Consider the following 72,089-nt stretch of genomic DNA (forward strand, 5'->3'; position numbering starts at 1 on the left):
CACCATCCTGTCAGTTTAGATAAGCAAGTAAGATGGTGACTCTCTCACCATCCTGTCAGTTTAGATAAGCAAGTAAGGTCAATCCGATTCCCCAGGCTTCGTATTCATTTGTGCTCCATGTGCTAGGAATTATACAAAGGCTGCTGGATGGAGTTTGAAGGTTCCACGAGTTGCCCATTTTTTTCTCTTTCTGCTTTCTGGTTTGTGCCACTGCAAGTGATGGCTAAAGAACTCCAGTGCGATTATGCAAAACAGACCCAAGCATAAGAGAACATCCTGTTCTGAAATCCCAGGAAAGATAAATAGCATCTTGCTGTGCAGAATGACAAAAACAATCATTAAAGTCCAGGGGCCTGGCCTAAGGGGGTCCGGGCAGCCCTGAGAAGCTCTTTGTGGTTCTGTCCCCTGGTCCCCTCTCCCCAGAACGGTGCCCTTCTGGGTGCTTTATATATCCTTATTGATCCCCTCTGTGGAGGCCCAGGGTAATAGAGAAAGCAAGCTGACCTGGAGAAAACTTGCTTTTATCAGGATAACAATGAGTGGCTATTCTGGGCTAATTATATCACTCAGGCCAATTTGGGGCAAATGTGAAGGCTTTTTTTTTTTAACATCTTTATTGGGGTATAATTGCTTTACAATGGTGTGTTAGTTTCTGCTTTATAATGAAGTGAATCAGCTATAGGTATACATATATACATATATCCCCATATCTCCTCCCTCTTGCGTTTCCCTCCTATCCTCCCTATCCCACCCCTCTAGGTGGTCACAAAGCACCGAGCTGATCTCCCTGTGCTATGCAGCTGCTTCCCACTAGCTCTCTACTTCACATTTGGTAGTGTATATACGTCCATGCCACTCTCTCACTTCTTCCCAACTTACCCTTCCCCCTCCCCGTGTCCTCAAGTCCATTCTCTATGTCTGCGTCTTTATTCCTGTCCTGCCACTAGGTTCTTCAGACCACTTTTTTTTTTTTTTTAGATTCCATGTATATGTGTTAGCATACGGTATTTGTTTTTCTCTTTCTGACTTACTTCACTCTGTATGGCAGACTCTAGGTCCATCCACCTCACTACAAATAACTCAATTTCATTTCTTTTTATGGCTGAGTAATATTCCATTGTATATATGTGCCATATCTTCTTTATCCATGAAGGCTTTTAAGATCAGGGAAGCAGGACTGGTTACTAAGTCTTCCTTGTATATGGCAGAGGGCAAATAAATACTAACAATGACAATAATAATAATAATAATACCCATCACTCAAATGTGGTGTGTTTTACAATCTGCAGTATCTCTCCACTAAACACATTTTGATTTCTGAGCCAGTAGTCCTGTTTTTCTGCGGGTCTCAAGAGGAACTCAGAGAAGGCAGAGAGTCAGAACTGGTTTTAGTAACCTGGGAAATTCTATTAGATTCATGTCAAAAGGCTCTTCTGGTGAGATTAATGTAATAGTGCAATCTTGTCTATTAATGTAATAGTGCATTATTAATATAATAGTGCAATCTAATCTATGGTGTTCCACCATAGTCTAGTTCCACCAGACACACTATGGTATGGATCTGTGTCTGTCGCAGAAATCTTTGTCCCCATGTCTGTGGCAGGGAGGCATTTAACACATCTTTTTCAGAGACTTTTTAAAAATGATGTCCAAGGCAAATAGCTCTTCAGACCCTGGCCCACTCATCAAATGTTGAACAGTCCAAGTTATCTGTACATAGATCTAGGTCCCTCTCAGAGACAAAAAGCTTTGGCAAGAAAGATATGGTAGATTAGCAGAGACTTCCAAAGACTTAGCTGAAACTCAGATAAAACAAGTGGCAGGGCTTCCCTGGTGGTGCAGTGGTTGAGGGTCTGCCTGCCGATGCAGGAAACGCGGGTTCGTGCCCCGGTCCGGGAAGATCCCACATGCCGCGGAGCGGCTGGGCCCATGAGCCATGGCCGCTGAGCCTGCGCGTCTGGAGCCTCTCCTCCGCAACGGGAGATGCCGCGACAGTGAGAGGCCCGCGTACAGCAAAAAAAAACAAGTGGCAAATGAGTAAATACTAGAACATTAAAGCCATTCTGCTTTAGATAAGTATCAATCGTGCTGGTAAAGAAGAGAATGGAGATTCATCAAGTTATTTTTTTATTCATTCATTCATTCACCCATGCATTCACTCAACAACTATCTACTGAGCACCTTCTATCTTCCAGGCACTGTTCAAGGTGCTTGGGGACATCAATTAACAACAATAAAAAGACACAGATCCCTGGTTTTGGGATGGTTTACATTTCAACAGATATGTGGTTGGGAGAGGGTGTGAAAAAACAAGAATAAGAAAAACCAATTATACAGCATGTTCCAAGGTGACAAGTGCAGGGCAAAACAAAAAGGAAAGAAAGTGAGGGGAGGTTGGGACTGTTGTGAGGAGGAATGGATTGAAATTTTAAATAGGATGGTCTCATAGAAAAGGTATCTTTGGCAAAAGACTCCACGGAATTAGACATGTGGATGGCCAGTCTGGTTAGCAGATGGGAGAGCCTTACAATGGGAGGCTTGATTAAACAGAAACAGAGAATACAGTAGGATCAGAGAAGTTATGGGGGTAGACAGTGGATCAGATAGGACCTTGTAGGCCATTTTAAAGATCTAGCTTGAGGAATGTATTCCACACTTAATTTTCAGGCAAGGATTACTCTGGCTGCTGTTCTAGAACGTGGGCCCAGTCATCATCATCATCACCACCACCACCACCACCATCACCATCATCATCATCATCTTCATCAAATCCTCTCCATCACCACCACCACCATCATCATCATTACCATCATCCTCACATCATTTCCATTTCACAGATGAAAGATGAGACTCTCAGAGAGGAGAAGTAACTTTCCCAAGGTCAAGGTCACCCTCATGGAAAGGAACAGAGCCAGGATCCTAGTAGGAAGTTGCTGAATAGACATTAAAGGGATTTTCTGCCCCCAGATATCTTCCCTGTAGAAGCTCTCACTGGGTTCATTTCCCTCTTCATTCCCTTCCTGTTAGCAGTAGGTTCCTCTGGGGCAATGGCTCTCTCTAACAATAGTGCACATTAGAATTACCCGGAGCTCTTGTTGCAGATGCAGAATGCCCAGCCTCATCCTGATTCAGGAAGTCTAAGAGACCCAGGAATCTGTTTTCAGTAAGTAGCCCAGGTGATTCCTAGGTCAGGGGTTTCAGGACCAGAACCAGGTGTTTTGAGAAACAGCACTCTTAGTGCCAAACACCCCAGTGTGGGTGAATTTACCAGATGTTTCCTTCTGGGACAGAGACTCATACATAATGAGAGGATCAGCTGTAGGGAGACTGCTAGCCCTCTACCAGGCTGGGCCAATTCCTGTGTCTGAATGACCCCAAACCAGGGGCCAGAGGAGCGAGCAAGACTGTGGTCAGGTCTGAGTGTTTGAAGTCTAGAACTCAAGTTCGTTTCCTGCTTCATTTAGCCTGCTCCAAGAAAAAGTTCTTTTCCAAAGCTGTTTCTTAGGTGCCCAGAATATTTTAATGATATTTATTATTTTCTGATTGCAAATATAATGCACACTTACAGTGGAAATTACCACCATGCATATTGAAAAAACAATTGCTTTTTGTTCCCATCCCTCCAGGATAGCCAGCAATAAATTTTGTATCTTTTCATGTCACATTTTTCCTCTCTTTCTCTCTCTCTTTCCCCTAACCTCTCTGAACCTTTGTTTCCTTTCCTGTTATATGGGGATAAAAATACCTACCCTTCAGGGTTATATAATGGATGCTTAATAAATTATATTACACCTACTGTTATTTAACCTTGATTGTGTTTATTTTTTCCACTTGACATTCTATAATGAATATTTTCCATGTGTCATTAACCACTCTTCAAAAACATGACTTTTAATGGCTGCAAAATACCCCATCACTTAATGAACTATAATTTACTTAACTATTCTCTTATGAGCATTGAAGTGTTTTCCAATATTTTTCTATTAGAAATAACACTGAGTGTTTCAATCTTTTCCAACCTCTCTACTTTTCTTAGGACAGACTTCCAGAAAAGGTATGACAAGGACAAAGAGTATAAACATTTTAAGGCTTTTCATGTACGCTGCCAAATTATTTTTCCAGTGGCGGGGGGGGGGGGGGTAGGTGTAGACTCCCAATACCATCACCAGTATTAAAAATTACCTAGAATTTAACACTTATGTCAGAAATGAATGTGCGTCAGCATAGTAATTGGTGGGAGTTGTGAAGAGGAAAGATAAAATCTATGATAAATCTTTAAAATTATCGAGTCTTCTGGGTGTATACAGTGCATTCAAGTCTGTAAGGGAAGAGCCTCAGAAATGCTGATCATTCTCTAACCACTGCTCACTTTCTAAGAGACCTTCATCAGTGGAAAGACATCATTTCTCATTGGCAAGTTTCTAATATTAGTCCCTATCTTGAATAAGCTGCCACTCTTCTGGTCCCTATTGCTAAATTCCAACCATCCTGAAGGGGATTGATAATTGTGGTAATTGCACAAAATGATTGCTACCTGCAGAGGCAATCACTTCCAATGCTGGCAGAACTGATGAGCAATTCATTATCAAGGATTTAATTGCAGTAAACCTGGGAAGAAAAGGGATTTCTCACATGATTTCCAGGATTTCATGCATTCAACCCTGCTTGGCTCCAAACTGGCTTTCATGAACAGGAATTTGAAATCAGGCCATGGCAAGAGGGTAATTACACAATGGAAAGTGAAGTAGAAATATTTGCATAACCTGTTTTGAACTTGCCATGTTAACTTTAAATGGCATGTTGAATCCATGAGTGGGATAGAATCTTCTTGGATGATTGTGATGATCCTGGAGCAAGCCCATAGCTGGTACCAATCAGAAACGCAAAAACGCTGGTTGAAAACAACGTGTAAGAGCTATGAAGAGGCAGTATGGTTTAGTGGTTAGAACTGGAACTCTGGATTTGGTCTGTGTGGACTCAGACTGCCTCTGTTCCCCAGTCCTTACTGGATGAGCTTGAATAAAGTAGACATAACCTCCACAAGTCTCGATAGAAATGATGATGGTTGTGCCTGCCTCATTTACTGCTGTGAACATGATCTGAGCATATCCTCAGGCATGGGGCCCACGTAAAGTAAATTAATATTATTCCTAAGATATCCTAAAAGTTTCCTTCATTGTCTGCATTTGAATTTGCCCATTGATCTCAAGTATTCTCACCACCAAGAGCTACTTTTTAAAATTATTAGATCTTCCCCTATGGAATCCTTTTTTAAGAAATTACAGTGAAGAAAAGGAAAGTACCACTTATTGAAGAATCACCATGTTTTAGGAACACACGTCATGACATTTAATCCTCACCAATGACTTTGTAACATAGGTGTTGTTTTGCCTTATTTTTGCATCATACTGTTGTGAGTCAGGGTTCAAATCCTAGCTCTTCATTTATTATCCATGTGATTTAGGGAAAGCGACCTCTCTAAGCTTCATTTTCCTCCCCTGTAAAATGAGGATAATAATCATCCTGACTTCACCTTACTGTGATGGCTGGCACATATTAAGTGCTCAAATCATGCTGAATCTTGTTATTATTTACTAATTATTTACTTTACTAATACTAAAGAATCTGAGACTCATTCATATAAGTTACATAAATTTCCCAGGATCACAAAACTAATTAGTGAGCTGAGCTATGAATCCATATCCGTCTGATTCCAAAGACCATAACCATTTTACTATATCATGTTGGCAAACTGTACTGGTGTGGTAATAATTTATTCATTCCCATAATCTTATCAGTCAAACAAAATTGTAAGTACTAAATAGACTTCCTTCCCAGTTCATGACAAGCAGACAAGCACAATGTGACAGGCACATTGTATTCAGAACAGTGAAGTTTTCTCACTTCTGCCTTTTTTGCATGGTTGTTTTGAGGCCTAGAAGTGATGACTTGAATATAATATTTGTTTATCAAATAGCAGTCATTATTTTTACATTTTATCATTTCAGCCCAAAGAAACAGCAATGATAAATGAGCCTATAGTTACTCTGTATAGATTGACTGTTGACAAATGCAGATTCTCAGTTGAGGTTTTATAATAAAACAATAGTGTAGTGGTTACCATCTCTGCAGTCAAGGACCCTTGTCATTTAAGTCCTTGAGCCTGGGAACTAGGTATTGTGGTAGGTTCCATTAATACATATTAGATCTATGCCTGCAATTTGTGAAGCAGCCACTAGGTGACATGTGTCTCTGCCTGAATAGGTCAATTAGATTTTCACCAGGCATGGATACCTGCAAACTCTAGCACATGATTCCTTTTGGGGGTACATAACTACATCAGTAACATGTCTTGGCGAAAGACAAAACTTTGGCTAATGTTCATAAATTGAGACTAACTACTAATAAATCAATTAATGATAGCCCAGATTGTAGTAACAGCAAAATAACAAGTCATTTATTAGCTGAAATCTGACGCTTGTAGTTCGCTGTAGATCTTTTGGGGAAATTAGCCACTGATATGAGACCCTATTGCTAACATGTGGAATTCACACAAAGTTGTGATAGTCAAAACATTATTTTGAACAAAGCAGCAGAAATGTCTAGAATAAACGAAAGAAACCTCAGTTTACCATCACAAATTATAACATAATGAGAAGTAAATGGATATTATTTATCTATTGTCTGCCTGCATTCAGATTTTTTATATATAGAATCTTTGGCTTGCAAGCAAGGTGAAGTGACAGGGAACAGATTTATCTTCCTACTTAAAACGCCGAAAAAACTGGGTGCAATAAATCGAACATCTGTTTTCAGGTACTGGACCTAAAAAACTGGGTGCAATAAGTCAAACATCTGTTTTCAGATACTGGACATCAGGCAGTGCAATGCAGTGATCCCTGAAATAAAGGAACCAAATCATATAAGTCCCACGGATTGTCCAAACTTACTACTGGAGAGAATTTTCAGGCCACAGTGTAAGGAGGGGAAACTCAGGCAAAGTCCAGTGATAGCTCTGAGCTGAGAAGGAGATGGAAATCCACAGAGACCGAAGTGATTAGGGAGTTCACAAAGAGTGTTGGAGGGGAGAGACAGAGAGAGAGAAAGAGAGAGAGAGGTCTGAAGAAGATCCCTCTCAAGTCCTAGGCTCACTACTGGTCAGCACATTAGGTGAGAAAACTACCAAAGTCTAGGGAAAGAATCACCTGAAAGCAGCAGAAGGAATAATCCCCAGAGCTCACCAAAAGCCAGGGCAAGTTCCTATTTCTGCCAACCAAAGTGGAGAAACTCACAGTTTTTACAGGGTATTGGGTAAAGTACTCAGAAAGATATTGCCTTGGTAGTGGGGCAAAATTAGCCATAGACTAAAGGCTGCTTTGGTCTCCCCTAACAAAGCTGGAAAGGCAAGCCTCGAAAGGATCAAAATGTTCCCAAGTAACTTAACTGCATCCCAGGACAAAGCTCAAGAATATTTATGGAAATACAAAATTATCTAACACCCAACAAGCTAAAATCACAATGTCTAGTATCTAAACAAAAATTACCAGGCATTCAAGGATGCCAGAAAATATGATCCACAACTAGTAGAATAAAAAAATAATCAAAACATACCCAGATATGACATATATGACAGAATCAATTAGACAAGGGTATTAAAACAGTTCTTATAACTGTATCCCATATGTTCAAGAATGTAGAAGAAAACCTGAGCACCTTAAGACATGGAAGACACATAAAAGACCTAAATTAAACTTCCAGAGATGAAAATTACACTGGAGGAGATCAACAGAAAATTAGACATTGCAAAAGAAGATTTATGAATTTGAAGACATAGCAATAGAAATCTTCCAAAGTGACCAGCAAAAAAAAAAAAAATAAAACAGAGCATCAGGACTTCCCTGGTGGTGCAGTGGTTAAGAATCTGCCTGCCAATGCAGGGGACATGGGTTTAAGCCCTGGTCTGGGAAGCTCCCACATGCTGTGGAGCAACTAATCCTGTGCGCCAGAACTACTGAGCCTGCGCTCTAGAGCCCACGAGCCACAACTACTGAGCCCACATGCCACAACTACTGAAGCCTGTGTACCTAGAGCCCATGCTCTGCAACAAAAGAAGCCACTGCAATGAAAAGCCCATGCACCGCAATGAAGAGTAGCCCCCGCTCACTGCAACTAGAGAAAGCTGTGTGCAACAACGAAGACTGAATGCAGCCTAAATAAATAAATAAAATTAAAACAAACAAAAACCAAAATTAAAAAAAAAGTTTAAAAAAATTAAAAAAAAATAAACAGAGCATCAGTGAGTGGTAATCAACTTCCACTGGCCTAATGTATGTGTAGTTAGAGACCCCAAAGAGTGGGGAGCAGAAAAATATACTTGAAGAAATAATTACCAAAATTTTATAAATAAAAGGAAAGCTATAAACCCAGTGAGCTAAGAAGCTCAACAAATCTAATCACAAGAAACATGAAGAAAAGGTACCAAGACACATCATAATGTAATTGCTTAAAACCAGTGATAAAGAGAAAAATCATAAAAGTAGCTAGAGAAATAAGACACGTTACATACACAGGAACAAAGATGTGAATGATAGTAACCTTCTCATTAGCAACAATGCAAGCAAGACAACAGTGCAGCAATATCTTTAAAGTACTGGGAAAAAAGCTGTCAACCTAGGATTCTATACCCGATGAGAATATCTTTCAAAAATGAAGGTGAAATAAAGAATTTCTCAGACATACAAAATGTAAATAATTCAGTAGTGGCAAATTGGCACTATAAGAAATGTTAAATGAATTCCTTCAGGCAGAAGAAAAATGATTCCAGATGGAAATCTGGAGCTACATGAAAAAATGAAGAGAAATAGAAATGGTAACTACATGAGTACATGTATGATTTTTTTCTTATATTTTAAATTTATTTGAGACTAAATTGACTGTTTAAAGCAAATATAATAATACAAAGATCTGTTATGTGGAAATGAGTGTCCCCATTTTAGAGATGAGAAAACTAAGACTCATACAAGTGAAGAACTCACCCAGGGTCACAGATATGTCTGATACCAAAGCCCTTGCCCCTTCCCAGAAGTTTTATATGGTTTTAACTGTGAAATTGGCTAATATTTTTTCCATTTACTGAGAATGTATTCTGAAATATGGAGAGGCTTAAAACAGTATTCAGTCCATTAGAACTGATCTAGACTAACTGAGTACCTTCTTACAGGGCAGAAGTCTGAGGCCAATGGATTTCAAGTTTATCTTTGCACAGTTTCCTCTCCACCTTTTTCCTCTGTGAATAGTGCATTTCTAATGGTTAATTTTATGCCTCCTGACATTGTTCGTCCCTTTCTTTCTTAGAGCAGAATTTCGCTAACTGTGCTCTATGAGAGATTAATGCATTCATTAAGTGTGTTCTGTGGTGAAACACAGAGGGAACAGTAAATTAAGCAGACATTTCCTATAGGATGCTGTAGAATCTTAAATGTGTTAGCATACGATATAAATATCAAAGAGAGGAAAGAAAATATGATATTTTCCATAGTAATTTTACCCCAGGAAACTTATTTAGGCAAATCTTAGTAATAGAGAATAACTTAAATACTCTCTGTTGGCAATCAAGATATCAGGCAATCAGAGGACACAATTCTTAAGATTTATGTACTCTTAGTATTTTTGCTAGACTTTGGAAAATGCATGTGTGCATCTGAATGGGATCACTGGTGGCAAGAATACCCAGATCTACTGGTGACTTTTTCGGCATTAATAAGTAAATATTTTATGTTAAAATGCGAGGAGTACCCAAAAGAAGAAATTGGTATTACTACAAGAAACTCCTAGAAACAAAACATTTCTAAATTGGGGGTAAAGGTTATATTTGCCAACTTGCTCCTTTCTGCTAACATTCTTATTGACTATTATGGGATACAAGTTGTTATGGTGATGAGAGAAGTGTTCAACTGGATGGAGATTGGGAAAGATGTTGCAAAGAGAAGAGGCTAGTCCATTGCTTCTCAAATGTTAATGTGCACATCAATCACTGGGGATCTTGTTGAAATTCAGATTTAGCCTTCATAGGTCTGGGATAGGGTCCAAGACTGTGTTCTTCTAACAAGCCCCCAGGTGATGCTGATGTTGCTGGGCAATGGACCACATTTTGACCAGTGTCTGTCCTACACACATTTTGGGAAATATATACTCTTTTGTAGCAGGCTTGATGCTAATGGGCCTGATGTGATTAGGCCTCATGTGATGCAATAAATGGGATTGTTCTTTATTTTCACAACTCAACCCCAACTAGCAAGAAGGTCATAACAACAACCTGTGCTCCCAACTGTTAAAACAGACAAAAAAGTCCAAACTCTTTCACTTGGATTTCCAAACCCTCCATCAATTGCTTCTACCTGCCTTTATGTTCTCTTCTCCCATTGTGTTTCCTTCCCAAATGCACTCTTGAGACATGAACCACTTGCTTTTCTGGGAAAAAATTCAATGTCCTTCATCCTTTTTGTCTTTGTAAAAGCTATTCTCTATGCAGGCTCTTTGCCCAGCACTGAGATATCCATTTCAGACTTACTCATTCTACAAAGTCCAGTTAGTTCAGGCTCTACTTTCTCTAAGGAGTCTTCCAAGTACCCCAACCAGAATAAACTACACTCTCCTGCACTGCACATCCTGGGTATTTATATTAACATGCTTATCATGGAGTGTACTTTGAATTAGAGCCAGGTACATGACGTCACCTTTCTCCATTACATGTTGAGCTCTTGGAGATAAGAAGCCTTGTCTTTACTATTTTTAAATCCTCTTCCCTACAGTACTCAATACAAAGATGTACCATAATAAATACTTGTTAATTAGTTAGTTAAAAACAAAATGTAATAGTCTAGAGAAGAACTTCCCATCTTATTTTGGAAATAAGACATAAGAAACCATTTGAGAAAAATACAAGACTAAACGTAATAAAAATAGCTATCATGTATTGAGAGGTTATTTAGTGCCAGGCACTGTAGTAAGCATGTTTCACACACTGTCATTTAATCCTCGAAAAAACTCTATGAGAATATGTTACCTCTACTTACAGAAGAGCAAACTGAGACTTAGAAAGACAAATGATTGTCTGAGGTCCCTGGTTCTGAAATGTAAATGCGTGTTGTCATTGCCTGGGGAGTTTTAAGAAATATTGATGCCTGGGTCCCACCCCCAAAGATTGTGATTTCATTGGTGTAGGGTGGGGCTTGTGTATCAGGATTTTTAAGCTCCCCAGGTAATTCTAACATGCAACCAGGGCTGAGAACACTAGTTAAAAACACAACTAAGAGTAGAGTTGGGTCCATTTGACTCCACAGCCTGGGTTTGAACCTCCAGTTTCACTGCCAGTAAGCAAAGGTAAGAGCATTTTACAGAGAGGTGCATTAGAGTAGGCTGGCAGAGTGGAGGATGGGAGAGGGATTCGATTTTGACCACACTTAGATCTCGGTTTGGAATGCAGTTGTAACAGGGAAAATGCAGGTTCCCAGGGCTTTGAGAGCAGTTTAGTCACCTGGTCATTATACTGAATTTAGTCTACAGGTCCTAAATATTTGACCAAGCCTGCCCAGGTAATCTCTTTTGTTGCAAGCATACAGCTAAATAAGCCATAGAAGTAATAATTGTTTTACCACAGATGAGGCACAATGCCTGTAATTGCCTGAATAACCTACATTTTTTTCCATTTTTCATCAGTTGCTTATTTTATCCCCTAATTACGTGGCAGGCTGATCAAAAGCCTTCCAAAATTCTGCATGGGGACCCTCCCACCTGCAGAGGAGGTATCTCGCCCAGGCTAATCCTCAACTCAGATAAACAGCAGAGCTAATGGAGCGTCAGGAGGGGTGGACGGGGCAGACAGGGCTTTGGCCTCTCCCAGACTTGCAAGGCGAGAAATAAATATCCTCTGTATTTGCACAGAGGCAGGACACCTCTCTTGCTCAACAAATGCCAGAAGAGGCAGAAAGAATAAGATTCAGGAATCACCCTCTACTTAAAAGCCAAGGGGAACAAGTTTTGGGGACTTGCTCATAGATCAAAGCCATGTTGTTGGAGAAACCTCCTGCAAGGGCTAGAAAAAGGTGGGGATGGAGGTCCTGGGTAATGGGAACAGAAGACTAGTCTGACCCCAGATGGACTAAAGATGTACCACTGGGATGGGTGGAAGGATTAGAGGAAAGGTGAAAACATCGTAACTGATGGAGTGCATCCATTCTTTCATTTAATCCATAAAAACATCATGGGAACACACTCTGTGTGAGGTACCAATATGATCCATAAAACCAGTCTGGTCACTGCCCTCCTAGAGCTTACAGGGTAGTGAGGGAGAAATAAATAAGTATTGTTGGTGTACTGGGTTGAATGGTGTCCCCAAGTATTCACACCCACCCAGAACCTCAGAATGTTTGGAAAGAGAGTCTTTGCAAATGTAGTTAGTTAAGATGAGGTCATACTGGATTAGGGTGGGTCCTAAATCCAATAACTGGTATCTTTAGTAAGAAAAGAAGAAGAGACACAGAGACACACAGAGGAGAAGCCATGTGAAGACGGAGACAGAGTTCTTGTGATGAGTCTACATGCCAAGAAATACCCAGGACTGTCGGCAACCACAAGAAGCTCCTTCAGAGGCTCCAAGAGGAACCAACACTGCTGAGACCTTGATTTCAGATTTCTTGCCTCCTGAACTATGAGAGTATACATTTCTGTTATTTCAAGCCACCCAGTTGGTGGTGATTTGTTAAGGCAGTCCTGAAAACTAGGATAGTTGGATCACAAATTTGTACATTATACTCAGATTTCAAAGAAAATGCACCATTTATATTTCCTGAATTAACCTGATAATCCTCACAAATCCTTACCTCGAGTGGTCGTGGGGAAAACCTGAAGTTAGTTTAAGCAAGTTAACACAGTCTGATGCAATACTTCAAACAATCTCTTAAGGTAAGTTAGGTTCTCCCCAGTGTTTCCAATTTCCTCCCCTCCTCCTTACACTTATTCTCCATTGAGCACTGGATGGGGATCAAGGAGGCAGGAGAACACGGCACTGCGGCGGCAGGAACAGAAGGGGCCTCACGTCCACCCACCCAGGCCCATCTACTGAATCCAGGCTCCTCTGGTCTCCATGGTGTTGTCCTTTGCTGTCCAGTTTCTGGGTACCCTGCTTGGCAGTGGACCATGTGGAAGCCCATGATAGGTAAACTTAAGATCTCTGCTCTCCCAACCCAGTCAGGGCCTGTGATGGGTCTCTCCCTGCTTCTGCACATCCCTGTGTGGTTGACCACTCCCTTTCATTCCCCAGGCCAGGTGGCCCCCCCTGCAGCATCCTACCATAAATCACTTTGCTTCTGGAGCAGCATCCCCTAAGGCAAGCTTTCTAGTCATTCTCAGCTAACATCCGGGTCCTTCAGTAATTCAGAAACAATTCTGGCTTTTTCCAGTCCCCACAAGAGCCAAGGGAGGCTTAAGATACTGTCTCAGGCTAACTCTTCCCCTAACTACAGTGTGCATCTGAGTTGGCTCTGAAGTAGCCACCCCATGTTAACATGTGGCACACCTTATAAATCCTTCTCCTCTCGGATCCCAAATAGGAAGCAGAAAAAGAAAAAAATCCTCCTCTGCTTTCATCTCCCCCTCAATCTATCTAGCTGGTTTCCCCTGCCTGTACTGCAGCCCAGTGAGGTTGATAAAGATACATGTATTTCACCGCCTGCTTCATTGAGCTGCTAACTTGTTTCTTCCCACGCCATCTGAAGCAGCAGGAATGGGTCTTCAGCTACTTCTTCATCTTTCACAACGATGTTCCCTATTCTGCACTCTTCTCTTCCCCGAGTTGGCATCTTTCTTCCTTCTTATTCTAAAGCTGTGTTAGAAGGAAACAGACTCACAGACATAGAGAACAGACTTGTGGTTGCCAAGGGGGAGGGGAGATGGGGGAGGGAAGGATTGGGGGTTTGAGATTAGCAGTTGCAAACTGTTACATATAGAATGGTTAAACAACAAGATCCTACTGTAGAGCACAGGAAATTATATTCAACACCCTGTGATAAACCATAAAGGAAAAGAAAAAGAAAAAGAATGTATATATATACATGTATAACTGAATCACTTTGCTGTAGAGCAGAAATTACAACATTGTAAATCAAATATACTTGAATAAAATAAATTTTAAAAATTAAAACTGTATTGGAAGAACATGATTTTACCAAAAAAAGAAGAAAAGTATCTCCTTAAATTTTTCAAAATATTACCCTTGTTATGAGTAAACAGATATGCAAGTAAAACATTTGATGAATATTAAGAATAAAATAAATGGAGTATAGGTGGCAAAACATAATCAAAGATTTCTTAAAATAGTTAACACATTTAGGGCATAGTAAGCCCTCAAAATGTTTTTTAAATTGTTGTGGTTGTAGCTTTAGTTGTAGCATTGTTAGGGGCAATGACACAATTAGCTGTGGTAATTGACAAGACGTCACATGATGGATAAGCCTGGTCACAACTCAGCTGGCAATGGGTATGTGGCTTGATTGGTGTTGACCTCAAGCAGTATTTCCAAACGTGAATGTCACTGCCGAAATTCATACCACGTCTTCAAAATTTGTACCAAGTACCAAGACTTCATAAATTTTATCTCTGTAACCACAGTTTTTGTTTCTATTAGCTACAGCATCCACTCATGAAAATGTTGCAACTTCAAAAATATTAACATCTCATTTGTCTGGGTCACTGACCTACCATCCAAACTAAGGAAGAACCATAAAATTCAGGACCACGGGAGCCATGGCGATGGCCACATCAGCAAGAACCAGAAGCACTGGGGAAGCGGGGGTCATGCTAGTGGCAGGCATCACCATACGATCAACTTAGGCAAACACTACCTAGGTTACTTTGACAAGGTTCGTATGAGGCATAACCACTTAAAGAGGAACAGAACTTCTGCCCCACTGTCAACCTCACTAAATTATGGACCTTGGTCAGTGAGCAGACATGGGTAAATGCTACCAAAACCAAGACTGGAGACACCCCCATCACGGATGTGATACGATCATGATACTAAAACGTTCTGGAGAAGAGAAGCTCCTAAAGCTGCCTGTCATCATGAAGGTCAAATTCTTCAGCAGATGAGCCAGGGAGAAGATTAAGGGCAGGAAGAGGGGTCTGATATCCTGGTGGCTTGAAGCCACATGGATTTCATTAAATGCTAAAAATTGCTTTAAAAAATTAACAGCACAAAAAGTTGGATGTCATTCAATGTCCTCCCTGTCACCCCTTAGTCTGTGGAAGGATATCTCTGCACGAGCACTGCCTTCCAGCTCTCGGCTCTCACACTACAGGTTCCACCGAAGAGAAAGGGGAATTTTCCCAGCCACTGATTTGTCAGCAGTCAGGAGCAGCTTCCGGGTTGGGTGTGGAGAGCACGCTGCACAAATTGTTCCATATCTGATAGTTATGTTATGGGTCAGAAATCTCCAGCATCCTCCTAACTTTTCTCTACCTGCATGCACAGCATGTGCGCTCCCTTCCCCCCTCCAATCTTCTTCCCTGCTTGCCAACTTGGCAAAATCCTCTGTCATCTTCAAAATTATTCTGACATCGTCTCCCCCATGAAGTATCCCCTGATCCTCCCAAGGAAAATTAGTCTATTCGTTCTCTCCCAAAACACGATCCCTTGTGTGCATTACCACGAGTGCCATATAATGTCTTATATCACATGTATTTATTTACATGATTGTTTACTTTCTCAAGGGAGCAAATTATGTCTATTCAACTCTGTCAATTTAGTGAGGGATGCTCCGCCCTGCTTTCACATTGAAATCACCTGAGGAGCTTTTAAAAATGCAGATGCCTGGGAGAATCCCCAGAGGTTCCGGTTTAATTCGTCTGGGGTTTGGCATTAGATTGTATTTCTTTTTATTAAATTGTTTTTGAGTGCCAAGGAGAAGTCTAATGCACAGCCAAGGTTGAGAGCCGTTGCCCTTGTACCTAGGACAGGGCTTGGTATACTATACTCTGTCATTTAACTGTTTCATGTTCCTTATGTTTAATGCTCTTAACCTTTAGCAGATTCACCCCTACAACTGTTGTTAAGATGAGTCACCAAAATATCACTCCTCCCTGAAAAACTAAACAAACCTTTGATATAGAAGTCTCCATCTATCAGTGCTCTCCTCCTAGGCAGGCTCAGAAAAAAACACTCAAGAAATAACTCCCTCTCAAGGACAGTGGCTGCCTGTTGACTTCATCTTTTTTGCATGAAGCCCACACCTACCCTGGGAGATGCTCTGTGGCCCAGAAACAGAACTCTGGAATAACAACAACAAATCTGACAGAAGCCCCCAGAATGTTTGAATCTGCCGACTTCTCTCCTCCCGCAGCCTCGGAATCCAAAGCCTGTTCAAACTGCTTTCCAGTAATTCCATATTAGATGAGGGCACTGTTATCAAGAGGGCTGCATAGCCATCTGTGCGAGATTTTTCCCATTTTTTTCTGTTTTGACTTGGAGGAGGGTTCCCGTTGTGGTGCTCAGATGCAAAGACAGAAAGAGGCTTTTGCAGTAGGTAGACGATGGTGCGAGCTGGGAGCCACATATTTCTGAGGTTACATGGAAGGGAAAGAAGCTTGAAGAGTTCTCATCATAATGACATGTTCAGAGCTTCCCTCACTGGCCCTTCCCTCAGTGGTTTGATCATCTGAAGACAATTTGGGGATGCTCTGATATTAATGATGTTGACCCCATTTGCTTCCTGGACCATAAATGAGGAGCCCCATTCCTCTCCTTTGTACCTAGCTTAACCTGGAGGCCGGCCATCCTTCTACATGGTGCTGAGTTACACATATTCTAATAGGCAGGCCAGGGTTAGACTTAATGAAAGCAGACAGATTTCGATTCTTCCCCTTTATTATTTTGAAAGCCATATTAACCCAGGCAAGGCTGACCTTATGAAAGCTTCAGTGAGAGCCTGCCCATGTGGGGCGAAGTCATCCCTCGTGTGATGCTGAGAACCCATCATTCAAAATGCATCCTTTGAAACTGAGAGCAGCTAGTGTAGTGACAGACACCTGTCTCATCCCCATTGTAAAAAATCACACCAACCTTCAAGGACCAATGTAGAGTCCAAGAAGCTGGAGGCATATGATGCAATTCATTACCTGGCATATCATAAAATCGAACTCTCTTTTATTTCTGATGGACAACTTTGCCAGATGAAGTAGAGAGAGAAAAGGTTGGTTCTAGACAAAGAGGATACACTCTCAGATATGAGGCAGAGCGAGGAGACTGGGAATGAACGCTAGCATGTGGGCATTGGGCGTCCTATTGAGCACAAAGGGGACAGACCTGCCATTTTAAAGATGCAAGACCTAAACAGACAATACAAAGAATTAATAATGATTATACTTAGCATGTGGCAAGCACTTTCTATGGGTCTGGAATTGTTCTAAGAGTTTTACATGCATTGTGCCCTACAGTCCTCATCAGTACTACATTATTATCACCCTTATTTTACAGATGGGGAAACAGAGGCTCAGGAAAGTGATGAAATTTGCCAAAGTCACACAGCCAAGAAACAGTAAAGCAGGGATGTCATTCCAAATAATTTGATTCTCCAAAAAGTGCTGTTGACTCTTCTGATATACTGCCTCATGATCAGGGAATTGGATATGCACTCTTTATTGGAGGGTGTGGAATCTTAGCATCCAGGGGATGGTTTGAAGTACTAGGTGCTGGGAAGGCCAGGTAGGGTTCACCAGACACAAGCCCCATGCATTTTCCTTGGGCTGCCCTGATTTCTTGGACTAGATTCCACCACCAACTCTGACCACAAGTTGATATCCATTTCAGATATCATGAATATGGCTATGGGCAGCTTGGAGGATTTCCTTGCCCACTGGCCATTAATCTGTGAGCACTGGCAAATGGAAATCATGCTACTCAGTCAACCAGAGGCCAAAGTAACCTGCAATTTTTAGACGACTTTTGGTCTCTTAAGTATACACTATTGGACTAACCACCATGCTCAACAAGCCAAGGTCAATCAGTCTGGTGCAGGGTTTCTCAGCCTCAACACTGTTGACATCTTAGAATGGAAAAATCTTTGCTGTCGGAGGCTGTCCTGTGTAGGATGTTTAGCAGCATCCCAGGCCTCTACTCACCAGATGTCTACAGCACCCTCTGCTCCAGGTGGGATAACCAAAAATGTCTCCAGATATGGCTAAATATCTCCTGGGGGATAAAATTACCCCCAGTTGAGAACCACAGGAGAGTTCCTAAACTTTAGTGTGCCTCAATCACCCTATGGGTTTGATAAAACAGAGATTTCTGGGCCCCATCCTCAGAGCTTCTGACCCAACAGTCTTCGAGTGGGTCTAAGGATCTGCACACATTCCAGGCAGATGCTTCTGCTACTGGCCCAGAAACCACCCTTAGGGAACCACTGAATTGGTCCATTCCACTATGTGTCCAGAGCCATGCGTGTCATTAATCCTGAGTGTGGATGGCTCTGCGAAGACCTTCCTCACCTGCTAGAACAACAAAGGTTTTGGCTTAGACATTAACTCTCAGTAGAAGAGCAAGGTCATGGAGAGAAGCCTGGAATTAGATTCAGAAGACATGAATTTGAGGGCATTAAAAAAAGCCTGGATGAGTTATTTAAACTCTCAAAGCCCCAATTTCCTAATCCATAAAAATAAAGCCAAAAAAAGTGACAACCAACTTACTCTGGATTACTGGTGACAATGAAATAACCCAGTGTACCCCAAACTTTGATCATCCTCAAAATACATCACAATGTCTTACCATATCTACCACAACCTGAAACGAACACTTCTCTTTAAATGAACTCACTACTTAATCATCTACTTTATCATAAGAAATAATATCTGTGAAATCAGTTTTCCCTTGATAATTATCTTTTCCCAAATAGGCTTTAAGATAACTATTAAAAATCTCTGTGTACCACTTAAAATCATCTTTTACACCTCCTGTAGTTCATGTTTTCACACTTTGGGAACAGTAAGGTATTTGTGAGGGAGCTTTATAGGTTGCAAGTGTTGTCAGATTCAAGGTGCTATTATCAATTTTGTCTAGGCAGGGCAGTTGTTGTAACTGTCTGGAAAAGGGAGCAAAGGTTGAGACCAGGAGCCCTTCCCTGATGTGAGCTAATGCAGCTAGTGTACATTCTCCTTCTGCTCTTAAAATTTGGCTGTGTATCAGGAAATGCCACTTGAACCTGTTCTCCCATCCCCTTCAGTCTCTTTCTAATATGCCCTAATGCCGTTTCAAATCGGAGATGATGAATTAAAAGGGCAGAGCAAACTGGAGCCAGTAGGAATGAACTTGACACTAACAAGATCCACCTGAGCTTCAGTATTTCTCTTGTGATTACCAAAAACAGGTCTCACTCCAGAAGAGACCCATCAATGGCTTCAGCACAGCACCGCCTGGAGAGGACGTCACTTCAGAGCCTGGCCCATGTCTGCCTAGAGCAAAAGACACCTTCCCTGCCTGCCTGCGATCATGTCGCTTTTGGTTTTAACATCTTCTTGGAATAGGCTCAGGTCATCAGGTAATTGCTTCTCACTATAAACCAGTAGCTCTCCCTTCTGTGTGTATGAGACTCACCTCAGAAGCTCTTTGGAAAATTAATGCATGTGCCCCATCCCAGACCATTTGAATCAGAATCCCTGGAGGTGGGACTCAGCATCAGAATTTTTAAAACACGTTTGTTTTAAAAATCCATATGTGCATCTATGGTCAAGAGCATGGTTTTAAGTGGAGAAAAAAAAAATCTTTACACATTTTGAGTCTACCTGTAACCAAAGGACTTCTGCCTTAGAGATACGCATGCACCAATGTCGATTCTAAGAAGAATGCCATGGCCTTTTAGCCACGTCCCCCTGAGCTTGTGCACTGACGTTTTCTCCTCTCCAAATGGCAATTTATTCTGTTTTCCACCTCAAGACTCAAAGGAGGGAATAAAAACCTTCTGCACTTTTGGTGCAGCTACTATGGAGGTTCCTTAAAAAACTAAAAATAGAACTACCATATGATGCAGCAATCCCACTCCTGGGCATATATCTGGAAAAGATGAAAACTCTAATTTGAAAAGATACATGTACCCCCAGTGTTCACAGCAGCACTAGTCACGATAGCCAAGACATAGAAGCAACCCAAGTGTCCACTGACAGATGAATGGATAAAGAAGATGTGACATACATACATACATATATATATATATATACAGTGGAATACTACTTCAGCCATAAAAAAGAATGAAATAATGCCATTTGCAGCAACATGGATGGACCTAGAGATTATCATACTAGGTGAAGTAAGCCAGACAGAGAAAGACAAATATCTTATGATATCACATATATGTGGAATCTAAAAAATATAACACAAATGAAGTTATTTACAAAACAGAAACAGACTCACAGACATAGAAAACAACTTATGGTTACCAAAGGGGAAAGGGAGGAGGGGTAAATTAGGAATTTGGGATTAACATATACACCCTACTATATATAAAATAAATAAACAAGGACCTACTGTCAAGCACAAGGAACTATATTCAACATCTTGTAATAACATATAAAGGAAAAGAATCTGGAAAATAATATATATTTTTAAAAACAAACAAAAAAAAAACTTTCTGCATTATTGAGCATTTATATCAACTGACACTGTTCTACATGCTTTATACATAAATCACTGGATTGTCTTAATGAGATAGTACAGTTGCAATATTTATTATAAAGGATACCTATCAGATTGTCTATCTAATAAAACCACAACTTCTGGGATCTCCCCCTTACGTTTTTCTGAGACCACTTCCTCTTCCCTCCATCCACGAAGTTCCAAGGGAAGCTGCCATTTTGGCCCAACGTTACTCCCAGCCTTTAGACACAGATGATTGGGCTAGTGTTGGACACAAGCCTTAGCCAGGCCAATTAATCCCTTCCCTGAGAACATAGAATGTGGAGGAGATTGAAATGGCAATTAACCCCTTCCCTGAGAACACAGAATGTGGAGGAGATTGAAATGGATTGAGAAATAGGAAAAAAAAAAGGAAAAACAAAGGTCTTCTGCATGAATAATCTAGTCACATGTAAACTAGAGGTGCCTGCAGTCTTATTATTTTTTTTTTTGAATTTGTGGGAAGTAAAGGAAGCTAGAGTAAGTGAACAAAAATGAAGCAAACACGCAGAAGCTCAAATAATGGAGGGAAAGTCTACATGGCATTCAAGGCCTTGATTATTTCCATTTGCTCCTGGGACTCAGACCTGCTTTGGGGCTCTGTGAGGTACCAGTATTCTTATAATAAATCCCTCTATTTGCTTAAGCTAATCCGAGTAGGTTTCTGTTAGTTGCAAGCAAAATAAATTAATATGACTATGCCTAAGATACAGAGGAGGGGTGTAAGGAAGTATAAGACTTTGGCAGATTCCCTATAGGAATTTACAATCTGGGAAACACAACAGAAAAATCGAAGATCTGGAGTCAGACACAGCCCAGCTCCAAACCCTCACTCACCAGCTGTGATACCTTGGGTATCACCTCTGTGAACCACAGTTTCTTCACCCTCATACAGGATACCAATGTTTGATGTGGATGTTGTGAAAATTAAATAGTAGTATACTGCCTTGTACTTTGCTGGGGCCTCAACTAACCAGAATTCCCTTCCCTGTGTTAGAACTAGAAGGGATTTTAGGGAACAAAGCGGAGAAACTGCTGAGATATGAGCACGACCTGGGTTTCATGGAATCATAGTGCCCTTAGCTCTCCCCTTGCTCCTGGCTGAGGGAGAAGAGGAGGTAAGCCAGCATGGAACCCAAGGAAGCTGTTTCCACACTCCTGATCCCATGCAGCCCAGAGGGCATCAGAGCAGCCAGTTATGATGTTTTATCCTAAAAGTTCTCAGTGAAAGCAGGTGGAAAGAGGAGGTCACAGAACTTGGAGCGCAAAAGAAGAGAAAAAGTTCATGGCTATGTGTGCTTTGAAGTCTTATTCTAAAATAAAAATTAGGAAAAAAACCTGGGTCTTTGAATTGAAAGTTGTCAGGATCCTCATTAAAAGTTTGACTTTTTCCCATACGAATCCCAAGTAATAGAGGAATATGAGAATGACATTTGATTATTTCGGGGTCATAGGAAAAGTTAGGCTTTTGAGCCAGAGAGACCTGGGTTCAAATTTTGATTTTTTGGCTTAGATCTATAGCCTGCAACAAGCCACATACCCTGTTTTAACCTCAGTTTACCATCCTCATCCCATTAAATGGAACTAAAATGCCTAATTTATTGGGTTGCTTAAAGGAGTTAAATAAGATTCTTGTATAGTGTCTCCACAGTGTCCAGCACATGATATGTGCTCAATCAATAAAAATTGTCACATCTCTAAAGCCCATAAAGTTTTAAAAAAATTTTATTGAAGTACAGTTGATTTAAAATGTTGTGTTAATTTCTTCTGTACAGCAAAGTGACTTAGTATGTATGTGTGTGTATATATATATATATATATATATATATATATATGTATAAAATATATATTCTTTTTCATGTTCTTTTCCGTGATGGTTTGTCACAGAATATTGAATATAGTTCCCTGTGCTATACAGTATGACCTTGTTGTTTATCCATCCTATATATAATAGTTTGCCTCTGCTAATTCCATTCCATTCCCATTCCTTCCCTCCCCTCTCCTCCCTCCCCCATGGCAACCACAAGTCTGTTCTATCTGTGAGTCTGTTTTTGTTTCATAGATACTTTGACTTGTACTATAGATTCTACATATAAATGATATCATATGGTATTTGTCTTTCTCTGTCTGACTTACTTCTCTTAGTGTGATAATCTCTAGGCTCATCCGTGTTGCTGCAAATGGCATTATCTCATTCTTTTTATGGCTGAGTAATATTCCATTGTATACATGTACCACATCTTCTTTATCCATTCATCTGTTGATGGACATTTGGGTTGCTTCCATGTCTTGGCTAGTGTAAATAGTGCTGCTGTGAACATAGCAAACCCCATAAAGCTTTACTGTGGCCCTAAAGAACATGAATTTTAGGATCAGACACAATTGGGTTTGAGTTCCACTTGTAAATTTATGACCGTGTAAAATTACTAAACCTTTCAGAGCCTCAGTTTCCTTCTCTATTAAAAAGGAATAACAGGGCTTCCCTGGTGGCGCAGTGGTTAAGAATCCACCTGCCAATGCAGGGGACATGGGTTTGAGTGCTGGTCCAGGGAGATCCCACATGCCGCGGAGTAACTAAGCCTGTGCACTACAACTACTGAGCCTGCACTCTAGAGCCTGCGAGCCACAACTACTGAGCCCACATGCCACAACTACAGAAGCCATGCACCTAGAGCCTGTGCTCCACAGCAAGAGAAGCCACCACAATGAGAAGCCCACACACGGCAACAAAGAGTAGCCCCCACTCGCTGCAACTAGAGAAAGTCCACGCGCAGCAACGAAGACCCAACGCAACCAAAAATAATTAATTTTAAAAAAAAAAGGAAAAACAACACCTACCTACAGTGAACCCTGATTTTGACCACCCAGATCTATTTCCTTTTCTTCCTCATGGAGTATTTTTTTTCGGGTACCATGATTTTTCCAGGTGTCCATATACTTCTGGAAGACTGATCTCACCCTCAGCTCCCTGGGCGACCTGATTGGTCTGGAGGAAATAGTCTCTCAATTGATTTGGAAAAAGCATATGACACAGTTCTGGTAATGAGACAAGAGCAGGAGATTACTGGGGACTTTTCAGAAAAGTTCCATCTTTCCAAGAGTCTCTTTCATTTCTAGATGTTGTCTGGTCCAGAGGTGATGCCTGGAGCTTCTTTAACCATCTTGAGATAAGCCTATGGGTGAAACTAACACTGAGGAAAACAGAGAAGGGTAAAAAGAGCCTGGATTCGTGCATCTCTGTTGATCCTCTGAATCAGCCTACTTTGAAACCTGTCTTACCTCTGAGTTTCCTGTTAACAGGCAGTAATAAGTGACTTGTCATTGAAACCAGCTTGATGTACAATTTCTGTTACTTGTATCCGTAAGTATCCTGACTGATGAGTGCTCACTGAGATACCACATGCAAATCACTAGTCACAGTCAACCCTGGAACCCCAGTAGAGGCACAACAAACAGTTAGCTCTTATCATTGATGTCATCATAATCATTATCACTATTACTAGCTGACAATAATAAAAACAACAGCGGAAACTATAAAAATAACAGCAAACACTGCTTATGTGCCAGGCACCATTTTAAGTGTTTAACATACTTAAATTATTTAATCTGCACAACAACCCTGTGAGAGAGATGCATAATTACAAGAGTTTTACAGATGGAGAAAATGAGGTTCAGAGAGATTAAGTAATTTCCCTAAGGTCACACAGCTGGTAGGTGACAGAGGCAATACTTAATACCCAGGCAGCCAAGCACTAGAATTTATGATACAGAGGAGAGAAAGACCACGAGGAAATCTGATTCGATCTCCTGATTTGGCCTCTCCCTTCTTCCTTCCAGCTTCTAAGCAAAGTCAAGGCAGATGAATAGGGTCCATTGGGAGGGACCACCTTGAAGTGGAAAGGGGACTGATTTGGGAGGCAGGGATTTATGTGTGGCCTCAAGTAAGATAACAACGTGACTCCATTGCCTACTTGTTAAAGGGGCAGGGGAGGGTTGTCCACCTTATGGGATTGCTGGGGGACTAGGTAGAATGCTTCCCATTCATTGTGGGGCTCAAAGGCTAAATGAGAGCTATTAAAGATCAGCTCTTACGGCATCAGAGTATTTGCCTACCTTTCTCCCACTTGCCAGTTGCCTGCTCTGTTTCATTTAATGATTACATGAAGAGGATAAAAGACTTAAGGAGACGGTCTGAATGCCAACCAAAACATCAGTTACCACTTTAATTTAAATCCCTTTATTTGCTCTCCTCGCTAAGAAGTCTGATGATAATTTCCTCCCAGGGCTTCATTTCATAACCAAGGCCTATCTGACTCATTATCTCCCTGTCAACATCAAGAGAATGAAAACCAGCCCTCTAGTACCAACTTGTCCCTGCTCCGAGTAGAATCTGGGAGGGAGGAGAAGTCAAGGGTGAACTCCCTGTAGGGGTCATTAACTCTGAGAACAATATCCAAGGATTCTTGGCCAAGGCCAGCCCCAGACAAGGGTACAAATGCCAGTAACCTTCTGAATAACCTCAGGGGGACACCTTAGAAGGAGGAAGCTACAGGGTCAGGGCAGAAGAGCTCACGCATGGCAGAACTGATTATAGCATGCGGTTCAGATTTGTGAATCATACCACACCCACACACACACATACCACAAAATTTCAGCTCATTTGAAGTTCACACTGGAACACAGGTTCCAGAGTCAGGAAGACATGGGCTTGAACCTCAGCTGCCCTGTGGCCTTGGGCAGGTTCCCTAATCTTGCTGAGCCTCAGTTTTCTTGCCTGGGCAAAGGAGTAATACTATATATACAAGCATGGCTCAGAGATATTGTGGGTTTTGCTCCAGGCCACCACAATAAAGGGAATATGGCAATAAAGTGAGTCATGCAAATTATTTGGTTGCCTAGTGCATATAAAAGTTATGTTTACATTGTGCTGTAGTCTATTAAGGGTGCAATACATTATGTCTTTAAAAAACAGTGTACATACCTTAATTTAAAAATACATTGTTGCTATAAAACACCAACAATCATCTTGAACCTTCAGTGAGTCATAGTAGAATATCAAAGATCACTGACTACAGATCGCCGCAATGACTATAATAATGAAAAAGTTTGAAATATTGAAAGAACTACCAAAATGTGACACAGAAACACAAAGTGGGCAAATGCTGTTGGAAAAATGGCACTGATAGACTTACTTGGTACAGCTGTCTTACAATATTATATTAGTTTCAGGTGTACAACACAGTGATTCAATATTTTATAGATTATATTCCATTTAAAGCTATTATAAAATATTGGCTATATTCCCTGTGTAGTACAATATTTCCTGTATCTTATTTTATGCATAGCAGTTGGTACCTCTTAATCCCCTATTCCTATCTTGCCCCTCCCCCACCCCTCTTCCCACTGCTAACCACAGTTTGTTCTTTTTACCTGTGATTCTGTTTCCGTTCTACTTATTTGTAAAAAGCACAATATCTGTGAAGCGCAGTAAAGTGAAGCACAAGAAAATGAGGAATGCCTATACAGAGATGCTAATCAAGTCATGACTGTCCCCTGAGAGCAATAATTTTTTTCTTACGTGCGAAAAGGTAGGAAAGCATCCTTCTTACTTCAACGTGGCTGCTTCCCAGCCATTTCTTTTCCTTCTTGCTTCCAAAATTTCAGCTCATTTGAAGTTCACACCAAGACTTCACCATCCACGGCCCCTTCTTTTCACAGTCTTGGGCCGACTTCACAGCCACACACTCTCATTCACGGAAGATCCTAGCACCTGGACCACTGTCTTCCTGTCCACCATTATTCCTGTCATCCTTCCTTGTGACTCCAATGTCCATGTGAATTGTCCAATTATCCATCCAAGGACCCAGCTTCTCAGGTCCTTGACCACCCTACCTCTGCAAATATGTTCTTTTGTCTCATCTCAGCCACACATTTGCATGATTACACCCTAGAACTTTGACAGCACCAGGTCTAAGACCTCAAACTTAAGTATTCCACCCTCTTATCTTTCCACCTCATACCTTGCAGCAGTCTCTAATCCAATTACTCTTCTCCACCATTAAGGTCTCTAACCCATGGTTCCCAATCACCACCTCACTAATGATCATCTCTTGTCCACTCTTACTTTTTTCTTCATAAAGTTTACGCTCATGGTCAAACACTAACCCATATCACTTGGGGACAGCAATAACTCTTTTACTTCCCCTTCACTCTATTTTGTTTCCCCATCCAAGTCAAGCCCAGGTTAAACCCAGTGCTTCACCGCTTCTGTGCCTGCAGCCCAACAGCTCAACATGGTTGGAGAAAAACACCCAGCTGACTGACCTCACGTTCCCCTTATGACCATAGCCCTACAAGAAAATCTTACAGTGTCTCCCTGGAAAGTTTCCCTGTCTGTTTTTCCAGGATGACTATTTAAAGTCTTCTTCCCCAACCTCCAATGCCTCTTCTCCCATCCTTGGAAAACTGATGACAGTTTCCTTATTTCACTAAAAACAAGAAGCATTCAAAAGGATTCCTTCATCATCCCACCACCACCACCAAATTTACAAGCATCTGTACAGACTGATTCTGACTTCCCTGTTGTGCTGGCTGGACTGTCAACCCCTCCCCTGTGACTCTTTCCTCTTCAAAGGCTTTACTGCTTCAACTGTCTCTTCTTTCTCCTGCATCAGTTCTCCCCTCTTTGTGGATCATTCCCATAAGCACACAGACAAGCTATGGCAACTCTCATTTTTTAAAGAACACTTCCCTTGATACCACATTTCCTTCCATCCAGCATCCCATTTTTCTTTTCAACTTATTGCAGACTACCCCACATTCCAGGTTTATTCTGACTGTATCCATATGAATCTTATTTACACCATTTCATTTATGCCAATAACCTCTATGTTGCCAAAATTAATAGTCAACCCTCAGCGCTCTTTTTACAAGAATTCTCAGCAATCTTTGATACATCTGGCGCTCTTTCTTCTTAAAAATATAAAACAAATGAATGAATATAACAAAACAGAAACAGATACAGAGGACACACTAGTGCTTACCAGTGGGACAAGAGTTGCTGGGAGGGGCAAGATAGGGGAAGGGGATTAAGAGATATAAACTACAAGGAATAAAATAAATAAGATACAAGGATTTAATGCACAGCACAGGCAATATAACCAATATTTTATAATAACTTCAAATGGAGTATAATCTATAAAAATATCAAATCAGTGTTGTACACCTGAAACTAATATAACATTATAAATCAACTATACTTCAATTAAAAAAAAAAAACACTGTCTGCACCTGAATTTGGGGATACCACCCTCTTCACTGAAAGCTCCTCTTCATTCAGTCTCTTTTTCTGGATCGTCCTCATATACCACCTTCTCGATGCTGAAATGATCCAAGGCTCAATAACTTAGGCCTCATCTTTCCTCGCCTCCCCTCTCCTCTCCTCTGCTCTTCTCTATCTAAACTCTTTCCCTAGATGGTTACATCCTTTCTTATCTAGCACCTGCATGTTGATAATCCCAGAATTAATACTGCTAGCCAATCTTTCCACAGTACTCTACTCTTCACTCAACCCTCCAACTGCCCATTCAAAACCTTCATGTAGACATTGAATGAGCACCTTCAATACCTTAGGTCAAAACTTTTGACTTCTCAGAGAAAACCTACTCTGTATCCAAAAATGTATGTTTAATCTAATCATTCATCACTACCTTCATCATAACTCTTAGTATAAGACACAGCTCAAAAAGCCCTTGGGCCAAATCCAACCCACCATCTGTTTTTGTAAATAACATTTTATTGGAAAACAGCCACCTCATTCATTTATATATTGTCTGTGGCTGCTTTCAGGCTACAATGGCAGAACTGAGTGCTTGTTACAGAAACCATTTGGTCCACAAAATCTAAAATTTTTACAATTGGTCCATTACAGAAAAAGTTTGCTGACTGCTGGCCTAAGTCATCATTGTTTCATACCCACGTGACTGCCGTGGTCGCCTACGTGGTAGTCTTTCTTCTATTATTTTCCCTCTTCTTCACCCAAAAGTCAGAATGATGTTCTTAAATACAAATCATATCTTGTCACTCTCCTAATTAAAAACTCTAATTATTCAATCACATTTTGCAATAAAAGCCATACTGTGTCATGACCTACAAGGCCTTAAATGATCAGGACCTACTTTCCTCTCTAACTTTATTTCCTGCAACTTTTTTTCTTACTCACCAAACTCCAGTCATACAGCCTTTTTACTGTTCCTCAAATAAGCCAAGTATTTCAGTTTTCAGGGTCTTTGCGCTTGTTTTGCCATCTGCCTAAAGCACTTTTCACCCATCTATTCCTATGGCTCTTTCTTTTCACTACTCAGGTCTCTGCTCCAGTACCATCTCCTCTGCTGTAAGAATGTCATTTTCCATTTGACAGAGATTTTGTCCCTCTCATTCACTATCATGTCCTCTGTGCCCTGCATATTGTAGACTCTCAATATATAATTGTTGAGGGTATAAATGAAAGAGTCCTAACACAGAGATAAGCAGAACGGACTGTGGGAGCACAAAGCAAAGGTGCCTAGCACTAAGGGATGGTTAAGAAAGCTGGAAAAGAAGGGGTGAGTGGAGGCAGAAGGAGGTTTTTTCAGAAAGGGGACAAATATGTCCAAAGACAGGAACTATAAGAGAAGGTGGCACACTTAGAAGCACAAGTAGAGGTGCATACAGAGTATACTGTACCATAGATATACATATAGATCACGATGGAGGGGGGTGGGGCAAAATAGACATAGGGCAGATGATAAAAAACTTTGAATGTCAAGCTAGGATGTTTCAACATGTCTGAGAAGCTGAAGACTAAGTTGTATTGTGGCATGATTGGAAATGCTGGTTTCTAACACTAGTGTTGTCCTACTGCACATTCCAAATTCTCTCCCCTGTACTATGAAGTTTTTTAATTTTGTTTTTAATTAATTAATTAATTAATTTTTGGCTGCACTGGGTCTTTGTTGCTGCACGCGGGCTTTCTCTAGTTGCGGCCAGGGGGGCTGCTCTTCCTTGCGGTGCACGGGTTTCTCACTGCGGTGGCTTCTCTTGTTGCAGAGCACGGGCTTTAGTCATGCGGGCTTTAGTAGTTGTGGCACACAGGCTCAGTAGTTGTGGCACATGGGCATAGTTCCTCTGTGGCATGTGGGATATTCCTGGACCAGGGCTCGAACCCATGTCCCCTGCATCAGCAGGCAGATTCTTAACCACTGCGCCACCAGGGACGCCCTTATGAAGTTTTTATAAACAGTTCCTCCAGATTTTCGGTATCAAGAGTTTTAATTTGGTGTCTGGTTCTAGAGTCAAGCTTCAAAATTTTCCTAATCTCTCATGCATCAATCTCATTCCTGGAATTCCATAATAAGGTAATTACTTAAGATTCTGGAAAAGCTCTATGCACAAAAATGTTCATTGCAGTATTATTTATGCTAGGAAAAAATAGAATAAACTAAATATTTTACAGAGACAAAATTAAGAAAATATAGTATACCTACTTATTGTATTATGAGTTATCAAAATAATATTTGTCTAAGGACAGAAAAAGAGATCAGTGGTTACCAGGGTCTAGGAGTGGGGAGAAAGGATGATTTAAAAGGTTTATGAGGAAATTTTTGGTGACAATGGGGCTGTTCTATGTCTTGATTATGGTGGTGGTACATGTGTGTCAAAATTCAGAGACCTACGCACTAAAATGGATAAACTTTACTATGTGAAAACTATACCTCAAAAACCCTGAAGAAAGGTTTAAAACTATATTTTTTATTATTTTGAATGCCATGGAGAAATTACATATGCAATGTGAAACAATATCAAGTAACACAGAAACTATGCAGAGCAAAAAACACTGGAAGAAACCATGTCAAAATACTAACAGTAGACTTTGGTGGTGGGAGAGCAAATGTTGTTTCCTACTACTTCTCTTCTTTCCTGTGCTTCATTCTGGTGTTGAAACAACTAAAGTTTGCTTTAAACATATGTTAGATTATGGAAGTTTCTCTCAATTGTCTTTGACTTTAGGGTCCTTCCAGCAGCACACACTACTTTGCTTGATATCTACTGGAGAGGAAACAGAGATAAGCACCATGGACAGCTCCTGGGCATTTGCTAGCTTAGCATGGGCTTGGAATGGGATTCTAACAGCTGCTCCCTCCCATCGCCCCATGGCAATTCCTCAGGTCAGGAGACACAGCTTTTCTCTCAGAAGGCCCTGTGATTCAATGTCCTCTGCTAGCAAAAACCACATCCCAGTCCCTGCCTCCCTCTCCAGGCTTTTGTGAACAAACGTGAGACACACTCAGAATACTTGGTGACCATAAGAGAAAAATTCTGTTATTATCTAGACTCTTGAAGTAGACAATCTCTTCAAAACCATTTCATAAATCACATCTTGGAATCTGTCAGAAAATACATATTGCAAATGACAATAACAATTGTGTCCTTTGGAAAATGGATTTTAAACTTCCATCTAGGTCCGTCAGAACATTTTTCCCAAATGCAATGTACGTTTTTTGCCTTCTCATCTAAACGGTTATGATGGACTGAAGTGGTGGTGAGGGGACAACATTCTAATGAGGACAAGTAGAGAAACCAAGAGACAAAATGGAAAAGCTATAATAAATTATAGATTTTGATAAATTACCCCACACTGTCAAGTTTCAATTACAGAAACACACAGTTTACACAAGTAATTACTGAAGAAATTACCACAGAAGCAATCCATTCATTGAATTATAAGGCATCAATTCTGTCCCCTGATTGCATCTTCAGTTCCAAGGATGGCAATCACAGCTTCACACAAAACTTTAATAACACAATCTTTTTTGGATTAAAAAAATGCCTTTGGATGTAAAATGTGTAAGGGATGATAAGAAAAGGCTGTTGATTCATACTGAGAAAGAAAATGGCTTCAATGAGTTAACTGCAAGCCAGAACTTTGACAGTTGGAAGTTGATCACTCAAGGAGCCTGCTCTGAATGTGAGTTCTAATGCTCTCTGAGGGTCTTTGACATTATCTCGGGGGTCAAGAGAGATGACCCATGGAGGATAATGCCCAGCAACCAACATATCCTGTCGATGTTGGAGTGTCATATACTATGAGAGCTGGATGGATCTTTAAGAATTCTGAGTCTAACTTTCAGCCCAATGCTTACGTCCTTTACTCAACTCAATGCCCATTTATATACAGACAAACATACATGTATACACACATGTTAAACCCCTTATAGAAGACACTCAATGTCCCCTCATTGTTCCTTCACTCTTTTTATTTTTTAAATTAATTTTCATTGGAGTGGAGTTGATTTACAATGTTGTGTTAGTTTCTGCTGTACAGCAAAGTAAATCAGTTATACATATACATACATTCACTCTTTTTTAGATTCTTTTCCCATATAGGTCATACAGAGTATTGAGTAGAGTTCCCTGTGCTATACAGTAGGTTCTTATTAGTTATCTATTTTATATATAGCAGTATGTATATGTCAATCCTAATCTCCCAATTTATCCCTCCTTCCACCCTTTCCCCCTTGGTAACTACAAGTTTGTTTTCTACATCTGTGACTCTATTTTTGTTTTATAAATCATTTGTACCAGTTTTTTTAGATTCCACATATGAGCAATATCATATGATATTTGTCTTTCTCTGTCTGACTAACTTCACTCAGTATGACAATCTTCAGGTCCATCCATGTCGCTGCAAATGGCATTATTTCATTCTTTTTTACGGCTGAGTAAAAATATTCCATTGTATATATGTACCACATCTTCTTTATCCACTCCTTTGTTGATGGACATTTAGGTTGCTTCCATGTCCTGGCTATTGTAAATAGTCCTGCAATTTACATTAGGGTACATGTATCATGTACCTTTTTTTTTTTGGCTGCATTGGGTCTTCATTGAGGTATGTGGGCTTCTTATTGCAGTGGCTTCTCTTGTTGCAGAGCATGGGCTCTAGGGCGCTTGTGCTTCAGTAGCTGTGGCTCGTGGGCTCTAGGGCTCAGGCTCAATAGTTGTGGGGCACGGGCTTAGCTCTGCTCCGCGGCATGTGGGATCTTCCTGAACCAGGGATCGAACCCATGTCCCGTACAATGGCAGGCAGACTCTTAATCACTGCACCACCAGGGAAGTCCCTGGGGTACATGTATCTTTTTTATTTATGGTTTTCTCCAGCTATATGTCCAGGAGTGGGATTGCCTTCACTCTTTTTAAAGTTATTTTTAATCAACTTTATTGAAGTTGAAACTTATAGGCAGTAATATGCAATCATTTAAATTAAGTTTGATGAGTTTGGATACATACATCAGAGTCGCCATCATTATATTAAACCTATAGAATATATCCATCACCCCAGAAGTTTCCTTCATAACTCTTTCAAGTCAATACTTCTCCCACCCAGAAGCAGTCACTTTTTGTTTTCTGTCACTATAGTTTAGCTTTGCTTTATCTACATTTTCATGTGAATGAAATCATATACTATGTCCTCTTTTGTGTCTTCTTTCTGTCAGCATAATGCTTTTGCGATTCATCTATGTTTTTGCAGATAATAATTGTCTGATCCTTTTATTGCTGAGGAGTATTCCATGGTATGGACGTGTCACAGTTTATGCATTCTCTGTTGATGGGCATTTGGGTAGTTTCCAGTTTGGGTCTTCAGGAACAAACAGCGTCTCCTTCACAAGGTTGTTAAGAACTGAACCACCACCTAATTCAACTACCATTGACTGGAAGCGGGCACTGGTCAAGAGAGTGAGGATGATTCTTGGGAACTCATATTGGTGAGCGAGTCACTCAGAAAAGATGGCGGACTCACAGAATGAAGGACAAGAAAGCGTTCAACGTGAAATGTAGGATTTTCAGGTTATGCGGAATAGTGGATTGAATAATGTCCCCCCACCAAATTCATGCCCACTTGGAACCTCAGAATAGGGCTTTACTTGGAAATAGAATCTTTGCAAATGTAATTAAGGTAAAGACTGGGATGAGATCATACTGGATTGGGGTCAACTCTAAATACGAGTGTCCCTATAAGAGATAAAAAAAAGGACTCAGAGAACACAGTGAGGGAAGTCATATAAAGTCAGAGGCAGAGGTTGGAATGATGCATCCACAGACCAAGGAATGCCTGGGGGCCCCAGAAGCTGGAAGAGTCAAGGAAGAGTCAAGTCACCTCTAGAGACTTCAGAGGGAGTACCGTCTTGCCAACATTTTGATTTCAGACTTTGGGCTTCCAGAACCACGAGAGAACAGATTCTGTTGTTTTAATCCATGAGGTTTGTGGTAACTTGTGCTAGCAGCCCTGGGAAACTCTTACATGAGGTGATTGCGCAGGAACAAGGGATGAACTTTCACAACCATCCTGCCATTTAATCATCACCAAGCACCTACAAGATAGATAACATCCCTATTGTACAGGTGAGGAAACTCTCAGAGAGGGCAAGTAACTCACCAAAGATCACACAGCTCCTAGCTGGCAGAGCAGATATTTGATCTCAGGCAGTCTTTCCACTGCCTCTGAGCCCAAACCAAGATGAAGTGTGCTTGTGCTTCTTCCTGCTCCATCCGTTCTGTTCCCCTTAGAATGATGGTTTTCAAAGACACTAACCATAAGATTTCCTGATGCTTTGAGAATGAAACACAAATGCTTTCCCACAGCCTAGGGTGCCCAACATCAGAGGTCTGCAAACTGGGGTCCTTGGGTCAAACAAAGCCAACCTAACATTGGTTTTTGTCAAGACAGTTTTTTGGGGAACACAACCCATTCATTTTTGTATCGTTTATGGCTGATCTTTCTGTAAATGGAAGAATTGAGCAATTACAACAGAAACCATATAGTCTGCAAACCCTGAACTATTTGCCATGTGGCCTTTTCCTGGGAAGAGTTTGCTGGTCCCTGCCTGACATCACCTGACTCTTGTCTCTGGCTCGCCCCTGCAACTTCCAGCCTTCCTGCTCCGCCACAGACACCCAGGCCTCCACAGAGCTCGTTCCCACCCCAGGCCAATGTCCCTCCTTTCTCTCGTCACAGGCCTGACTCTCCATCACAGGGCTCTTACCTCACTCAAATGCCTCTGACAGACCAACACACTGTTTTATTTTCTTCATAATACTTAAGACTTGGGAAATTCTACATTTATTCCTTTACTTAAACCATTTACTCATTCAGCAAACACTTATGGAGTGTCTACTACATGCAAGGCAATTGGTATAGGCCAGTGGATAAGTCAGAAATGATTCTGGTCATTTTAGAGCTCACATTCTAGTTGGGGGAAACAAAAAATAATCACATTGACACACACACACGGACTCATTTTATTTAGTGAGAAGGGCTATGAAGACAGAACTGGTTGGGGAGTATTTTAGACAGAATACATGGAGCTGAGAGCTGAATGACAAGAAGGAGTGAACCATGTGAAGTCTAGAACATTCTAAAAAAAGGGAATAGCAAGTGCAAAGGCCCTGGGGAAGGGACAAGCTTAGAGGGAACAGAAAGAAAGCAACAAGTCTGAAGCTGAGTGAGCAGGGCTGGGGTGTCCTTCTTTCCCTCAGTAGGTTTTAATCTCCACAGAGACCTAACTTATCTTGTTCACTGCTGTCTCTCCATCCCCTAGAAACAAACTCTCAGTTTCCTCATCCCTGCAACAAGAAAGTTAAACTAGGTCATGTGTAAGTGCCTCGCCAGCTAAAACCTACATAGAATTTGAACTTTCTGAGATCGTAGAGCTAAAATCCACTGGCTTCGCCTTTCAGCACCAGCAAAATATCGTCCTCATCATTTTTAAAACCGTCGAAATGGCAACTCTTAAACACGGATCAGCAAACACACAGCTAAGCCGGTGGTTTCCATCACGTTCTCTCAGATGTGCAATTCGTCAGAACGTAAACGAAGCAAGATTCCTGGATGAGAGTCTGTCCCTTCGGACTCCAGGCCTTTCTGGGAATATCAGATACACAATGAAGCTTTTAAAAATAGCTTCCTCCCTACATTTTAATACACTCTCATTTAAAAAAATATCTGTAAGTAGTCACTGTGAAAGGGGAAGGAGGAACTAATTGACTAATCACTTTCCCCCCTGAATTTACATGGTCGCTGTTGCTGTTTCTTCCCTGAGATGACTAACTGGGGAGGATATTTGGTCCAAGTAGTGATGGACAAAAAGATAAAAATCCACTGAAGGTCTTTGCTCCTCTTCCTCTCTTTCACACCCATACACACACATATACACACACCTGCAAACACACACCACTGTATCAGATGCACAGTCACTGATAATATTGGCTAAAATACACACAAGCACAAACATAGACTTATATTCGCAGCCTCCAGTGTGTGCACAAAAATTCACCTGCTTGTGTCCCTACATGTAGGAATATTCACATGCACCCGACACACATAATAAGAGTCACACAAGCAAACACATCCATCTACTTATGCACTTACAAACACAAAATTGATGAGTGTTTGCAATAGAGAACTCACACGTGCACACACAGCACAAACATGCAGGGACACGTACAGCCTTAGATATGAATTCTGAGATTCTCACACACAAATATAATGACATAGGCACACAAGCCACACATGCTGACACCTATGCAACTGTGGGTGCACGCACAGGCATGCACTCATGTACACAAGTACTTAGAAGCACGCAAATGACACGCATGTGAGCACTTCCCTGACCCTAGCATGCAGACACACAACTGCTGTGTGCACACACACGCACACACTCCACACACACACACACGCTTGGGGGCTTCATCCTGTTTTCCTAAATGATCAGGTCAAAAGAAATACAATTGGTAAAGGATTGAGGATGCATTTTTTGCTTCTGCTTTGTGTTTTTTTCCCCTGCTATGAAATGGAAAATCAATTGGAGTGAAATAAGGGAAGCAGTCAGAAAATAAGATGCAGACTCCTAGGGAACCAGGGGTCTGGTATTCATCTCCCTGCCAAGATAAAAAGGAAGAGGAGGTTTGGCTCTGCAGGGAGTCAGGTCTCTGCTCCTGAAATTCATGAAACCCTCACCAGAGGGAGTCTCCCAGGATATTCCTCACCTTCCTTCAAAGTGATATTAACCACAGCCTTATGCTTATGACTCCTTTTAACTTTGTGGGGGGGAAACGATTTCACATCTCTGTTCTCTTTTTATTTTTAGGCTTCAGCAAAAGGTGGGAAAGGCAGATGTCATGACGCCATGTAAGAGTTAACAACCGCCAAGACCCTGATAGCGATCTCACATATTCACATGGTGCCTGACTTTGTGCTAAGTGCTTCTGCTACCTTAACTCATGGAATCCTAAGGGGCCAGTGTATTATTATTGCCATTTTGCAGTTGAGTAAAGTGAGGCTAAGAGAGGTAATAACTTGCTCAAGGTCACAACTGATGGGGCTGCTCTTTGAACCCAGGTTGGATTTGGAAAGACAGACACAGGAGGCGGTTGAGCATGGGGTGTTTTACAACAATGAGGAATTTTTTGTTTGTTTTTTTTTAAAAAGCTTTATTTTTAAACAGACTTTTTAAAGGAGCATAACCAAAACCCACTTCACAAGGCCAATCTGGCTCTTTTCTGATAGTTGGCCTCTGTCCCATGGGAACAACTTTCCAAGGGAAGCCACAAAAGCCACAAAGGAACAAAAGATGACCTTGTTCAGGCTTTTGACTATAGCAGTTTCTGAACCTCTGCCGCTATTGATATTTTGAGCCAGATAATTTTTGCTGTGGGGAGTCTGTCCTGTGCGTTGTGGGACGTTTAGCTGCATCCCTGGCCTCTACACACTGGATTCCAGGAGCTCCCCATCATCAGCTGTGACAACCAAACATGCCTCCAGGCATTACCAACTGGCCCCTAGTGGGACAAAATCTTCCCTCGTTGAAAACCACTGGGCTACATCCTTCCTGAACACCTACTGTGTCCAAGGCACCGAATGATGTACTTGAATTCACTTATCTTCCCAACAACCCTATAAGGTATCAATACCCCCATTCTACAGGTGTGGAAAGTGAAGCACAAAATGCATATATTATAACTGACTCAGGTTACTGTTATCCCTCTATGGGTTTCTATTACTACTTCCAATAATAGCAATTGCTATTAAGCACTCACTGTGCCTGGCACTGGGCTTTACTTTATTAAGTTTCACCACAACTCTTTGCAGTAGACACCACAAACATCTCTATTTTACAGGTGAGAAAACAGAGGTCCAGCTAGCAAAATGTGGAGCAGGGATTCCATCTTGTGCCATGTGACTTGCAGTCTTGGTGCTCACCAGGTCTAAAATACCACTGCCCTAGCAGACAGGAGATTGAAACTCTCGCAGACCAGAACACGGGCTTTTATTTGAACATTTCCTGCCTTGTGAGCTCGCATAGTGATTCTGGAGTATCAGAGTCACTATTTACAAAAAACTAAAGTGCGCAACTGAATTATAAAGCAAAACTCTTGTGCGATCATGGATAAGCCTTAAGCATCATTCTCCTCTGAATCACCACCGAATTGCTGTACTGGGCTTCAGTTAGTACCAATTAACTACCTTATAACAGAGCACATTTTCCACTATCACAGGGGCTGTGTGAAATCTTCCAGCTGGGATGGTCCAGAGACCTTCGAGTCCAACCCAGATGATGGTCCCTGTGTCTTTGTGACACAAAATATATGGGTCAGGACTGTGAAAGGTTAAAAATAACATCCTATTAAAATCTAGCATCCCGTGAAGTCCTCTAAAATGGTATAAGACCATAATTTAGAGGTTTCTAGGGGAATTCTCTTATTCTATTCTGAAGGACAGTAAAAAGTAAAAAAGCAAATCACATCCACTCCCCTTTCCTCTTGGTAATAAAACTTCAGTTTTTAGCCGGGTATCACCCCCTTCTTACACACACAGCCCCACCCTCACCTCCAGGGACCTGCTCTGTTTGGCTTAAAACAGTCCACACTCTCCAGGAAGCCACTCTGATTGGTTCAGTGCATCTGATACACTTTAAGCCAATGAGATAAGAGATCTATTTGTTAGAAGAGAAAACAATATTTCTCCTCTATCTGAGATGGCTCTGGGGAAAGTCATACTTGGCTCCTGCTGCCTGGGAGGAGGAAGAATAGGGCTTCTGCAAGCTCCTGGCAGCCATTTTGCATCATAAGAGGAGTCATTCTTATACTGAAGCAGAAAAGAGAAATTTGGAGAAGAGAGATGAAAAATATCTGTGTAAGATGCGTCGAATCCTGTCTGAAGCCAGATCTTCCTTTGGGATGTTCATTTACCCCAGTCAATAAGTTGCCTTTTGCTGTTCAAGGCAACTTGAGTTGGATTTTCCATTAACTTCAAGCATCAGATTTCTGATATACAATTAGTATTAGCTAAAAATAGGGCTTATCCTTACGTATTGGGAGCATATAGGAGGAACACAGAAAAGAATGACACTTGACATTGGTAATCATGTCCATGCCAGAAAATTTACACCCATTATTGTGTTAGTCCTCAAACAATCCTGAATGGTTAAATATGCTCATTGCTGTTTTACAGATGAGGAAACTGAGGCTGTGAAGATCAAGAGGCTGGCCTAAGGACACACAGCTGGTAAGTGGTGGAACTAGGATTTGAACTCCAGTTTGATCAATTCTTTAAAAAGCTAATTATTTTTATTAAACCACTTTGCCTCACCAAGATTCCACACAGACTGACCTCCTCACCGACAAGGAGTTTGTACAACTAAGAAGTAGTGGAGCTAGGACTTTTAGACCCCTCATTTCAAAACACTGTGTCCCTCCTGCTTCTGGAAACCTGCTTTGGGGGACTTCTTTAGCTCACAGTACAACTATTGCAAACAAACTCTTTTTTTAAACTTTTCATTTTATAGTGGAGTATAGTTGATTAACAATACTGTGTTAGTTTCAGGTGTACAGCAAAGTGATTCAGTTATACATATACATGTGTCTATTCTTTTTCAAATTCTTTTCCCATTTAGGTTGTTACATAATTTTGAGCAGAGTTCCCTGTGCTATACAGTAGGTCCTTGTTGGTTATCCATTTTAAATATAGCAGTGTGTGCATGTCAGTCCCAAACTCCCTAACTATCTCTCCCCCCAACCCTCCCCCCCAGACCCGGGTAACCATAAGTTCGTCAAACAAACTCTTTAAATGGGATTGATAACTTGTGAATACAGCCATTAAAGAGCTCGTGCTCTTGACTTTAACATGGCTCCATGATGCGATACCTGGGGACATTGCTAACTATGAGAGATACTTCCAAATTCCAGCTGCACCTTCCCCCAGACCTCCCACCTCTGAATCACCAGCTCCTAGAGACACATTAGTCTGGAGCACAAAGTGGCAGGTACTCTCCAGTTGCTTCGAGCAAAATTAACGCCATCCCCTTCATTTCATTCCACAGCTAGAGCGATGAATAAATAAATGGGCTACATGAGTATGCACATGATCCACAGCTCATTGGTTCCTTCAAGCATCCTATGCATAATACATTCATAAAATCTCTTTGACAGTGAAGCTTTCAAGTCTGTTTTCTTAATACCCCTGGGTTGACCTAAAAGAAGAGCTGAGAATTACCAAGGTTAAGCCACCCTGGGCAGGGAAGGAGAGACTGCAAGTTTCTGGGGTCCAAAAATTGCTTCCAATTCCCCAAAGCCAAGGTTACTGTTACCAGGATGCTTCCAAAATCCACTTCCAAGAAATGAGACTTTTAGTATTCAATACTAACTTTGAAAGTCAGTGAAGGAGGGACTTCCCTGGTGGCACAGTGGTTAAGAATCTGCCTGTTAATGCAGGGGACACGGGTTCAAGCCCTGGTCCAGGAAGATCCCACACGCCAGGGAGCAACTAAGCCCGTGAGCCACAACTACTGAGCCTGCGAGCCACGACTACTGAGCCCGCGTGCCACAACTACTGAAGCCCGCGCACCTAGAGCCCGTGCTCCGCAACAAGAGGAGCCACTGCAATGAGAAGCCTACGCACTGCAACGAAGAGTAGCCCCCGCTCACTGCAACTAGAGAAAGCTCGCGTGCAGCAACGAAGACCCAATGCAGCCTAAATAAATAAATAAATTTATATTTAAAAAAAAAAGAAAGTCAATGAAGGAAAATGGATTTTGTTAAAGCATGTTTAAAAGGCCATGCGGAGACTGTACCAATCCTACACGTGAAGTCATTCATTCATTAATTCACTCATTCATTCATTCAGTGTTACTGAGTACTTACTGTATTCCAAAAATGTCACTTGGCATGGAGACAAACTGTTAGCATTGCAGCCATGTAATAATTTCGAGTATAATTTCAAGTATACATGGTATTTTATATGACATCATTAGTACTTTCATGAACCAGGGAGGCCGTGATCTATGGTTAAGAAAGTGGGCTCTGGGGTCAGGTGACATGCATTCAGAAAGTGACTCCACCATTTATTACATGTTATCGGACAAGTGACTGAGTTCTCTGAGCCTCGGTTTCCACATCTACTGAACAGGCTAATAAAAATCTCATACGGTGTTGTGAGGATTTAATGAGCAAACAATCTGTATACGGTGTTAGCATAACACTTGGTCATAATAAGCACTTAATACAAGTTAGTTATTATTATCTGTAGAATATTCTACCTGTACAAAACTTGTGTCATCAACCCTAGAGCCTAATCTGGGCTTAGAAAACATTAGTCCTGTCACCCAAATAGAGGCCTTTTTTAATGGTAAATAAAGATGGTGTCACCACCCTCAGAACCCTTCTAAAAATTGCTGGGGGGAAGAAAATGAGCTTTTTTTCACCTAAACCCAAGAAGGTTTGGTAGCTCCTTCAAATGACGTGCAGGGAAAGGGTACATGTGAGCTGCGTGAGAATACAGCATTTTAGAACGTACAAGAAGTCCAACTGCTTAAAAAAGGAGCATGAGAGAGAATTTATTAACTTGTACAACAGGCATCTCAGGCAAACCAGGTCTGTGACCGAGGTACGCGGGGAGGGACTGAGCTCCCCCCAGCTCTGCCAGAGAAGTTCAAGAGAACACGTTGTGGCCATTTGTTGTGACGTAGTACAAAGGGGGCGTTGGACTAATAATCCATGTGCTTTTCCTAGAGACCCTGGTCCCTGATGCCACTTAGGTGGAGGGAAGGGGCAGGGTATTCTGTATTTAGGGGTAAAATAACTTTCTACCTCTCAGCCCCACAGTGAAGTACAGTGAAGCCTGGGGAAGTGAGACTTTGGAATCAAACGTACCCAAGCTGGATTCCTCACTCTGCCTCACAAATCTCGCTCTGTGTGCTCAGCGGCAAACAGCTGCCCAGTCCCGGTTCTCAGTTTCCTTGTTTGTGAAAAAGAAGAAGGATGGCTGACCTCTTGAGGCTGTGTGGAGATGCAGATGAGCTGAGCAAAGCTCTGAACAGAGTGCCTAAGGAGACGAGGCCGGCCCCCCTTCCACTCTAGGATTTTCCTAAATTCCACCTTTAGGACACGTGTTCTCTCACATCACTTACCAAGCGGGCTCAACCAGACGGATACTATTTAAATACATTGAACATGAACTCGCTTAATTTAATCAGCTGTGATCCAGGTATTTTTATTATCTCCTGTGCTACAGATGATGCAACTGAGGCACAGGGGAGACGAAGTACTTGCCCAAGGTCACACAACTAGGGTTGGCGTGTGAGCACAGTCTGGCTCCAGAGTTCATGCTCTGAATCAGTGCGTCGTTCTGTTCTGCTTCTCACACCACTGATTAATATACGTATTGGCTCTCTGCTCTGTCCCCGGCACCTAGAATAATGCCTAGGACATAGTAGGTGTTCAGTAAATACTGAATGAAGGAATGAATGAATGAACAGAGTACATTTCAACTAATGTCAATTCCCTCTTCCTTCCTCCCTCCCACCTGCTGTCCTTAAAGAGTTAATGAAAGTTGCATTCAAACCTCTTGCCTTCTCCTTGAATCTTGAATTTTGCCTCAAATTTGCCCCAAAGTACAGGTAATCATAGAGCAGCGTAAAGATGAATTCAGTTAATTAGATCAAAACCACACTCTATTGCAATGCAATGGATTTGTCTGGAAAAGATATTTGGCTGGAACTTCAACTGAACCTAGTGCTCCTCTGAGGCCACTAAGGAGAAGCACAGCCTGGTGCATTACAGGACGGCTGAGTCCTGGGGTTAAATGATGATTAGGAGATACCCAGGGCAAGGCTGCCTCATAACAAGATTAATTTGGGGGTGAGGAGAGGGTGATTATTAACGTGTCTGGAAAACGACTCCAGGTCCTGTTTCCCTGATGAGAGCAGAATCGCAGGTTATTTATAGCCACTTCTCAAGAGGAACATGGCACAGGGCGTCCGAGGAGAGAACTATGCCAAGGTGAGCTAATGAAACTTTGAGGATAATTTACTGCTCAAGTTCAAGGACTTCTGCAATAACAGCAAACCTCTCAGACTCCTGGCAACCTCTGCTTGGTTAGGAGGCTAATGGTGATGCTGCAGGTGTGTTGTTCAAGATTCACTGTCGTCTGCTCTCATCCAAGTCACTGTAACAGCCTCCTGGCGGGTCTGCTGTCCTCTTCCTTGTCCTGCTTCAGTCTGTTCTCAACACCCCAGCCAGAGGGACCCCTTTAAAAGGAACTCAGATCATATCCCTCCTCTATCAAAACCCTCCAACACTTTCCCATATGGCTCAGCATGCAGTCAGAGTCCTTGTCGTACCCCCAAAGCCCTACATGGCGTGGTCTCTGCTACTTTCTCAACTTCATCTCCACCTGCTGTCCCCAGCCTCAGTCTTCTCCAGCCGTACCAGCCACTAGGCTGCCCCTCCAACATGCAAAGACTACTTCTGCTGCACAGTTATCATTTTTGCCACTTTTTCTGCCTGAAACACACTTTTCCGGCACGCTTTTAAGATATGGACTCCATCTCCTGCTTTCCTCCATAGCTCTTACCCCAGTCTGACATAGTGTCCAGTCGCTTCTTGTTATTGGCAGTAGTGATGGTCCGTGAAGTTGCAGTGAACTCTGAATGAGCAAACACAGAGCCATTTGCTCCTAAATGGTAACGTAAAATTTGGTTTCTGCAAGCCACATGTTTGTCAACCAATCAATCCATAACTTTGTTTTTGGTTTTTGTTTAAAGACACCTTATTTAATATACATGGTTTCATTAATATTGAACTCATGACCAACAAGCACTGTAGTTCATGTCTGAATGAAGCTTATTTAACACATGTATTGGGTTGGCCAAAAACTTCATTCGGGGTTTTCATAACATCTTATGGAAAGTCTCGAATGAACTTTTTGGCCAACCCAATATTTTCTCTGTAAGGCACATCATAGCCTTCTTGCACTTAGGAAGACTACACAGCGCTTCAGAACTACACTTGAGGGCTATTTTTAAATTGCACACAAAAATCAGAAAAATGTGAAAAACTTCACACTGAAAGTTGTGTGCTAAAAGGACGTTTGTTTACAACATGAGAGCTGCAAGGAGAAGGCATCACCTTGTTTGACCTCAGTTGGGAACTGTGTGTATTAAGTGACTCAGATTTTTTACCACTTCCCTCACATGTCAGCCAGTGACCGTGAAAGTGCCTTAAGTATTGATTTGGGGGCTACAAAGAAACTTTAGCAAGTAAGCAAATTCAAAAATACTCCATGAATAATGAGGATCTCCTGTATATCTCACTTAGATATTTCTCAGTTATCTATTTCTCCCACCAGAATGTAAACTCCAAGAGAGCAGGTGATTTTGTCTGTTGTGTTCACTGCTGTGTCTCCAGCACCTAGAACACAACAGACTTTTAAAAAATACTGGCTGGGTAAATAAGCCCGAAGCTGTATTCTAACCAGACACAACATCAGGTGTATTTACAGAGTAGCATGTTAATGCTGGAAAGGATTTTAGAGAATTATCAACCAATGCCCTCACCTCATAGATGAGAAGCTCAAGCCCAGGGAAGGATGGTGATCAGCACAAGATCACAAAGCAAATCGGGGCAAAAGCAAGCATGTATTTCTGAAGCCATGTTTCAGGGCTCCTTCAGTTTTACTAGACTGCCAGCACATTGCAAATGGGATCTTCACTATTATTGGGATGTCACAGAGCATCTGGTCCAGTGCTTGGAACAGAGCAGTGTTCAATAAACACTGACAGGGTGGATTACAGAAAAGGTGGAGGGTATTCAATAAACACTGACAGGGTGGAGGGTATTCCCAGAAGATCCAAACGCAGCCTCTACCTTCAGCTGAAGTCAATCACACCAATTGGAATGACTGACTTAATTTTAAGCAATAGCTCTTGCTGGAAAAAGTTCGCAGGGAAGCAAGAGTGCCTCTGAGTACCAGTTAAGAATTTGTGCTTCAAATAATGAAAAACTAAACTCATATCGGCTTTAAAATGCACAAGACAGAGAATTTATTGACTTGTATAACAGAAAAGTCCAGAGTTAGGGTAGATTTCCAATATGGGTTGCTCCAGAGATTAAAAGTATCTTAACGTATCTTTGCAGTTTCGCAGCTCAGTTTCTCTGCAGCTCTCTTAGCTGCGTCCTCAGGACTGCTTCCTTCACAGCAGCAAAACGTCTTCAGGAGTCCAAGACTTAGCATCTACCCAAAACAGAACTTGGAAGAAAAGAGCTTCTGTGGTCCAGAGTTTCCAGCCAAGGATCTGAGATTCACTCTGATTGGATTGGTTTAGGTCACATGGCTACCCCTGAACCAACCACCAGAGCCAGGAAGATGGGCACTGCTGATTTGCTGGGCTGGGTCACATGATCCAGAGGTTTGTGTCAGCTCTCCCAGTACCTGAAGAATCTACCAAAATTCACCGCTGGTAGAAAGAAGGGAACAGTTTTCTACTACACTCTGACACACACATGAGGCCAAACACCCTCAAGGAAATCCCCAAAGTGAGAATAATTTCAGAAATTGCTCTTTTTTTAAAAAACTACTTACTGATCCACAAATAATATTGTTCTGGGTCCCATGCTAGGTTCTGGGTATATGGAGATGAAAGACTTCCAATCTCCCTCCCCAAAGAAGTTCACAATCTAGAGATGCAGTGAAGAAATGTACCAATAATGACAACACAGTGTGATTTCTTCAACGACAGAGGTAAATTCAGAATACTGTGGAATCACATGAGGGCTAAAAAGAACTCAAAGGAAAAGATAATGACTGAGCTAGGTGTCCAAAGAGGGCTGGATTTCACAGTAAGAATCAGGATGAAAAATTATCCCAATAAGAGAGAACAACGCGTGCAAAGACACAGGGCTGAGAGGACCCGAACTGCCCAAAGAATTTCTGGTGTTTCGCGACAGCTGGATCACAAGCTCTACACACAAAGGACAGAGGAAGCTAGAGGAATTTCAGGGCCATCTCAGTCCTTGAACAGCAACAACAAACTCTTTCCATGTTATTTATTTTTTAAACATGTTTTTGAATAAGATATAAACACTAGGGTCAGAAATCTGCAATGTCAAGTGAAGTCTCTGGCACCTTTTAGTCCCAGAATATTAGAAGAGCATGAGTCATCCAAACGAATGTCTTTGAGAGAACCAGCAGCCTCCTCCCACCAGTCACTGCATTTCTTACATAACTCGTGGGCTTGAAGGAGCAGGATTCAGCCTCACATTCCTTACAACACACCAGCTCTACTGGGAATCTCTAGTCCTAAGACTTCACTCTCAAGCTGATGTCGAACAGCTGCTCCGCTGCTAAGGAGTCTAAGTGAGAAGCAAACTGTGGACAGGAACCTCTCCTCGTTCCACTGACAGATCTCAGGAGGGAGGAGGCTTGCAGCAAAATTGTATCTGACACTTTTGCTTGGGTTTTGGGTTGAAGCACGCAGATTCTCCAGGACTCCATTCAAATTCAGATTTTAACAACACAGCAGTGGCCAGATGTAGGAAGCTGGGATTGGGAGAAAGGGCTGGCCTGGTGAGTCTGATTGTCAAGGTCAAGGCAGTGACCTGAGTGGCCCTAAATGCCAGGCGATGAGCAAAGGGAATCACCTAGCGCAAGCCCTGGCTTATAGTAGATGCTAAATAAATGTTAAATAATCTACAGGACTGTGACAGCAGAAAAGAAGTGCCAGGTATACTCTGTATTGGTCGCAATTCAAATTAGCTTAAGAAAAGATAACAATAACAACAACAAAGCAAAAGAGCTGTATTGGCTTGTGTGCCTGGGAAGCTGAAGATGGGACTAGTTCCAGTCAGGAGTGGATTCAGGGACATCACTGAAGCTGCAAGAGCTCGGTCTGTCTCCATCTCTTGGTTTGCTTCTCTGTAGGTGGTGACTGCATCCTCACCTTCCACAGACAGCTTTTCTCCATGTAGAGGGGGAGATGGTTGACCCAGTCACTGACTGCCTTCCTTTTAGCTTTATGACATGAATCATGAAGTCCTTTTCCTCCAGCACCAAATCAAGAATTGCAGGGGGTGTTCTCTGATTAACCTGCTTGGGTGGGATAACACCCCCTGGAACATGCATTATGAACCGTTAAAAAGGAGGTCCAAGCTTGGCCAGCCTTGGGGTGCACAGACACCCTAATGGTAGGGTTTGCCTGATTCAGCAAACAAAAAAGACAGTGTAAGCATAGCCTAAAAAGTTATTCATTGTTTATCTGGAATTCAAACTCAACTGGGTGTCTTATATTTTATCTGGCAACTCTGTGTTTGCCAGAGGCAGGATGAAGATTCTGTGACTGGAAACTCCCCAGTCACCAGCTAGAGGAGACAAAGAAGAGATCCAAAGACTAGTGGACGGACAAAACCACAATTGCCCTCTGCAGCTCAGTTTCTCGTTAACAGACTTGTAGAGATACGTAAGAATTCAAAACTTGATAGGAAAACCAAAGAGAAAAGACTATAAACCAACGTTTCTTAAAACATGCTCCACAGAACACTAGATCAGTAGGATGTTAATAGTTCTTACGTATAAAAGCAGTTCTGTGGCCAAATAGCTTTAGAAAAGACTGGGTAAAGCCAGTTAATCATGTTTCTCTGCTCTAGGACTCTCACTGCAGAAATATGTCAATCTCTGTCGCAAAGTTCCCAGGAGGGAAAGGTAGTATACAGTTTTCCTCAAACACATTAGGCTGTGGAAACCTTTTAGAGCAGAACAGCTTCTGGAGCTGCATTTTATGGAAATCACAAAGTCCACGGGGGCATTTGGCTAGCTGTATTGTCAATGGGATACATACCACAAGCTCTGGTTCTCTGGATTACAACAGAGTATCCCCAAAGAACAAAATTAGAGAAACTATTGATCCCACTCCACTATTTCCAGCTAAAACTAGGATGCAGGGATGGAAAATCCCCCCAAATAAATCTGCCCATCCTTCAAATGCATGGAGACTGTTTCCTGAGCCAGCCAGGCCAAGTTCTGATACTCCTCAACTTCTCTCCTGTCGACTCCTTGCTTTATGCATCTGCTCATGAGTGATAACTCCCAGCGTGCAATGCAACAGGAAATGTGGGGACAGGAGTGCAGAGTTCTAATTGCTGCAATGCTTCGACGCCCTATTATGCCAGGTCCACCTTTCCTATCACAAGTTCACAAAAATTGAGAATTAAAGAGATCTTTAAAGGAGAAATAGGAGAATGGAATCACTTCTTGATCTCCAGGCCCATGCCAGACACTATGCTATTCCCTTTTTACCCATTTTCTCAGTTAGTTCCCCATAACAGCCCTAAATCTTATCTGTAAAAGGGGTTCCGTGGCCAAATAAGTTGAGGTTTTCTCGTGGCCACTCAACAGATGCAGAAAGTAAGCTTGGAGACAATAGCTTGATTGAGCTAATTTCACTCCATAAAAAAGGCTTTTGGAAGAAGAGATTTTTATCCCCCTACACTGTTGCTATTTTATACCTCTCTCAGCCACACAGTGCTCTACATCCCCAAGAAACTCTCTGCTTCCTATTTTAATGCTTGTCAACCTCTGCCTCCTCCACCAAATTTCTTCTAATGAGCAGCAGCCAGGAAGTGCCCATTCCCTTGTGTCCCCCCATGATCCTCCACATTATGTTTGATTTCAACATCCCATTGAAAACCAGATATTGGTAGTTGCCTGCCACGATAACGAACCATTCATGTCTCAACTCGAACAGGCATTGAAGATGTTCACCCATGTCTCAATTCGAACAGGCATCGAACAGGCATTCATTAGTAATTATAGGTACTTGCTACAGTGGAGGGATTTTTTTTTTATTGCACAGTAAAGGTCTTTGAGAAATGGAAAAATTAATTTCTTAATACCTTACCAAGAGCATAGTATGATGTTAGCCCTCACTTTGGGAAGTATTTGTAGGTAATTTTTGTAATGTTTTACAGTTTTGTACAGAGTTTACTCATTCATTCATTCTAGGAACACTTGTGGAATGACTCCTTTGGGCCAGGTGCTGTTAAATGCTGGAGATGCAGTGCCTCGCTTTTTCACTCATTCATTCACCAATTAGATGATTACTGTATGCAAGGCACTGGATATTAGAAACTGAATTACACTTTTGAAGCCCTAATTTGACAGTATGAATCCATTCTTCTAAAGAAATATTCCTGTCTTTGAGCCCAAAATTCCATATCTAAGATGTTTTCTTGAAGAAATTATATTTAAGTTAGGAGCAATCTAAATATTTATCAAGAGCAGAAGAATGGTTAAATGAATCATGAGAATCTGTAGTCATTAAGACATGTCTTACAGAAAAAGATATGATATGGGGAGGTGATATTTCAAAAAGAGGGAAAATGTGGTTGTGAAACAACTCCAAACTTGTAAAATGAAAAAAAAGACTAGAAGAGCATAAGTCAAAAATTAGAACTACCCTATGATCTAGCCATCCCACTATTGGGTATTTATCCAAAAGAATTGAAATCAGGATCTCTAAGAGACCTTAACACTCCCCCGATTATTGCAGCACTATTCACAGCAGCCAAGATGTGGAAACGAACTAAATGTCCATCAACAGACAGATGAATAGAGAAGATGTGGTGTATACACACAGTGGGACACTATGCAGCCCTAAAAGGAGATTCTGCAATAACCTTGGATGAACCTTGAGGACATTTGCTAAGTAAAATAAGTCAGTCACAAAAGGACAAATAATGCATGATTCCACTTATTTGAGGTATCTAAAATAGTCAAATTCATATAATCAAAAGGTAGAATAATGGTTGCTAGGAGTTGGAGGGAGGGGGAAGGTGGGGAGTTACAAATCAGTGGGCATAAAGTTTCAGCTAAACAAGATGAAAAAACTCTAAGAGGTCTGTTGTACAACAGTTTACCTATTGTTGCCTTAAGAGATATAAATCTGAGTCCAAAAGTGATAATAACATCCCTAATGATAATAATAGCAAAAGTAATTCACAAGATCTCAAGACTGGAGAAAACCACAGAGGTTGATTCCTTCTACATCTCTGATTACCGACCTTGGCTGCAGATAATCAGCTCTGAAGCTTTTAAAACACAAGAATGCTCAGGTCCATCCCCACCATACATACCTCACAAGAGATTCAGCCTGGGATGCGGCTGGGCACTGGTACTCTTTAGACTCCCCAGGCAATTGTAATGTGCAGTAGCCGGGGCTGTGAACCACTACACCATTGATTCTCAGACTGCACGTAGGAATGACCTGGGAGGCTTAACAAAAATATTAATTCCTGGATGCCACCCTGAGATTCTGACCTAACTGGTCTGGGGTGTGGTCTGGCATCCTGATTTTTAAAAGCTCTCCAAGCAATTCTAATATGCAACTAAGTTTGGCGACCATCACTTTACACTCTTAAGAGTGACCTATGGACCAGCTGCACTGGTACCATCTGGGAGCCTGCAGGAAATGCAGAATCTCAGTCTCCACCCCAAACCTACCAACACAGAATCCGCAATACTAACAGAAGTCTCAGGTGGTCTGTGTCTATTAACAAAGTTTGAGAAGCACGGCCCTAGACCATCCCAGACAGGGACCAGTGAGTCCCCAGCACTCCGTCCAATTTCCACAGACTCCTATCTCTACTCTATCCCCATACCCATCCTTTAAAAAAGTGCGGGGGGGGGGGGGCATCACTTAGGACAGTTCTGTAGCAGGTAAACTGAGGATCTGTCTCTCCCAATTTATATCCAGACTTTTAACCTCCCAACACAATCCAGCTGGAAGGCAAGCATTTGCTTCCTGATGCTGAAAGATCCAGATTTTTTATTATTCCAAAGGATCACATTGAGTGGGAACAGAACAACCCCTGAAGAGGACATTTCACCAATGATCAGCTTCAAAAGGCCTCCCCAGAGTCCCCAAATTCCCCCACAACAAAGTGAGCCATTTTAATCAGCAGCTGCTGTCTCATCTGTATGTGAGTCCCATGAATATGCAAGCCGGATAGATGGGGTCTCAAGGAGCAGGGATAATTGGCCCCTTATACTCGATATTCCAGGCCACTGTTCTCTTCTGGTTCAGTTTTCCTCTCCAACAATCTTGTGAGGGATTTAGGTCACAGCAAATGCCATGGGCATTATCCATTAGAACAAGATCAAAGGGAAGAAGGAGTGCATTTTAAAGTCTAGTGTATGGTGTGATTACTTGATGATACTATTAAATTTCTTCTGTGTTTTGCAACCTCTCTGGAGAGGGCTTTGCAAATACTCCATGCTTCATTAGCCTTGGGCCAAAGCAACCCTGGGTTTATCACATGGTGGGAGGTATGCAGCTGGTGCCTACCACTCTGTAGCCTTCTCCATCTTTGGGAATGGAGAGATACAGGGGCTCTCTAAAGGCAAGGTTAGGAGGGGCATTTGTAGACCCAAATCATCCAGATGGAGCCTCTGGAGCAGATACCATTTTGCCCACCAGCATTTATTCTCTCTTCTTCCTCTAGGGAACCACTCTCTCCCCAGTTCTTACTTTACATGGTTTGGAGACGACTGACCAGACCAAGGATGGGTGTGTGTTCAGGTCCAGCCAATCAGAGCAACTCATTCTCCCAGCCACAGGGAATGGATCAGGAATGCACACAGGATACAATCAGGGTCAATGAGCATTAGCTGGGACTCTTGCAGAGCAAGGCAAGAATGTTTACACCTGGGAAGATCTAAAACCAGCCAGCAGCCATCTTACCATGTAGGGAGATGTGGTCCCACTAAAGCCAACATAGAGGGAAGTGGAGCCAAAAGTGGAAAGAGACAATTTTGTGTCCCTGGATCTGGTCATACCCGAAGACTTGAGCCTCATGGAGACGTGAGCCAATGGTTTTCCTATTTTGTCTAAACCATTGGAGTTGGGTTTTGATTACTTGCAAGCAAATGAGTCCTAACTGATATTGACTGTTTTGTTCAAATCATGTCATGATACCAAGTGGTGTTCTACTTGTCACGTGGCTCGTATTGAAGACAGCATAGCATAACATCCACTCTTTCCAGTAATATCATTGGCCCCTACTATGTGCCAGGCACTGTTCTAGGTACTCAGGACAGCTCAGCAAACTAAATGCTTCTCTTGTTGAACCTCCATGGGCTTGGTTGGATTCAGAAGGCTTGTGGAGAGTTCCCACCTTAGAGACGAAGAAACCAGCACCCTGAGATATTCCCAAGGTCACCCGGGAAACATGTGACAGAATGGACATTCAAGCCTAGATCAGTTCGACTGCTTAGCCCTGTCTGAAAAATCCCAAGCCGGAAGTGGAAAGCTGGCAAATTCGAGCAAGATTATGCCAAAAGATGAGTTCGGTTGTTGGACCATGAAGTTTTTAAAACACTTTAGAATGACTGGCCACCACTAAAATTCAGATTTTATGTAAACATCCAGGTTTCTAAGTAGTCTGGAAAAGTTGAAATTTCTCATAGCAGTAAACTAGAATTCTCACATGGCAACAGCTGGCTGGAGTGAGAAGATGCGGCCGCTTGAAACACAGCTGCTTTCTCCAGTTTGCCCCAGTCTCCACCTGGATCACCTCTCTCACTAAAGTTTCCTTCTTGGCCCCTGTTGGCATTTAAGTTTGTGAGCCCTGGTGCAGACTTTGTGAGGGCATCCTCCTATTCATACTTATCACGGCTGTATCCCCAGTACCTGGCGCCTAGCACAGGATCTATGCAGGGTTGCTCTTCTTTCTACCGCATAAAAAGTGAGATGAGGAAAAGAAACCTGGCCCAAGATGGTGCTGATGAAAGCCATCCATTCATTTTTTTAAAATAAAAATTGTTTATACTTAAGGTGTATAACACGATGCTTTCATATACGTATACACAGTGAAATGGTTACTCTAGCTAAGATAATTAACATTTCATCTCCTCACATAGTTACCTTTGTGTGTGTGTGTGTGTGTGTGTGTGTGTGTGTGTGTGTGTGTGTGTGTGTGGTGAGAGCACCTGAAATCTCTTTTAGCAAATTTCCAGGATTCAATACAGTATTATTAACTAGTTATCAGAAGGTCCATTAGATCAATAGACTCATTCACCTTGACATTTGCATATGATTAAATCTCACGGAAGCAGAGCATTCAGAATCAGCTCCAGGAAACATATACCCTGCTGGTCTCTCTCATTTCTGGAGAGGAACCCTAAATGTGTCCAAGGGCTCATGGGTGCTATAGACAATCCAATGTTCAAGGCCAACAACCAATAAACGGAAACCAATACAGTGATAGAAACAAATATGTCTCCTACTTGTCTGAAGAGGAATGAAATGACAGATCAAAAAGGCTTGATTTTTTTTCATGGTGGGGAGAAAAAAAGTTCTGAGGGGGAACATCCAATTTATTATTGAGTATCTGCCGCGTGCCAGGCACTGTGCTAAGTGATCAGATACAGAGGTGAGTGAGACACAGTCCCTGCCCTCAGAGAGCTCACACTATACGGGGGTGCGGGTGTGGAGATGTGAATGCCCAGGATGCTGTGAAGTGTAGGAGAGGTGTGATAGAATTCTGCATGGAGTCCAGTGGTCACTCCCACTCAGTGGGAACAGTGTGAGCAAAGGCGTGAAGGGCTAAGACAGCAAAGCACATTAGGGGGACATTAGGTATGGCTGGAGCATGGGCTGTGAGGGGGCTAGGGAGCTAGATTAGACAGATTAGGCCAGAGAAGTTGGCAGGGACCTGATCATGACGGGTCCTTCATGCTACATTGAATCAGGTTATCATAAGGGGTACTGGCATGGCTCTGGCACCACACAGACCGGGGATCAAATCCATACTCCTCATCTAACTTGCTGGGTGACTTGAGCAAGTGACATCACTTCTCTGAGTCTAGGTTTTCTCATCCGAAGAATTGGAAACTAGCAGTGCTTACCTCAGAGAGTGGTGGTGATAATTAACTAAAATAATCTGTTCAGAATAAATGTTACTGTGGAACGCTCCTGCAAGGTGAGGCAGGGAGTCATAATTCCCCCCAAAGGCCTAATATGCTGCTGAGAATATGAGAAGAGCTCCTGGAGGGAATCTGATCTTTCGGCTCCCACAGGAGACTATTTCTGCCTCTCCCCGCCCCCGTTGATGAGATGTGTTGGTACACAGGGAATATACAGAGTTTTGAGAGTTCCAGACGTGGGAATGAAGTTTCTGATTTACTTTTCAATTTGCACTTTTATAAATGCATCGAGTCTGTGGGTCACTGAATTATTCAGGTGCTTTCTGAACAATGCCCATGATGGAATGGGTGTTTGAAGTTGTGCTTTCAGGAGTGACATCATGTGGAAGTTATCAACAACACGTCCTCAGAGATATCGGGCGAAGCTGCATTGTTTAGACAAGTGCTAATAATTTAAGCCTCTTGAAAATTAGGAGGGAAGAGTGATAAAATTAAGAAAGAAACAGTTTACATTTGGTATTTGCATTTGCAGCAAGAAGTGCCTTGTGTGACAGGTGCATACACAGGAATTGAGAGGGCTGGGAAGGTGAAGACAGCTCAGTCATCGTGCTCATCTATCAGGCTGGCGTGGTGCCTGAAACTCCACTACGATGTCCATTAATTTGAGGCTTGAAGACTTTCCAGTCTTTCTGGATTCTTATTTAAAATGCTAATATCCTTATAAAAAGGCAAAGCCTGTCAGATAAGAATTTTTGGTTTAATTCCAGCTCTATGCTGTTTATGCCTAAAACAAGTGACAATAAAAGTTTGCGAATATACCTACAGGTAAAGGTACAGTAGGCAAATGCAAAAACCACCATTGAAAGCATGAGTGGTACTAGTATCATCAGATTACAATTCAAGACCAAAAGCATCAATTTGCCCAAATGATAGATTATCAAATGATAAAAGGTATAACTCTTGGAGAAAATAGTATAGCAATTAAACTTTCAGCCCCAAACAACAGAGCATAAGGGAAAGAAATCAGGAACAACCTAATGAGCATGAATGGAGAAGCAGATGAATAGGTTTTGATGCACCCTTACTATGAAATGTTATGCAGCTATTAAAATGGATAAGTTACATTTGTATGTATTGAGATAGATCAGGGGCTCTCAACCCTGGCTGCACATTAGAATCACCCAGAGAGCCTTTAAAAATGCCACTGTCCAAAGTGATTCAATTGGTTTTGGATGAGCCCAGTCTTTGGAATTGTTTGAAAACTCCCACAGTGATTTAATGTGCAGTTAGAATTGAGACCCAACAGCTTAAATGGACACCATTATATCATCATATATTAGGTAAAAAAGCAAGAAGGGGAGGGGGGAAATGAAGAAAAACAACAAGAAGAAAAATAAGACAATAAACAATATAAATGTGTATAATTTTCCATGTCTCTGTCTGAGACTTGTGCAAAATGAAAAAAAAAAATATATATATATATAAAATACCAAAAGTAAATATTGGTAATCTAATTTTCAGGGAGAGAAGTTTGGAGTAGAGGGAGCTTAATCACTGAATTTCCTTATATGTTACTTTGCATAATTTGACTTGCAATGACAAGCATGAACTATTGTGTAACTTTTAAAATTCAGCCATTCAATAATATTAACTAAGCATCTACTACATGCCAGGCATTACCCTAGTTTCTGAGGATATAGCAGTAGGAAAAACATACAGAATTCCTACCTTTGTGGAGCTTACATTCTAGTGGAATCAAATTTTAATAAATTGCAAATAAAATTCCAATCAATTTTTGAACGCTAATACTCAAAGTTGACATGACATAATGCCTAATCAGCTGTTGTTTTTGTGCAGATTAACACCTGTGGAAACAGTGGGGTGATGAGAACAGAATGTCTTTTGGAATGACCTCAGAATTTGATGGCTAAATGGGGGACTGGAAGTGATCCCCTGGCCTGGCTGACATGTGGTTCAATTTTAAGTTAAGCAGGCTAAAGCCATTCCTCTAGAGGTTGCCCTCACTCTCTACCAGACAATCAGGAGTCTTTCTGTGTGTCAGCTGGATATCTTATGCATTAATAATGGCATTTCTGAGTCTACAATCTTCCCTCTGGCTTCTGAGTGTCCAGTAAACCCAGACTCCCAGAGTATCTAAACACAGAGTCTTAAGAGCTTAACAGGAAGGATTGGTGGCTTGACCAGCAAGAATACTTACTCCAGCCTTATCTAGGCCACCTTACATGCTTACTCATGAAGCCTATATAATACCCCAGCTTAAAACAGAAGCCTGTTTGAAACAACATGGCACATAATCCCCTTCCCTTCTCACCTCTCTGATTAAAGAATAAAAAAATTTCTTAAAAACTTCTACAGACTTGAGGTTCCTCAGGTCAGAAAAGAGCCATGAGTTTGTAGATGCCTCTTTCCTGACTAATCTCGTGAGCCCAGTCACTACTGGTTTCTATCAGCATCCTCAAATTGCATAGGACAAAATTCACAACTTACGTGTACCTAAAAGTACCCTGGAGGCTTGTCAAAAATTTAACGCCAGAACAATCCCCAAAGATGACAAAAGTCCAGGAACAGTTTGTGCTTCTACTAGCTGGAGAGAAAATCCTCATAATTCAGAGGTAAAGTACTAAAAAATGTGTCATCTTATTATTTTGGAAATGCCAACCCTGGATTAAAGGATCTTCTTAGCAAAACTTAAAAAGCAAGACTACAAAGTATCAAACTTAAATATGTCCCACAACAACGTCCCAAAATATTTATAGGATTACAAAACTACTCAGCATCCAACAAGGTAAAATTCAAAATGGCTAATAATAAAAATTTCCAGGCACGCAAGGGAGTGGAAAAAACTCTCCCATAATGAGGAGAATAATTAATCTGTAGAAAGAGACCCAGAAATGATACAGATTAGAGAATAAGTAGACAAGGAAAATGAAACAGCTATTATTACTGTATTCCGTATGATCAAGAAGAGAGAAAAGCTTGAATATGTTAAGTAGAGAAGATATTTTAAAAGACCCAAATCACACTTCTAGAAAGGAAAAAAAAATCTCTAAGATGAAAAATACACTGGATCAGATGAAATACAGATTAGACACTACAAAGGAAAAGATTAGTGAACTTGAAAACATAGCAATAGAAACAGAGAGAAAAAAAGAATGACAAAAACCCAGAAGATAAGTATGCTGTGGGACAATTTCAAATGGTTTAAATATGTGTAATTGTAATCCCAAGAAGGAAGTAGGGGTAAATTATATATATATATTTAAAAGAAATGACAAAAATTTCTAAATTTGATGAAAACTATAAACAGAGAGATCCAAGAAGCATGATGAAACTCACACATGATAGTCATGAAGAAAATGATACAAATTCATATTATAATCAAAATGCTGAAAACCAGTGAGAAAGAAAAAAAAAGTAAAGCAATCAGAGAATAAATATGCACAGAGAAACTAAAATATTTATGATTTCAGACTTCTTACTGGAAACCATGCAAGCCAGAGACAGTTCAGAACATCCTTAAATATTAAAAAACAAAACAAAACCTGTCAATCTTGAATTCTATACACAGTGAAAATAAATTTTGAAAGTAAAGGTAAAACATTTTTTTAAATAAAATATTTTTTTCACACACACAAAAACTGAAAGAGGGCTTCCCTGGTGGCGCAGTGGTTGAGAGTCCGCCTGCCGATGCGGGGGACACGGGTTCGTGCCCCGGTCCGGGAAGATCCCACATGCCGCGGAGAGGATGGGCCTGTGAGCCATGGCCGCTGGGCCTGCGCGTCCGGAGCCTGTGCTCCGCAACGGGAGAGGCCACAGCAGTGAGAGGCCCGCGTACCGCAAAAAAAAAAAAAAAAACTGAAAGAATTCATTACCAGATTCATAGCCCAAGAAATGTTAAAGAAATTCCTTCAGGCAAAATGAAAGTGATACCAGAAGATTTGAATCTGTAGAAAAGAATGAAAAGCATGAGAAATAGTAAATGTGTAGGTAAACATGTAAGACTTTTTCTTATTAAAAAAAAAATCTCCTTAAAAGACAACTGACTGTTTAAAGCAAAAATAATAAGAATATATCATGGAAGTAAAAACATATATAGAAGTATAATATATGACAAAAATAGCACAAAAATGGGTACCAAGGAGATGAAAATATAGTTAGATTCTTATATAGAAGTGGCATAATATTACATGAAGATAAGCTGTGATAAGCTAAAGATATATATTATAAAGTGAAAGCAACCATCAAAAAGAAAACCCAAAATCTTACAGCTAACAAGCCAACAAAGAGACAAAATGGAAGCATAAAGATAACTCAGCTAAACCAGAAGAAGGCAGAACAATAGAAACAAGAGGAAGTAAATAGCAAACCAATAGCAAGATGGAAGACTTGACTTCAACTATGTAAATAATCCTGTTTAACATAAATGGGTTAAGCACCTCAATTAAAAGGTAGAGAATATCAGATTAGAAAAAGAAGCAAATCCCACTAAAGCCTAATGACATGAAACTTCTTTAAAGAAAATACTCAAATAGTATAACAGTAAAAGGATGGAAAAGATATACAAGGCTAACAGTAACCAAAAAAAAGCTTGAGCTTCCATGATATTAACCAAAGAATATTACCAAGGAAAAAGGAGAGTATCACAAAGTATCACTTTATCATAGTGATAAAGGGGTCAATTCATAAAAATACTAAAAGTGTATGCAACTGACAACACAGCTTCAAAATATATGAAATGAAAACTGATAGAACAAAAAGAGGAAACAAAGTACTCAAATATAGTGGAAGAGTTCAAAAGTTCCTACTCAATGACTGATAGAACAAGCAGACAGAAAATCAGCAAGAACATAGAATAGATTAACTAGGATAACACTTTCAAACAATATGACCAAATTAACATTTATATAACACTCCAGCCAACAACAGCAGATTACACATTCTTTTCAAATATACATAGAATATTTATCATGATAGACCATACTCCTGGCCGTTAAAAAAGCCTCAATAACTTAGATGTAAAGTATGTTCTCTGACCACAGCAGAATTAAATTAAGAATCAATATAAAAAAGATACCTGGGAAATTCTACATATTTGGAAACTAAACAGAAAACTTCTAAATAGCAAATTGGTCAAAAAAATTAGTTAGTATCTTGAACTAAATAAAAGAAAAATGTACAATATCTAAATCTGTAGGATACAGCTAAAGCAGCTTAGAGTGAAATTAATAGCACTAAACACCTATATTAGAAGAGAAGAAAGAACTCAAATTAGTGACCTAAGCTTTCACTTAAACTATAAAGGGAAGATCAAATTAAATCCAAAAAAGCAGAAGAAGAAACATAATAAAAAAATAATAGAAATCAATGAAATAGAAAATATATATATTAAAACTAAAAACAAGTTCTTTGAAAAGATCAATAAAATTAACAAACTTCTAGTCAAATTGATCAGGATAAAAAAAGAAGATGTAAATTACCAATATCAGAAGTGAGAGAGGAGACATCACTACTGGTCTTACAAACATTAAAGGGATAATAAGGGAATATTATGAACACCTTTATGCCAGTATAATCAACAACTTGTTGATGAAATGGGCAAATTCCTTAAAAACCACAAACTACCAAAGCTCATTTGAAAAGAAATAGATCTGAATAGTCCTATATCTATTAAAGAAATTGAATTTATAGTTTAAAAACCTCACCACAATGAAAACTCCTTGCCTGGATGAATTCATTTGTGACTTTATCAAACATTTAAGGAATAAATAATACAAATTCTACAAAAACTTTCTGAAAAAACTGAAGGTAAAGAAATACTTCCCAGTTCATTCTATAAGGTCAACATTACCCTGGATTCTAAAACCGGAAAAATACATTAGAAGAAAACTACAGACCAATATCCCTCATGTACATAGACGCAAAAATTCCTAGCAAAATTTCAGCAAATCAAAGCTAACATTTTTATTTTATTTTTAAAATAAATTTATTTATTTTTGGCTCCACTGGGTCTTCGTTGCTGTACGCAGGACCTCTCCAGCCGCGGCGAGCGGGGGGCCACCCCCAGCCGTGGTGCACTGGCTTCTCACCGCAGCAGCCCCCTCCCCGGCCACGGAGCACAGGCTCCAGGGGTGCGGGCCTCAGCAGCCATGGCACACGGGCTCAGCAGCTGGGGCTCACGGGCTCCAGAGCGCAGGCTCAGCAGCCGCGGCCCGAGGGCCCAGCTGCTCTGCGGCATGCAGGATCCTCCCGGACCAGGGCCAGAACCCACGTCCCCCGCACCAACAGGCAGACTCTCAACCACTGTGCCACCAGGGAATCCCCAAAGCTAACATTTATAAAAGAGATAATCATAACTATGTGAGGTTTGTCTCAGGAATATAAACTTGGTTTAGCATATAAAAATCAATATATGAAACTCATGGTAAGAGCAACCTATAAGAAAAAAAGTATGATCACTTCAATAATAGACACAGAAAAACTGTTTATAAAAACAAACATCCATTCAGCATAAAATCTCTGAAAACTGGGATAGAATGGAATTTCATCAACCTGATAAAAGGCATCCATGAAAAACCTACAGCTAGTACCATACTTAATGGTAAAAAGCCTATGCTTTCTGCTCAAAATCAGAAATCAGCTGTGTGTCTGCTTGTACTACTTCTGTTCACCATAGCTCCAGAGGTTCTAGCAGTGAAATAAGACAAGGAAAAGTAAATGAAAAGAAGCCATTTTGGACAGGTAAAGGCAAAACTCTTTATTCACAGACATGATCATCTGCAGGACAAATTTTACAGAATCTACCAAAAAGCTGCTAGAACTAATAGGTCAGCTTAACATGGTTTCTAGATATTAGCTCAACATGTTTTGGAAATAAATTTTGTTTCTGTACACTGGTAATGAATAAATGGAAGTTAAGATTTTTAAAACAATACTATTTACAATAGCACCAAAAATATTAAATTCTTAGGGATAAATTTGACTAAAGTTGTGCCAGGTCTACATCTGACAAATCAAACATTGATGAGAGAAACTGAAGAACATCTAAATAGAGATACAGTGTTTGTGAATTGGAAGACAATATTGGTAAGGTGTCAATTCTCAAATTGATCTATAGAGTCAATACAAATTTATTCAAAATCCCAGCAGGCTTTTATTTGTATAAATTGAACAGCCACTTCTGAAATTCATGTGGAAATACAAAGGATTTAGAATTGCTAAAGTAACTTTGGAAAAGAAGAACAAAGTTGGAGAACTTGCAGTACGAGACTTCAGTACTTATTATAAAGCTGTAGTTATCAAGATGGCATGGTACTGGCCAAAGGATAGACACAAAGATCAATGGAACAGAATAAAGAGTCCAGAAGTAGACCCACACATATATGGTCAATTGAGTTTTGACAAAGATGCCAAAGCAAGTCAATGAAAAGGAAGCTTCAGATTGGGAGAAAACACTTGCAAATATATATATGACAAAGGACTTCTATCTAGAGTACACAAAGAACTCCTACCACTGAATAATAAGACAAACAACCCAATATAAATATTTGAACCAACAGTTCACCAAAGAAGATATATAGAAGGTAAACAAGCACACAGAAAGTTGCTCCATATTATTAGTCACTAGGGAAATGTAAAATAATCCACACTGAGACAACACTTCACTCATACTAGAACGGCTAAATGTAAAAGATGAAACTCACCAAGTTTTTGTGAAGATTTGGAGGAACTAGAACTCCCATACACTGATGCTGAGAATGTAAAAAGTTACAAGCACTTTGGGATGTAGTCTGACAGTTTTTTAAAAGTTTAAACCTTCAACTAATGTATGATCCAACCATTCTACTCCTAGGTATGTACCAAGGGGAAATTGAGGCTTATGTCCATACAAAGACTTGTAGACACATGGTCAAAGCAGCTTTACACATAATAGCCCCAAAATAGAAGCATCTTAGCAGTCTCTCATCAGATGGATCGATAAATGAGTGAAAGTTACCAAACAAAAAAGAGTAGGTAAGCTATGAATCCACTTACCTGAAATTCTAGAAAATTACAAACTAATCTACAGAGACAGCAGATCCATGGCAACTTGGGGATGGGAGGAGGGGGAAGGTATGGAGATGAATGCATTACAAAAGGACATGAGGAAACTTGTGGAGGTGATGCATATATTCATGATCTTGATTGTGGTGATGATTTCACAGATGCATCATAATGTCCAAACTCATCAAATTGTATACTTCAATGTGTGAAGATATTTTAAGTCAATCATACCTCAATAAAGCTATAAAAAAAAAACATGCAGCCACCTAGTCCCATGCCCAGAAATGGTTAAGTAGCAGTAAGTGAAATACAAGAATCAATTTTTTAACACACCTCCCAGGACATGCTGGTGTAGGTGGTCCCTGAACTGCCTTTGAAAAATACTGCTCGAGGAAAATATATCTCTTGGCTACACCAACCCAGCTAGGGGTACTAAGTGCCAAGCACAGTTGGCAAGTTGGCCCAAATCAGCTGGGCAGGTAGGAGCCATATTACTGAAACTTATTTCCACAACTTTTTTCTCCCCACCGTCTTTCTCTCTATACTGGCTCATCCACATGTTCATTTCTCTTTCCTGTCACTTCTTATCTTGTCATTGTCCTTACGTGTCACTCCACTGGTTCTGGATGGCTATCCTCAAAAGTCTTCCCCTTGTGGCTTTAGACTTCTCATTCTCTTAAACACCCCCAAACTGCCAGAGCCCTCCCCACCCTTAAGCTGGAAGAATACTCCAACGAAAAGAAAAGGCATTTCAAAGTTTCCAAATTTGATTCATAGAAAAGATGTTCTGGGCTTCCCTGGTGGCACAGTGGTTAAGAATCCGCCTGCCAATGCAGGGGACATGGGTTTGAGTCCTGGTCCAGGAAGATCCCACATACCGTGGAGCAACTAAGCCCATGTGCCACAACTACTGAGCCTGTGCTCTAGAGCCCGTGAGCCACAACTACCAAGCCCGTGTGCCACAACTACTGAAGCCCACGTGCCTAGAGCCCACGCTCCACAACAAGAGAAGCCACCGCAATGAGAAACCTGTGCACCACAACGAAGAGTAGCCCCTGCTTGCTGCAACTAGAGAAAGTCCGCGCGCAGCAACAAAGACCCAATGCGGCCAAAAGTAAATAATAAAATAAAATAAATAAATTTATTAAAAAAAAAAGAAAAGATGTTCTTTTTGTCCAGACTGAGCTAGACCAAGCTCAGTCTAATGGAAATGTGTTGATGTCTCTTAAAACACCTTTTTTTTTTTTTTCACAAATTTTTCTAAGTGTTCTTTTTCTGACTGCATCTAGTGTTGAGAACTTGTGATATGAGGTCAGTGGGCAATTCAAGTGCATATTATATTAGTATAGAATAAGTTTTTTTTTAAGAGTAATAAGTGGAAATAAAAATACAATAAACTTTTTTAAAATGTTAATAACCGTGAATAAGGTTAATGTATTCTGCCTTATCAGTAGGTGTCTTTGTGTGGATTAAAAGGGGTTTTGGGTGTTGTTAGTGAACTGCTTCTGTCCATGTTTTTAAATTAATTAAACAAGGAGGTCAAAAGACTGAGGTGGCTTTAATGCCTTAGTAGCCAAACTAAGCAAACCAAAACCTAAGCCTGAAATCTCTCAAGGTTAAGAAATTGACACCTAAGGACAACCAATCACAAACATCCAACTAGGTTTCTCCCAATAAAGCAACCCTTTAAGCTTCAGCCAATCAAATCATTTCTTTGCATTACTTCCAACCTTTCTCTATAAATATCTTTCCCCTAGCTCCTGTGGTGGGGTACACCTAACCACTTCCTGTTTGGCACTGGCAGATTCAAATAGATTTTTGCTCAAACTATTAAAATTTTTAATATGCCTCAGTTTGTCTCAAAAATATCCATTAACATCACCAATTTGCCTGCCCCCCTCTACTTTTGCCTGCCTCTCCTTGTAAAGTGTTTCTGTGCCTTCCTCTGGCTTGGTTTGGGCTGCCAGCCTTGCAATGGCCACTTTGTTTGAAGGTCACTTTGCCAGCACCTGGTCCTCGGCTGCTAGGGAAAGCTGGCAGGAAAATCTCTTTCTCAGAGGTATGGGCAGCATTAGTGCCCTCTGAGTCGCCTAATGTACCTCTTCTCTGGCTGAGACAATGAAAATCTAACCTGGAAAGCTGTCCTGGCTTGGAAGGCTCTGCTCACGCAGTCAAAAGAGAACTTTATTTACATAACAATAATCCGGTAAGTTGATTGACTGCTTCTAACTTACATAGTACTCCTGGGTCCATTACAATAATGATATCAGTCAGGACTCTGTGTCGCAGGTACCCAGAACTCCCAGCTCATAGAACTAAGCAAAAGGGAAAAAGTGGACTCATGTAACTTGAAAGTGAAAGGGAAGAGTAAACTTCAAGCATGTCTTGACCCAGGGACCTTATTTCTCTCTGTCACTTGACTCTACCATCCACTGGGCTATCTTCATTCTCAGACCCCATGTTTGGACCCTGGCTGGTCTAGCTTATAACCCTATAATTGTTAGCATTATCTGTAGAAAATAGCTCTCTCCCAGCATTCCTAGCAAAAGTTTCCTTGTGTTCTACTGGCTCTCATGAAATCACATGATCATCCCTGAACCAATCACTATGGGCAGGCAAATCTCATAATCTCTTTGGCCAGGTCCCAGGTCACAAGCCTCTCCTTGGAGCTGGGGTAGACTGAGAGTAGGGGAGAGGGCTCCCAGAAGAAATTCAAAGTGTATTGGAAAGGAAAAGTGCAGTGGATGCTATTGGGGTCCCAACCAGAACCTCGGTACAAGGCCTGTGCCTCCATCTCCCAGCTGCGGTGATGCTGGATGTTAACAGCTCATCCTGCATCCTTCTCTGGAGGATTTCCTTGCTATTGATAGAAGCCTTCTCACCAGGCATGCCTGGTAAATTATGTCCCTCTTCTGGGAATGGCCAGTGACCAATGACTGACTGATATTGGGGTATAAAGCCCAGCTCCCTGGCCTCTGGATAGGGCAAACTCTGTGCTACAATGCACCAGAGCTGCCTGCAGGAGCTCGCTAAGGCTAGACATCACTTGAAAACACTTCTTTGCATCCTTTCCTCTTCCAGCCTCTCCTGATTTCTTCATACTCCATTACAGGTTTGTCCTGAGAGCAATCCCTCAGTAAACCATTTGCATAAGAAGCTCTATTGCAAATTCTACTTCTAGGCAACACAACCTAAGGCAGATGGGAATGGAAAAAGCATGCTAAACAGCAAAAACAATGACTGGCTCTAATAATGGTGGTGATGATGATGATGATGGTGATGGTGATGATGGTGATTATGATGATGATGGTGATCCTTAGCATGTACTGAGGATTGTGATATGTACTAGCCTCTGTATTAGACATTTTACGTACATTTCTTGATGTCCTCACTACAGCCTCGGAAGAGGGTCATTATTATCCCTATTTTGCAGAGGAGGAAGTTGAGGTTGAGCAAGGGGAACTGATTCATCCATGCTCATATTGCTAGGAGCTAGCAAAGCTGCATTTGAATCTACTCTCCCTGCTGCCCAGTTGCTGCTGCTCAGAGACCAGTTCAGTAATCTCCACCCACCTGGCAATATAACACACCTCCTTTCTTTGCTATATTATTTTTTTAAATATGCAATATGTGTCAGACACTTTGCTAAGCCTTTATATGTATCATCTCATTCAATTCTCCCCAAAGCTCTAAGTTTTACAAACTGAGCCATGGTAAGGTGAACAAACCTTCCAAAGTTATGTACCTAGCAAGTGGTAGAGCCCAGATCTGGACCCAAGTATATGACTTCCGGGCCCACACTCCTAGCCCCTATTTTAATATCATTACTAAAGTTCTTCCAAAATGTCCTAAGAAACCAAACCTCATCTAACTATCGAAAAACTAAAACAAAGAAGGTTTCTCTTTTCTACCCTTGAACACTGATTTCCTACATATGTAAGAAAGTGGTAATAACTCTGGGTTATTAACCCATGACTCAATCAATTTAAGTCAATTCCCCAAACTGCCAGAGGTGGATACGAAATTGTCTGTCTGCTTCATAACGTTTATGATCTGAAAGAAAAAAAAAATGGAGAATCGTGTAAAATTGGGATCCATTTCCTTTAGCTACATAAAGAGCAGTTGGCTCATTTCCTTTTTTAGTAATTGCCACGAATTTTTTCTTAGTAGTTCTTTCTTTGTTGTCTGGCTCTCCCTGAAGATAAGCTCCACAAGAACAAGGGCTAGGTTGGTCTTACCACTGCTTTCCCAATACCTGGCACTGTCATGGCACATAGTTTGTTTTTTAAAAATACCTTTGGATGAATACATTTCAAAAGTGAAAGGAAATAGCAATCACATCAGGCTATGTGTCACTGATATAGAAACTTCTCTTTAAAAGAGAGTACCAAATGATAATGTTAGAGGTCTACTAACTCCTCATGATTCCACCAGTGATTAAAAGCCAGTAGTTTCATTATTTCATTCTGTTCTGTGGTTTCCAGAACTTGATTCTGCTTTGTAAACTGAGGTTAGAAAACTGGTAGAGAATCGAAATCCTCTGGGCTGTTTCTCCATTCTGGAAACTACAGTTGCGATCAGCACTGTCTTAATGAATCTCCACTTTATTAAACTGTTATTTGGTCCTGAAGCAGGTCATTTGTAGCCCTTCTTCCTCAGAACAGAAGGCGGGCTGCAGAAAAGAACAGGAAAATATAGACAAGGCAGAATGAGATGAAGATGTACCCTCCACCTATGGATCCTCATTGAATTAACTCTTTCTCAGATGACAGGCTTACACTGTCAGGGACGTTGTAGGTGGTAGAAAATTTCTGCAGAGGACTGTCCAGAGCTGGATGTGGTAGGAACCCGAGGGATGGGGCATCTGTTTGGAGAACTGGATGTCTTGCTGCTGGGACCCTGGAGAATGTCAATTTCTTGAGTCAACTCAGTTCAGGTGGGAGCTAATTAATCTCCTCTCCATCACCCAATCATTGTGCTAGCTCATGTCCCCATCATGTTTCACTACCTCCTCTAAACTGGTCTCCCTGCCTTCAGTCTCAAACTCCCACACCACCTGGCAATCTTAAAAAAATAATTATTTAATGAGTTTCAATTACATCGAGATACTTAAGCACATTACATGGGTTAATTTGTTTAATCCTCACAACAACCCAGTGGGTAGGTAGGGTTATCATCTTCATTTTGCAGAGGAAGAAACAGGGGTTTAGGGAAAAGAAATGGCTTTGCCCAAGGTCCCGCATGCTACTTGATGGTGAAGCAAGATCCCAGCCCAGGGCAGCCTGATTCCAAAGACAATGTAACCTTGATGTCCTGCCTCTAACCAACACCCATGTGATCGCTCTAAAGCCCAGATCTGGCCATATTCCTTTTAATAGCCTTCTGTGATTCCCTGCTGCCCAGTTAATGAACTCCAGTTCCATATCCTAGCAAGTTTCCAAATCAGACTTAAATCTAGGTCCCCGTCCTATCCCTGAATCCCTCTCTCCCCAGTGTATCCATCACTCCATTCTCTCTAAACTTCTTACTCTGTTTCAAATATGCTACTTGCCTTCATATCTGAGCCCCTTTGCATAGGCTATTCCTCTACTTGGAATGTCCTTCCTTTCTCTCCCACCTGGGGAACACTGAATGATCACCTGAAGCCCCAAAGGCACATCCTCTGTAAAGCTCATTTGACTGTCCAAGAAGAAACTCATCCCTCATTCTTTGGCTCCACAGTACTTTTGCCAAATTCTTAACAGGGCACTTAGAGTTTTGTAACATACTTGCTCAAGACCAGAAAGTGTGGTTTATTTGTCTTGATATTCAGAGTGCCTATCCCAGTATTTCTCAACAGGTGACAATTTGGCCTCACCTCTAGGGGATGTTTGGCAATATCTGGAGAAATTTCTGTTGTCACAACTGGGGGAGAGGGAGTGCTACTAGCACCTGGTACGTAGAGGCAGAGATGCTGCTAACTATCCAAAAATACACAGACAACAAACCAAGAATTATCCAGCCCAAAATGTTAGTATTGCTGACGTTGAGAAATCTGGCTTCTCTTAAAGCCTGGTTACAGCAAGTAAATTGACTGGTATGTCCATGAGAGCAAATCCAGCTAAGATCCTCAGTTGCAATGGGTGTTTTTGTTAGAGGACCCAGGCTCTGCCCTTGGGAAACGAGCTGGAAAATCCAGACAGAATCCAAGATTTTAAACTCCCAGGAATCTGCTGTGAAAAAAATCTGAGATATGTATGTTCCTTAGTCTTTGGCTAATCTGGGCTTTATGGAGATCAACATTATTTGACATAGGATACCTGGTATGGCAGAAATACAAAGGAGCTCCATTCAGAAGAGAGATATTTTTTTTCAGTAGCTCTTTTGGGAAGGTAGAAAGGGCGAATTATCAGAGATACAGGAGTGGCTGAGGAATGTGATCTCATGGCTGTGTTCCGGAACATACCAGAGAGTGCTTCAGATGGGAAGTGTGGAATCATGCTTGCGTCTAAAGAAATAAAGGCTGTGTTGTGTTGAGATATTTTGAGCAGAATACTGAGAAAACCCTGGCCCCCAAAAAGAAGGTGGTGGCTAATAACTAGTGATCAGGGCCTAACAGAAGAGATTTAGGAATATTTCTTTAGTAAACAAAATAAACTAATAAAAATTATGCAAGAATCTTTCCTGAGTGGCTATAGATAACTTACTATCCAGACTAGGACACTCTTGAAAATAGAGGGGTACTGTGCGTAACTAACAGGGATTAACTGATTTATGACAGGCATAAACTGAGACTGCTCCAGGCAAATTGGAACTTACGATAATCCTATGTAAATATTCAGTTTTATTTATTTTACAGTACATGTGTAGTGCCATTTCTTCTTCCTATACCTGTTGCAGACATTACTAATCAATTACAGCACTCCATCCCTCAGAATTAGTACATGGTCTTGAAATCATCCTCAACAGAGCATCCCCACCCTTCTCTACAAATTGACAGGTATTGCATAAAGATCAGATCCCTGCTGTGGGAGAGCACCCTACCTTTTTTACTCCAGTCACTTCTACCCTGTCTTTCCTCAACCACTTCTCTCCTCACTGGAGTTCTCATTCTCAGGAACCTATAATTCTCTCTTTCTTAATTCTCATAGGGAGGCAACATCCTAGATACAGTGTGCCTTTTAGACATTACTTGCAGAGTTATCTGAATATCTTGTTGTACTTTTTTAAAAAAATGCTATACGATGCTTGATCCATTTGGTATCTAGGGTCAATTAGGCGTGAATATTAAATATGTTTTTCAATTAATGGTTAATAAAATGAAACTCTCAGATGGATTTCTGCTTGTTGGAAGTTGTAGGGTTTGATTACGTGGTCATTTTTCCAAGGAGAGATTCCGGTTTCTATCTTGGTAAATACATAAGAGAATTCTGACATGCTTGACTAGTAGTTACTAAACTGAGTGGGATAAACCAAGAACAATAATTGATGAGCTGAAAGCCAGAAGCAGTTAAGAGACCCATCTCCTTCTATGAATATTAATGTTTAACCGTTGAGAACATGGTGGGGCAAGGTCAGGGGGTGTGATAGGGAGCTTTTCAAGGGTGACAGACCTTCCATTATTTCAACCATAATGGAGATCAATTATCTGGAGACAACTGACTCAAGGTAGCTATTTTATTTAGTAAAATACTAGTGCAAATTGCTAAAAATTGATCTTTAATTCCATAATCTTTTCTGTAAAGTGTTATCTGGGAAACCCTTTGTGATGTAAGCCCACTAAAATCTAAACTCAGGCCTCAAAATTGAGCCTGAATCTCTATCAATTTTATAGGATTTGTACCATTCAACAATAAACACAGTATTTGTTATTACCCAAGGTTGTTCACTGTTAATTAAATATTCATTGCAAACTAAGATACCATTACGGGTGTAGAACATTTAACTCCCTTTCTCAGACTGATGGCTTGTGAGTTGGCTCTAGGCTGCAGATATATTTTACTTATTTGGCCCATATAATATTTTAGAAATTATGTTTTAGCACTTCTGAATCCTAAAAAGTTTTTATATCAGGAGTTTTTACATTTATTAAAAGCACATTTTAAAACTAAAATCCTACTCTGAAAAAAGAGAATATCTAGCAATGCTGGGTATCCATTCCCATGAAGATACTGGATATGTTTCAGTTGTACCTAACCATCCTGGTTTATTATGTTTCCTTCCTGGGCCCTCAAGGTATTTTAGTTTTCAACTCCTGGTTTAGCTTAATAAGTCAGTCACAAAGGAATCAACCATGAAATTGAAGAGGTACTCACCCAAGAGTACATTTTAATTTAAATTTAACATTATCCAGTGCTTCAGGCAAATGGTGAACATCATCCAGCTGTTCCAACACGAACACACACAGATACATGCAGAAACACACACGTACACACAAAACTTCAGAACTTCTATTTATTCAACCAAGCAAATATTTACTGAGTGCCCACTATGTGCCTTAAACAATGTCAGGTATTTCGATAACAAGATCAACTTGATTCTTTCTCTCAGAAAGCCCAGGGATAAGCAGGACAAATTTACAAGCTAATGGAAAATTACAACACAGTGAACTGCTGGATCCGGGGATGTATTACAGAAACTCTGATATGAAGCATATTCCCCATATTCTCTGATATGAAGCATATTCTGCCTTGGTCTTTTTAACTTTAAGAGGTAATTACAAATGCTATCTAAGTTATGGTAACAGAGAGTCACAGGAAAGCTATCAGTGACTCACTCAAGGTCAACTGCTTTACATCATGGGCAGGATTGGAACTCAAGAGCTGGGCAATTTTTTTTTTTTTTTCAGGAGATTTACAGATTCCAACCCACTGGCTTGAAAAGTGGGTCACTCCATTGCGGTAGATTTGCAAAATATTATCTGGGAAGATAGTGCTTCAGGCAGCTGCTACATAGTATCTCCTGATTTCAGCTTCTCTCAGATCATTAAGGTGGCAAAAAAAAAAAAAGGCTGAAAGACATTTCTGTCCTATGGGCTTCATCTAGAATACCCGGCCTAAATGATCATTTGTGTGGTTTGGGGTCAATCTTGAGGTTGGTCTTTAGTGCAACACTGCAAGATCATTACAGAGAAATCAAGGGCTTGGAGGAGGCTCTCGTGGCCCTGCTGATCCAATTTGTGTTTGACAAAATGCTGAATGAGACAGCTAAGCCCCAGAATGAAAGAATCAAACTGAGAAAGATCTCACTAGACTGAAACATTGGGCACAAGCCAAAAGATAAGCATTAACAGGGATAAATATTGCTTTTAAAAAATCAACTGCTCAGGAAGAGAATGGAGAGGATCAGGCTTGGCTGTGATTTCCCTGAGAAAGACACGGGGTGTCACAGAGGCTCCTGTGAGCCAAAAAGTGATACAAGGTCATAAAAAGACACTAATGGAGAAAACTCTTCTAGTTAATAAATAACAAAACTCCAACTCCAACTGATTTGAGCAATATGGAGAATCTATTGGATCATATACCTAAAAGTCCAAGGGTAAACTCTGAATGTCAGTCATTTTTTGGGGGGGGCCGCGGTACGTGGGCCTCTGACTGCTGTGGCCTCTCCCGTTGCGGAGCACAGGCTCCGGATGCGCAGGCTCAGCGGCCATGGCTCAAGGGCCCAGCAGCTCCGCGGCATATGGGATCTTCCCGAACCGGGGCATGAACCCGTGTCCCCTGCATCGGCAGGTGGACTCTCAACCACTGCACCACCAGGGAAGCGCCATCAGTCATTTTTTAATGTGTAACAAACAATTTCCATATCTTGGTAGCTTTCAACAACAAATATTTGTTTTTCTTTCTCATAGGTCCATGGGGCAGCCTTTTGGCAGATACAGGTTGGACATGGTTGAACCAGATTGGATTCAGGACGTCTGGTTGGTCCTGATTACTCCATGGGTCTTCACTCCGCGGCCCTGCAGAAACCACAGTGGCAACTTGGGGAGGATCATCTCATGGCTGACCACAGGAGCTTAAAATGGGTAGTAGAAATACGAATGCTCTA

The 72,089-nt window shown here is 41.1% G+C and overlaps 1 pseudogene; it reads left to right on the top strand.

Annotated features, from left to right (window-relative positions):
• Positions 1-14,759: 14,759 nt before the first annotated feature.
• Positions 14,760-15,466, top strand: LOC116740471 (annotated as a pseudogene).
• The last annotated feature ends 56,623 nt before the right edge of the window (positions 15,467-72,089 follow it).

This window comes from Phocoena sinus, chromosome 15 (genome assembly GCF_008692025.1).
Source record: "Phocoena sinus isolate mPhoSin1 chromosome 15, mPhoSin1.pri, whole genome shotgun sequence".
Taxonomy (NCBI): domain Eukaryota; kingdom Metazoa; phylum Chordata; class Mammalia; order Artiodactyla; family Phocoenidae; genus Phocoena; species Phocoena sinus.